The 72,089-nt window shown below is 36.0% G+C and overlaps 2 protein-coding genes across 6 annotated transcripts; one reads left to right on the forward strand and one right to left on the reverse strand.

Moving 5' to 3' along the window:
- Positions 1 to 2,640: 2,640 nt before the first annotated feature.
- On the forward strand, positions 2,641 to 23,877 carry ABCD2 (ABC transporter family protein). 2 transcript variants are annotated; one of them, XM_059598020.2, is made up of 9 exons: positions 2,641 to 3,214; positions 3,312 to 3,379; positions 3,788 to 4,114; positions 4,209 to 4,373; positions 5,760 to 5,988; positions 7,809 to 8,047; positions 8,141 to 8,468; positions 9,245 to 9,516; positions 23,469 to 23,877. In XM_059598020.2, the coding sequence occupies exons 1-9, from the start codon at positions 2,791 to 2,793 to the stop codon at positions 23,634 to 23,636; spliced, it is 2,220 nt and encodes a 739-aa protein (XP_059454003.2). In that variant the 5' UTR covers positions 2,641 to 2,790; the 3' UTR covers positions 23,637 to 23,877. The 2 variants fall into 2 exon arrangements, with proteins under 2 accessions (XP_059454003.2, XP_059454005.2); XM_059598022.2 differs by lacking the exon at positions 3,788 to 4,114 and having other exon boundaries at positions 2,642 to 3,214.
- Positions 23,878 to 27,350: 3,473 nt separating this feature from the next.
- EMB2742 (CTP synthase family protein) lies at positions 27,351 to 37,672 on the reverse strand. 4 transcript variants are annotated; one of them, XM_059597101.2, is made up of 24 exons: positions 37,583 to 37,672; positions 37,296 to 37,384; positions 36,918 to 37,073; positions 35,961 to 36,040; positions 35,530 to 35,616; positions 35,372 to 35,422; positions 35,158 to 35,275; positions 35,019 to 35,075; positions 34,835 to 34,899; positions 34,601 to 34,684; positions 34,464 to 34,514; positions 34,282 to 34,344; positions 34,129 to 34,175; positions 33,885 to 33,954; positions 33,732 to 33,794; positions 32,541 to 32,630; positions 30,968 to 31,006; positions 30,615 to 30,842; positions 30,442 to 30,527; positions 30,155 to 30,203; positions 29,958 to 30,038; positions 29,714 to 29,807; positions 28,209 to 28,379; positions 27,351 to 27,678 (listed from the first exon to the last, which is right to left on the reverse strand). In XM_059597101.2, the coding sequence occupies exons 3-24, from the start codon at positions 37,033 to 37,035 to the stop codon at positions 27,524 to 27,526; spliced, it is 1,947 nt and encodes a 648-aa protein (XP_059453084.2). In that variant the 5' UTR covers positions 37,036 to 37,073; positions 37,296 to 37,384; positions 37,583 to 37,672; the 3' UTR covers positions 27,351 to 27,523. The 4 variants fall into 4 exon arrangements, with proteins under 4 accessions (XP_059453084.2, XP_059453085.2, XP_059453086.2 ...); XM_059597102.2 differs by having other exon boundaries at positions 37,296 to 37,381; positions 37,583 to 37,666; XM_059597103.2 differs by lacking the exon at positions 37,583 to 37,672 and adding an exon at positions 37,478 to 37,569.
- Between the last annotated feature and the right edge of the window lie 34,417 nt (positions 37,673 to 72,089).

Here is a 72,089-nt window from a genome sequence, read left to right on the forward strand (position 1 = left end):
TATTAATACCTATTCTTTAATGCGACATCAAATAGACCACTCACTTTTAAAATGTATCACAAATGATACCTGTAGACATCTTATCAATGTGTCCTATATGCCACATTAATATTATTTAATAATAATAATAATAATAATAATAATAATAATAAAGAAAAAAATTAGGGGTGGTTTGACCGCCCTGATTCCTATGGCCGACATAGCTATTAGGGGTTGTTTGACTACCTCCTTCAGCCAAATGGGGGTTGTTGAAATCACCCCTTCGTCATTTGGAGATAATCAGTCACACCAATTTGGCTAAAGAGGGTCTCAAATCAATTTAGTAGGTGACACCTGGACAATGACATGCTTTAGTAAGAAACACAAATTAGACTCTAAGTTTGGTCACGATCGCACCCCATCACTCACGAGCACCTAGCTTAGACCATACAACATATGCAATCTCTCCATGCAAGGAAAAATGGCCAACCCACGCATAAAAAGAAAGCCATAAACTACGAGGGGGAGGCAACATTTTTCTATCACTCAAAAGTAAATGTTTTCAATCACCTTTGCTAATTTAAGCATTGTAGTCATCTCCATCAACACTCCAGCGAGTTTGTAGTTGTTCATTGCCTGTGGGCAATTGTGCAATTCAGTATATATATCTATATATTTTCTTAATTACACACTTACCACTGTAAATGCATTGTTGGTCTTCTCTTGATTTTTATTTTATTATATATTTTTTTAGAAGCCTAAGTAATGAGTGCAAATGACAATTGCTAAAATAAAATAGGAACAAAAAGACTTGGCCAAAAAAAGTAGGGAGTTATCTAGTTACGGATTTCGTCTGAAATTTAAATTCAATCAATATCAATAAATAGAATGGACAAGCTTTGTCTTAGACGTAACATCATGATATTTATTGGAAAGAACAATTTGACACGGCTCCAAGGGAGGGGAATTAACTTTCTATAACAATAACAATTTTTTTTTTTTTTTTTAAAAAAAGAAATTAGTTATGAAAGGAAAATAACGTATGAGTATTGATATAATTAGATAAGTTGTCTTCAAGAGGTAGCTTAATCAGTTAGGACCATACTTAATGAAACAGTGGTCACTAGTTCGAATCTTCTTCCCTCTTTTATGTGGACATGTTAAAAAAAATAAAAAATTAGATAAGTTTTTCTCTAAAATATAGAGACTACAAAAATAGATATTATGACGCACAATGTATTTGCTTTAAGTTTTCTTTTTTATCCTTCGACGTAAAGGAGAATATTTTATACATTTTATTTTAGAGGGCAATATTGTATAGAACAAACAATTTATTTTCGACAGGCACTTCATTAAAATCTCACTTTTTTTTTTTTTTGGTAAAAAAAAAAAGAAAAATTACACTTGCCCCATGAACACATCGCCTCTATTGCACCATCTCCACTAGATTTAAAAAATTTAAAACGTCCCTTTTAAACTTCCTGCCACTTTTAATTAACCTCTAGTCCTCTCTCATTAGAGCTTTGGATTAAATCAAATGGAAAATAGACAAAATGAATGTAATATTATGATTTACAATTTTTGACACGATTCACTGATTCTGTATGAATCCAATATAAAATTAAAGAATTAGGGTAGAGGAGTCTGATTCATTTAATTAAATGAGTCGGGTTAAAGTAGACTAGTATAATCTTATATCTATGATTCGACATGATTTGAACTCAATACGCGACATATTGACATATAATTTTTGACATGACCTGAGAACTTGACACGAATCTAATACAAAATTAGAAGGTTAGTGTTGAGTTTGACCCATTTAATTAATGAGTTGGATTATAATTGACTTATATAGTTTTATACACATACCTCGACACAACCAGCTAAACTCGACAAGCAAATACAAATTACCCTTCTAAAAATAATACTACCTCATTTAAACAAAAATATTTCGGCCAGAAGACCCGACAGTGGGTCTTCATCTCCATCGAGGAGACCCACAACCATGGTTCTCCAGATCCAAGGAGGAGCTCATTGGGTGGGGGGTATTTTGGTACATTTTCTCGAGATATAATGGATATTTCACGGGGGGGTGGTGGGGGGTCTCTTTAAGTGTTTTTTAAGGAAATTTTTTATCAAATTATGGGGTATTTTGGTACATTTCCTCGAGATATAATGGATATTTCAAGTATTTGCCTTTAATGGTAAAGATTAAGAGTATGTTTGAGATTGCATTTAAAAAAGTTAATTTTTAAGTCAAATAAGACTTTTGAGCAAAAACTTGATTTTTAAGTTTTGGCCAAAGTGCGTTTTGACCACTTTTAAGCTTTTTGAACTTTTAAAATCGCTTTTAATTTTTTTTATTAAACGAGTAATTTTTTTTTTCAAACAAATTTTTTCAATATTAAAAGTACTTTTAAGTTTTTCAAACGCAATCTCATATATACCCTTTTAAGTGCGGAAGGGAAAATAATTTAGATAATCAATTATAACCTTTATTTTATTTTATTTTATTTTTTAGGAGATTGCAATTTATTGAAGTGAGAGTTTAATAAATAATAAATGTAATTAAAAAAAAAAAAAAAAAAAAGGTGCGGATGGAGAGCAAGTGTGAGGCTGGTGTGGCGTTTCAAGGATCGCAAGCTCAAGGACTTTTATAATTGCAGAGCTGCGGATAAGTGGTTGGTTTCCAAAAGCAAACCCAGAAGAAAGCGTAGACGCCACTCCAACCAAAAATAATAAATATTCCCAACCCAACAAGAAAAAAAAGAATGACATAAATGGCAATTTAGAGAGAAACCCGGCAAAGTGATGGGAGTGGTGCTACTACAAGCATGTGTGCCATGTGCAACGCATACCCATGTGGCCCTTCTCTCCAAACATTCATCAGCAACCATGCCGCCCTCTCTCGTTGCCAATGCTGAGCCTCACCGGAGGAGCAGGAGGAGGAGGTGGAGGAGGAGCACCATCGTCTCCGCCGAACCGACCTCTGACTCTTCCACTACAACTTTAACTTCTTCAAACCCAGAAAAGAATGATGTGAAAAGGGAAGGCCTTGATGAGAAAAGTACGCTTCTGAGGAGATTGTGGAAGGTGGCAGCGCCCTATTGGTTCTCTGACGACAAGGTCCAGGCGAGGCTGCAGCTTGCCGCTGTCTTTGCTCTCACTTTAGGAACAACGGGGATTAGCGTTGGCTTCAGTTTCCTCGGCCGCGACTTCTACAATGCTCTTGCTAGTAATTTCTCTTCCTTTTTCTACACACACCCATGTGTATATATATATATGCCGCTACTTTGCTTTGGTAGTGATACTATTTAGTTTTGCATAAATAGACAAGGACCAAGAACAATTCACGATGCAGCTTCTGTATTACCTGGGAGGCTTTGCTGGTGGAATTCCGGTGAGCACATTTGGTCCACTTTCTGTATTAGGTATTCTTCTGCTAGCTTTGTCTTCTATTCATTCTCACACATTTCCATTATGTGAGACAGACCAAGATGTCAATGACAAATAATGTGATATTGCTTTCAGCTCTATGGAAATGTGAGACTTGTTAATTTTACATTTTTTTTAAAAAAAATTGTTTACCGTATTAGAGACAATCATCCAGATATATCAAGTAGATTTATAAAAGTATTGTCATTTAACTTATGAAAAATGAAAGAATATATTGGTTATCTGGGTTTCTTTTTATGAGTAGCCACTTCTAACCATCTTTGTTAGTACTGTAGAATTCACATGTAGTCTCTTGCACTGTTGATCTAAACATGTTTATACAATTGTCCCCTTGTGCATTGTTGTTTGGCAGTTTTTTGTATTGAGAGATTATGCAAGAGAAATTCTTTCTTTGAGATGGAGGTCTTGGATGACAAAATATTACATGGAGCGCTATCTGGAGAATCAGACATTTTACAAAATTCAATCACAATCAATTATTGATAACCCAGATCAGCGGATTGTTGATGATCTGAGTTCCTTCACGGGAACAGCCCTTTCCTTCTCTTTGACACTTTTCAATGCTGCTGTAGACTTGATCTCATTTAGCAACATCTTGTATGGCATCTATCCTCCACTGTTTGTTGTTCTTCTTGTATATTCGATCGGTGGAACTGCTATTAGCATTTTTCTTGGAAGGGTGAGTACCCCATTTTCACAAAACACGTTGAATTTTTTCCAATAAAGATGGTACATGTTCAGCTGACTGGAAACTGTTTCACTTATAATTTCAGGGTTTGGTGTCTCTAAATTTTTTGCAAGAGAAAAAAGAAGCAGATTTTCGTTATGGACTTGTACGCGTTAGAGAAAATTCTGAATCGATTGCTTTCTATGGTGGAGAAGAAAATGAAATGCAACTTCTGCTGCAGCGCTTCAGAAGTGCTTTTGAAAATTTGACTGTATGGATGTTTTGGTTTCTCCTGCTGTTTCCATTTTATATATTTTGCCACATTACAATCATATGCTTTTTCTTCGACAACTCCCAGTTCTCTCACACCTTGAATATTTCCCCCCTTTTTACTTACAGGATCTTACATCATATATTCTTGTATGAGGTTGTGAGAAGCTTAATGGTATAATTTATAATGCTAGAGTCCAAGAGTATTTCTCTAGGCAGTTCCATGTTTGAAAACATAATTCATGTTAAGAGTCCTTATAGTAACATCAACATTCCCCCCATCCCCCCCTTCCAGAGACCTAGCTATTGGTTAATATTTTTGTCCTAAGATTTTGGCCTTATTCTTATGGAACCTGTAAGTCGGTATTAATTGCCCCCCTCCCCCTCTCCCATGTTGGAGACCTACGTTTTGCAAAGCATTATCTCAGTATTACTATGGTGTTTCCTACCTGCAAAGGTCTTTGCAAACAAAAATTCATGTTTGCACTTTGTTAAATCACCATTTTTCTTAAAAGCTTAAGCTGATAAGAAGAGATAAATTTAATCATTTAATCAATATTTTTAACATTTATCCTCACGTGTGGACTCAAATTCCCTTTTTTAATAGGTGAGGTCCAACACACGTGGAATACTTAATTTAAATAGGGGGTGAATGACTGAGACAAGGTTCAGATTCATGTTCTCTGGCTTTGATTCCAGTTTAAATCACCACTTGTTTCAAAAACTTATCATGTTGAATCACCACTTATCCCAAAAGCTTAAACTGATAAGAACAGATAAATTTAATAATTTAATCAATACTTTAGCATACTTTTTTTTTTTTTTTTTTGAAGCCACTGCTGTAAACTTTTTCATCACATGCACAAACACAACACCCCTATGTTTATATATGCTGGATGTGACTATGTTCAATATTGCCACCAAAGCAATAATAATTGCTGGATTTCTATAAGAGAATTCATCTTCTTTTATGAAAATTTAGTGATGTGGGATAGTACTGCTATCAACTTTCTATACGCTCCTGTGACCGTCACTCAATAGGACAAAAAACCCTCATATGTTACTAGCGGCTAATATTGAAATTGTAATGTCTTATCATGTTGTGATACTTGTGCTTTAAATGTTTATTAATTCATATAATATAACATTAACTGCTGGATATTAGTACTTTTAATGTTAATCATGGCCCCAAACCATTTTACTTTAACTTTCACTCTTTTTATTTTATTTTATTTTATTTTATTTTTCTGATTGGTGCCTCCTCTAGCTTCTCGTTGATTTTTGACTAATTCAAGTTTTTAGTTTTATTGATGAGTCTAATTCCTTATGATGATATATTCATGGCCCATTGAAAATGATCAATTACTTTTATTGTTTTGTTTTGCAGCAATTATTGATAGCTTCTAGAAATCTAGAGTTCTTCACCAGTGGCTATCGCTACCTCATTCAAATTCTTCCTGCGGCCGTTGTTGCTCCCATGTATTTCTCGGGCAAAATTGAGTTTGGTGTCATTAACCAGTCAGTATCTGCTTTCAATCATATACTTGGAGACTTCTCTCTCATTGTTTACCAGTTTCAGGCCATCAGCGCATTTTCAGCTGTCATTGATCGACTAGGTACTGTACTTTTTCCTGTTATCTCCTTGAATAAGTAGGCTCCCTTACATCTTTGAGCAATTACAAAGGTGAAATACTCATCCGGCCCATCCTGCAATGGGATCTCCATGAGAAAGGTTAAGATAGAAGAGTTAAGGAAACATGATGTATTTTTGACTTTGCTACAGAGTTACTTTTTTCTGGAAAGCAGAAGGATGTTTGGCTGGGATGGTTATAAGCTGTGATGTAATAAACAATGTCCAATAGTTTATGAGATATCTGTACATCTGTTTTCCCTAGACGCACTTTTATCCAACCATTATTTGAAAGTAGTTCATATCTAGCAGATTTAAAATGATCACAATGTTGCTAAAAATGTTGTTGTTTAATGTTATATTGTGTTGGAGTGTGTGTGTGTGATTCTCCTTCTCATGCCATTTTTGTTGTTAGAAATATTGTTGTCCATTTTCTGCTATTGCCATTATTCTTTGTGTGTGCGTGTGATTAGAAAATATTGTTGTCCTTCTTCCACTATTGTGCTTCTTCTTTGCATGTGTGTGTGTGATTCTCCTTCTCATGCTATTTTTTTTTTTTTTTTTTTTTTTTTTTTTATAACATATTGTTGTCCATCTTCCACTATTGCCATTTTTCTTTGTAAAGTTACATTTTTTTTTTTTTTAACTTCTATTTTTTGTCTAATAATCTCCTTTTACTCATTCATGAATTCATTAATGATTCATGAGGTCAAATGCATGACCCATGAGGCGTGACTTTGTGAAACTTGCAAGGGAGTCCTCTATGGGTTAGATGTCTTTACATTTGAACACTTAATGGGTTACATATGAGCACTTATTAGGAGGGGTTAGAAGAAGTTCTCTAGTCATACCAGATTTGAGATGAGAGATAGCTCCAAGGTCAATTTATGGCATGATCTATGGTGTGGGGATATGGCCCTTAAGGAAGCTTTTCTAGTTATATGGCATTACTTGTGCAAAAGATGCTTCTGTTGAGGCTCACTTGGAGATTTGGGTAGCTCCAATCAATGGAATGTAAACTTTGCTAGATCAGCTCATGATTGGGAGGGCGAATGCTTTTGACTTCTTGTTCAGGTATTATATTTAGTTAGAGTGAGACAGGAAGATGGAAACAAGTTTTGGTGGGTTCCATCCAAAAGAGGGTTATTCTCTATTAGATCCTTCTACAGTGTCTTGGTTCTCAATTCCCCTGGAAGAGTGTTTGGTTGACTAAGGTTCCTTTGAGGGTAGCCTTTTTTGCTTGGTTGGTGGCTTTAGGTAAGATCCTTACTATGGACACTCTGAGGAAACGACATGTCATCGTGGTTAATAGGTGTTGTATATATAAAAAGAAGGGGGAGTCTGTGGACTGTCTTCTTCTTCATTGTGAGGTTGCCAGGGCCTTATTGGATGATTTATTCACTCAATTTGAACTGTCTTGGGTTATGCCTAGATGAGTAGTTGACATATATGCGTGTTGGTGGACTACCGGTAGTGTTTGGAGTGTTGTTGTGTGGAAGATAGTGCATTCATTTCTGTTGTGGTGTCTATGAAGGGAAATAAATGATAGAAGTTTTGAGAATCGTGAGAGGACTTTGGAGGAGATTAAGGCTTTATTTATTTATTTTCTATACTTTGTATCTTTGGATAGCTACTTTTGTTTTTCCTTATTAGTTATCATGATTTCCTTGTTCTTTTTTCTCCTTCTAGTTAAATATTTTCTCATGTATACTTTTTATGTATCTAGGGGCGCTTTACATTTTTAATGATATCTCGATTACTTATAAAAAAAAAATGATAACAGCTTTTACCCTCCCACATATGCAGGTGAATTTGATGACATTCTAGATAGGAGCAGCTCTAAGAGTGTTTCTGACCCCTCAGAAGAGATACGTGTTGTATACCATAGTGTTAGAAGTTCCCCTGTACTGGACTCCAATGGATCCATGCCCAAAGACGTCCACCAAAAATTACTGGATATAGAGAATTTGACTCTACAGACACCAAGTAAAGCTACACTTGTTAGAGACTTATCATTGGTGATCAATGAGAAGGATCACTTGCTGGTTAGTGACTTATTTTTATTTTATTTTTGAATTTTTATCTTGGCAAGGCTGTAGGGACCCAAAAAATTTCCTGTTATGTAATTGTGCTAACAGGTAATGGGACCTAGCGGGAGTGGTAAGACTTCCTTGCTACGAGCTATGGCTGGTCTTTGGAGTACTGGAAGAGGAACAATCACATTTTATGTGAAAGATGGAGAATATCTTCTGCCATCAATTTCTTCAGACGGGAATCCTCCCGAAGTAAGTACTGTGCATGATGATATGCATGAGGAACTTGAAAGAACTATAAATAGAAATTCTAGAGGCATATTTTTCCTTCCCCAAAGACCGTATATGGTTTTGGGAACACTTCGTCAACAATTGCTTTATCCTACATGGGCTGAAGATGCGATTGCGAATTTAGAGAGTGCTAAACCATCTGGTATGTAATTAAATTTTTTTCCATGACATGCTCTAAAGTTGTCAAAATATGTCTGCATCACATTTCCGCAGCACATTTCGTGTTGGCAAGCCTCTTTATAAGCGCATTTTTTCCAAACATATCACTTCATAGTTAAAATTTATCCAATGCTATCAAATAATTATCTTTCTGACCTCAATGGGTTTTGGGTTACAACAAAAAGTGTCAGAATTGATGGATCTTTGCTACAGGAAATTGAATTTTGATTCGAGAGTGTAAACGAATGTGCCAAAAGCTTAAGTGGATAGGATACAGGTCCACCAATGTATATCAAGCTTAACACCATAACACCCTCCTCTTGTGCTGGCCCACCCAACACCCTAAAGGGCCTAAACTAAATGCAGGCCTTGTGCATGAACTTGAAGCAGAAACAGAATACTGTAAAAGAATTGGAAACAAACATGTGTTACATCACTTACCATGATCGAACTAAAGATCTCATATAACCAAGGCTCTGATATCATGTTTTAAACAACTTATCGATTAGGAAGTCGGCCAGTAATGCCTATTAAGCACCCCATACATTAATATACTAACAGAGAACTTAACAGTTCATATACCACTGTCATCAATTTTAGCTTATACGATTCAGGTAGGTATGCCATGTTGAACCATTGATTATTGAATTGTGTGATTATATTATCACTTGGCTTCTCATCTTTTATATGTATCCAGTTCTCATTTTTATTTACCATTCTCAGCTTTGATCTCTCAGTGTAATCTAATTTATTTCACAGGTTTACTGCCTTTCTTGATGCCGGTACCAGTCTCAGGAAATGTGAGCAAGAAGCTTGCTAAGCCCACAACAGATGATCTTATACAGGTCTTAGAGGACGTCCGGCTTGGCTATATATTGTCTCGTATTGGCAGTCTGGATTCGACATGTGAATGGTCCAGTGTTCTTTCCCTTGGAGAGCAGCAACGCCTTGCTTTTGCACGTCTTTTGCTTTCGAAACCAAAATTAGTTCTATTGGATGAATCTACCAGCGCTCTAGATGAAGCCAACGAGGTACCGTATACTTTTAATCTTCTCAATGTTTTATTTTATAATGCTAGTTTGGTTTCCAGATTAGGCTAGACTAGGGAACCCAACATGTTTTACTTTGTTCCTCTTATATGGTCATTGAACAATGTACTTGTATGAGGCAATGTACCTTTCCAGTCCTTTTCATCCTATCAACTTCTAGTCAAGTGAGTGAATTTTTTCATACAAGATGCTTCAGTAACAGTGCACTAATTGTGGGCCCTACTTATTTAATAATGTTTAGGGTAAATTATACTCAACCCTCCCCCTCCTCCTTCCACCCTCCCCGAAATTACCATCCTATTTTCCGATCCCCCCTCTAAACTTTAAAATGTCCAATTAGGGCCCTATTTCGACGAATTTGTTGCAATGTCCTTCCTTTGACTAAATCATTAGTTAATTTGGACGGAAGACATAACACATGGGTTGCACATGCTGATTGAAGCTATGAAAATATCAAATTACCCTAAAATGGTGATTGGTCTCCATCCTATTCTCTTGTGGCCAGATAAATTCAAATAGAAGAAACCCTAAATAAACAAACATGAACAATATCCAAGACTTTGGCCCCTGTCAATTCTCCTTCACCTGCTGCCTTTCTCTGTTAGTTGTGCTGCTGCTAGGCCACGATCCTTTGTGTTAGGAAATTAATCCTATTACCCAAGACCCATGAGATGCGAGAAATAAGAAGAATGCGGAATAACAAAGATAAGCAATCACACACAACACAAAGATTTAAGTGATTCGACTTAATAAGCCTATGTCGACTGGCGGAGAGGATTTGAAGAAAATCTACTGTCAAAAGATGAGTACAAGAGAGTAACAGGGCTAGAAAACCACTCAAACCCGAAGTCCCAAATACACCCAATTCTCACTTTGCCCAAAGGAGAATAATAACAAAAGGGAAAAAACTCTCTTCTTTATGGTGCTCTCACCTTTTCTTTCTCTCAATTGTTTTTGGCACACCTTGTGTTGATGCATTTTTTAGTCCAATAGTCTCCGATTGGTGTGAACGGCACATTCTTCGTATTCTTCGTGGTTTCCTTGATCTTCAATTTCGTTGGTCTTTGTGCTTCTTTAATTCCTGCAAAATAATAGCCCATCAGGAGAACTCGCCGGTGGGGTGCTGGCGGGTCTCACTCTGATGCCTAAGTTAGCTTCTTTCAGAGTTTGATATGTCAATCAGATACGGTCCATATATATTTAGCCATAATTAGTCTTTCTAGTTATGGCAGGTTCTTGTATTATAGCTATAGTATATTGTAATTAATAGGTAGATTTTAGTTACCTTATTTGTTTCCCTAGATTGCTGTAATCACTGAGATACAGCCTGTAATTACCTAGATAATTTCTATATAATACTAGCAACCCTCACATTGAGAGGTATTCAGTACAATTGACATGGTATCAAAGCCAAAATCATCTAAATTAGGGTTCTAAATTGTTTTTCGGAAGTTTCTGTCGAGGGTAGCGGCAGTTTCTATTGAGGGTAGGGAATTTCTTACCGGAAACTACTCCTTTTGTGGTGATTAGTAGCTGTCGGCAGACTCTTTGGAGGTCTGTGAAGTCTGTGGTGTTTCCGGCGATTTCTGGAAGGTCGGCGTGGTGCTGTCGGCGTGGTGTTCCCGGGAATTTGGGGCTGTCGGCGATTTCTGTCGGCTATTTTGGTGTTGTCGGCAATTTCTGTTTGGGTTGCTGACTGATTTGGGTGCTGTTTGGGCGCTATTTTGGAGGTTTTGGGGCTGTCGGCGATTTCTGTCGGCTATTTTGGTGTTGTCGGCAATTTCTGTTTGGGTTGCTGACTGATTTGGGTGCTGTTTGGGCGCTATTCTGGAGGTTTTGGGGCTGTTGACGTGTTTCTGGTTGGTGCTGTGAGCGTGGTTTAGGGATTGCTGAGTGGGTTGCTGTTTGGATTTGGGCTGGCTGTTTGGGCTGGCTGTTTGGGCTTGCTGTTTGGTGCTGTTTGGGCTTGCTGTTTGGATTTGGGCTGGCTGTTTGGTGCTGTTTGGTGTGGTCAGCAATCAGCAAATTAGGATTGCTGTTTGGCTTGCTTGGACTTGGGCTTGCTGGGCTTGGGCTGTGTTGCTATTCTGGTGGGCTGCTGGTTGGTGCTGTTTGACTTGAGAGGACTTGGGCTTGCTATCCAACAGATCTGGTGGGCCTGTTACTTCTTTTTCAGGTTGTCTAATTTCTAATTTTTTTTATTTCATTATGTCTTCTAGCGAGACTTTTGGGGTCCGTTTTACTGGAAAAAATTATTCTGCTTGGGAATTCCAATTTCAATTATTTGTTACGGGAAAAGAATTGTGGGGCCATATTGACGGTAGTGATCCAGCTCCTACGGAAGCTAAGGATTTAGCTAAGTGGAAGGTCAAGGATGCACGTGTGATGTCATGGATCTTAGGGTCTGTTGATCCTCTTATTGTGCTCAATTTGAGGCCCTATAAGACTGCGAAGACTATGTGGGAGTATTTGCTGAAGGTTTATCATCAGGACAATACCGCACGCCGTTTTCAGCTGGAATATGAGATTGCTAATTACACTCAAGGCAATCTCTCCATTCCAGAGTATTTTTCTGGTTTTCAGAATTTGTGGGGAGAATTTTCTGATATGGTTTATGCGAAGGTACCTGCTGCATCTCTCTCTGCTGTTCAGGCTGTTCATGAGCAGAGCAAGAGAGATCAATTCCTGATGAAATTACGCCCTGAATTTGAGGTTACTCGCTCAAATTTAATGAATCGGGACCCTTCGCCATCTTTGGATGTTTGTTTTGGAGAATTACTTCGTGAGGAGCAGCGTCTTCTCACACAGGCTACGTTTCAGCACGATTCCAATCCAAATCCAGTAGCCTATGCAGCCTATGGGAAAGGGAAAGGTAAGGATATGCGCAAGGTCCAGTGTTTTAGCTGTAAGGAGTATGGTCATATTGCCGCCAATTGTGCAAAGAAATCTTGCAATTACTGTAAAAAACCGGGCCACTTTATCAAAGAATGTCCAACTCGGCCTCAGAATCGTCAAGCTACTGCTTATCAGGCTACAATAAACACCTCTGCTGCTCCAGTGATGTCCTCAGCCTCTTCTTCTGCGGCTGGATCAGCTGTTCTTACTCCTGAAATGGTCCAGCAGATGATTATGTCAGCCTTTTCTGCCTTAGGGCTCCAAGGTAATGGTACTATTTTATCTAAGTCTTGGCTTATTGATTCTGCAGCATTCAATCATATGACCAGATCGTCTGATACTCTTTGCAATGTTCGTCCATATCATGGTTCATCTCATATTCAAGTAGCTAATGGAAGTCATTTAGCTATTAATGAAGTAGGAGATATTAATCCTTCATTCAGAGATGTTTATGTCTCTCCTGGCCTTTCTAATAGTCTTATTTCAGTTGGCCAGTTAGTTGAAAAAAACTATGATGTCCATTTCTCTCGTGATGGTTGTCTTGTGCAGGATCAGGTGTCGGGGAAGATACTCGCGAAGGGGCCTAAAGTTGGCAGACTATTTCCACTGCACTTTTCAATTCCTAGTTGTTTATCTTTAGCTTGTAGGACAGTTAATACTTCGAACGAAGTATGGCACAAACGTTTGGGTCATCCAAATTCTGTTATTCTGTCTCATATGTTAAATTCTGGTTTGTTAGGCAATAAAGAACGCGTTTCTCAAAATTTGTCATTTGATTGTTCTGTATGCAAACTTGGTGAGAGTAAAACTCTTTCGTTTACTTCTCATGGTAGTCGTGCTACAAAATGCTTTGATGTTGTGCATAGTGATGTATGGGGCATTTCTCCTGTAATTTCTCATGCTCGATATAAATATTTTGTAACATTCATAGATGATTTCAGTCGATATACTTGGGTCTATTTTCTTCGGGCCAAATCCGAGGTTTTGTCTGTTTTCCAGACCTTTGTAGCATATATAGAGAATCAATTTTCTACAGGGATTAAGATTTTGAGGTCTGATTCTGGTGGAGAATACATGTCCCACGAGTTTCATGATTTCTTACGCCACAAAGGAATTATCTCTCAGCGCTCTTGTCCTTATACTCCTCAGCAAAATGGGGTGGCGGAACGAAAGAACCGCCATCTCTTGGATGTTGTTCGTACTTTATTACTTGAGTCCTCTGTTCCTTCTAAATTCTGGGTTGAGGCATTATCTACTGCCGTTTACTTAATTAATCGACTGCCCTCTCAGGTCTTACAGTTTGATTCTCCTTATTATCGTTTGTATCAACAGCATCCTAGCTATTTTAATCTTCATACTTTTGGATGTGTTTGTTTTGTTCATTTACTTGCTCATGAACGTCACAAACTTTCTGCTCAGTCTGTTAAATGTGCATTTATGGGTTATAGTGTTTCTCACAAAGGTTATGTTTGCTATGATCCTTGTTTTGACAAATTTCGTATATCTCGTAATGTTGTGTTCTTTGAGCATCAATGTTTCTTTTCTACACATGTTGAATCATTGCCTGAGATTAGTATTCTACCTTGTTTTGATGAATTGCCTATTCTGCCTGAGCGGTTCAAACCTGGAATTGTGTATACTCGACGTCTACCAACTTTGCCCCTTCCCGAGACTGACCCTTTATCTGAAACTGTTCCGACGACTCCTCCGATTGACTTGCCATCTGAGACAGTTCATGAGTCTGGTCTTCGACGATCTGCTAGGGTATCACGTCCTCCTGATAGGTATGGTTTTCCCCACACTTCCTTTACTGCTACTTTATCTTCTATTTCCATCCCTACATGTTTTTCCGAGGCTGTTAAATATGAATGTTGGCGGAAAGCGATGGATGAGGAACTTCGGGCTCTCCAGGACAATCATACATGGGACATGGTTCCTTGCCCCTCTCATGTTAACGCCATTGGTTGTAAATGGGTTTACTCGATTAAGCTTCGCTCTGATGGGACTCTGGATCGGTATAAGGCTCGATTAGTTGCTCTTGGGAACAGGCAAGAATATGGGGTGGACTATGAGGAGACATTTGCTCCGGTCGCGAAGATGACTACAGTGCGTACAATTATTTCTATTGCTGCCTCCCAAGGCTGGCCACTTCACCAGATGGATGTCAAAAATGCTTTTCTTCATGGTGATCTCAAAGAAGATATTTACATGACTCCTCCTCCGGGGTTGTTTTCTTCTCCATCTGCCGCTGTGTGTAAGTTGAAGCGGTCTCTCTATGGCTTAAAACAGGCTCCTCGGGCATGGTTTGAAAAATTCAGGTCTACTCTGCTTCGCTTCTCCTTTGTCCAAAGCCAATATGATTCTTCTTTGTTCCTTTGCAAGACTCCGGCTGGTCTTGTTCTTTTACTTGTGTATGTGGATGATATTGTCATTACGGGAACCGACTCCAGTTTGATTGCCCATCTCAAGCGGAATCTTCAAGACTCTTTTCATATGAAAGACCTTGGTCCTCTTACGTATTTTTTGGGTTTGGAGGTGCACACTGATTCTTCTGGTATATTCTTGAATCAACACAAATATACCCAGGACTTGATTAGTCTAGCTGGTCTTCAGGATTCTTCTTCGGTGGATACTCCTATGGAGGTTAATGTGAAATATCGAAGTGAGGAGGGTGATCTTCTCTCTGATCCTACTGTGTTCCGACAGTTGGTAGGCAGCTTGAATTATTTGACTATTACTCGGCCTGATATTTCCTTCGCTGTCCAGCAAGTTAGCCAGTTTATGCAAACTCCCCGCCATCTTCATTTAGCTGCTGTTCGGCGTATCATTCGATATCTTCGGGGCTCTTCTGGCCGTGGTTTGTTCTTTCCAACTGGCTCTCCTCTTCGCCTTGTTGCTTATAGTGATGCGGATTGGGCAGGATGTCCTGACACTCGGCGGTCTATCACGGGTTGGTGCATGTTTCTTGGTGCTTCTTTGATTTCTTGGAAGAGTAAGAAGCAAGCTCGTGTTTCTAAATCATCTACTGAATCCGAATACCGAGCAATGTCTGCTGCTTGTTCTGAGATTGTCTGGCTTCGTGGGCTTTTGGCTGAGCTTGGTTTTTCTCAAACTGATTCTACTCCTCTTCATGCTGATAATACTAGTGCCATTCAAATAGCTGCTAATCCTGTTTACCATGAACGTACGAAGCATATTGAGGTAGACTGTCATTCTATTAGGGAAGCCTTGGACACTCGTGTTATCTCTCTTCCTCATGTTTCCACTGATCTCCAGATAGCTGACGTCTTCACGAAGGCTATGACACGACAACGTCATCAGTTTCTTGTGGACAAATTGATGCTTCTTGATCGACCAGCATCAATTTGAGGGGGGATGTCAATCAGATACGGTCCATATATATTTAGCCATAATTAGTCTTTCTAGTTATGGCAGGTTCTTGTATTATAGCTATAGTATATTGTAATTAATAGGTAGATTTTAGTTACCTTATTTGTTTCCCTAGATTGCTGTAATCACTGAGATACAGCCTGTAATTACCTAGATAATTTCTATATAATACTAGCAACCCTCACATTGAGAGGTATTCAGTACAATTGACATGATATTCTCAAGAATGTGGATGTATGGTGTACCTTAGGCTCCATAGCATGTGCCTATATATAGTGTAGGTTGCCTGATAATTAAAATGGTAACTAGGCAAGGAAAATGGGATTCAAGAGTGATTGATGGGTGAATTAATAACCCTGTCTCTTGACCGTTATGGTCAATGTGAAACTGCCATTGCAATCAATGTGATCTCGGTCATTAATTTGGTGGTTACGAACGAGTTATGCGCCCCTAGTCATTAATGTGCTTGACCGTTATGAATGGGATATTTGACCCGTATTTTAGAGGTACAACAGTTACCCCCCAAATTCCTTTATCCGAGGAACTTGGATAGGGAATTTTAGCATTTCTTGGGGATTCCACAACCTGTTCTACCTGAGACCCGAGGATAAAAATCGAGACCCGAGGGTGAAAACTGAGACCCAAGGGTGAAAACCGGAACCCGAGGGCAAAAACTGAGACCCTTTCTCAAAGACTTGGTTGAAAAACCAAGTAATCACCTTCTTTGACCCGAGGGTAAAACCGACCCAAGGATAGAAAACAGTCATCTTCAATATCCGAGGGTTGAATCCGAGACCCGAGGATAAAAATTGAGACCATCTCTTCAAGCCTTGGTTGAAAAACCAAGTAATAATCTTTTTTTATCTGAGGGGTGGACCCGAGACCCGAAGATAAAAACCGAGATCTTCTCTTCAAGACTTGGTTGAGAAACCAAATAATAATCTTCTTTGATCCGAGGGGTGGACCCGAGACCCGAGGATAAAAACTGAGATCCTCTCTTCAAGACTTGGTTGAAAAACCAAGTAATAATCTTCTTTGATCCGAGGGGTGGACCCGAGACTTGAGGATAAAAACCGAGGTCCTCTCTTCAAGACTTGGTTGAAAAACCAAGTAATAATCTTCTTTGATCCGAGGGGTGGACCCGAGACCCAAGGATAAAAACCGAGATCCTCTCTTCAAGACTTGGTTGAGAAACCAAGTAATAATCTTCTTTGATCCGAGGGGTGGACCTGAGGGTAGTGTCTGACCCCCCTTGTTGTTTTGAATCTGAGTATGAGAACCGAGGGTACTGTTTGACCCCCTTGTTGTTTTGAATCCGATGGTATTCTTGGTTTTTTGTCTGGTTGTCTCCCGTTAATTGTTTTTAGCCCAAGATTGTCTCCTTGTTTCCAATGACGCTTCTTGTTTTTTACCGGGTTGTCTCCCGTTCTTGTTTCCGAGATGAGGGATTTTTTTGCTAAGGGTTTACTCCCTAGTTCTCGAGATGGGAGATTTTTTTTGTAGAGGGTTTACTCCCTAGTTCCTAAGATGGGAGATTTTTTTTGTTGAGGGTTTACTCCTTAGTTCCCGAGATGGGAGATTTTTTTTGCTCAGGGTTTACTCCCTCGTTCCCGAGGCGGGAGATTTTTTTTGTTAAGGATTTACTCCCTAGTTCCCAAGGCGGGAGATTTTTTTTGCTAAGGGTTTACTCCCTTGTTTTATTCACTTTCCGAGGATGTTGCTTTGTTCCTTTTCCGAGGATGAAATCCCGACCACCCTTCTGAATCCAAGAATGAAAAATCTGAGGATGAAAAGCTGATCACTCTTTTGAATTTGAGGGTGAAAAATTCGAGGAAGAAAGCCCGAGCACCCTTTTGAATCCGAGGGTGAAAAATCCGAGGATGAAAGGTTGATCACCCTTTTGAATCCGAGGGTGAAAAGTCCGATGATGAAAGCTCAACCACCCTTTTGAATCCGAGGGTGGAAAGTCCGAGGATGAAAGCTGACCACCCTTTTGAACCCGGGGATGAAAAATCCGAGGATGAAAGGTTGATCACCCTTTTGAATCCGAGGGTGAAAAGTCCGACCATCCTGCCTTTGACCAACTAGTTCTGACCATTCATGCTTGAAGAATGGTGAATCTGGATGACAAATCCCGTAAGAGGGTCATCCCATCGTCAATGGACGAATGCCAATTTTAGTAAGTAAAAATGATATGTCACCCATAATCAATCCATTGAATTATCGTCACGTATGTTCTTCAATATAAATTAACGAGATGAACAAGAAAACTTATCTTGTTGTCAAGATGTAGGCTAACACCGATTTGGCGCTATTGGGCGCAATTGAGATGCGTGAACGTATATCCGTGCAAATCTGTTACAAACGAACATGTATCTGTCTTGGGGCAAAGATTTTTGCAGAAGAAAAATCATCGACCGATATGAACGCTTGATCATCACCGTTACAGATTTTTAATTTCATAAGAACGAATAGTCGTTCCCACAGACGGCGCCAAACTATTGATGCATTTTTTAGTCCAACAGTCTTTGATTGGTGTGAACGGCACGTTCTTCGCGGTCTTCGTGGTTTCCTCAATTTCGTTGGTCTTTGTGCTTCTTTAATTCCTGCAAAATAATAGCCCATCAGGAGAACTCGCCGGTGGGGTGCCAGCGGGTCTCACTCTGATGCCTAAGTTAGCTTCTTTCAGAGTTTGATATTCTCAAGAATGTGGATGTATGGCGTACCTTAGGCTTCATAGCTTGTGCCTATATATAGTGTAGGTTGCCTGATGATTAGAATGGTAATTAGGCAAGGAATATGGGATTCAAGAGTGATTGATGGGTGAATTAATAACCCTGTCTCCTGACTGTTATGGTCAATGTGAAACCGTCATTGCAATCGATGTGATCTTGGTCATTAATTTGGTGGTTACGAACGAGATATGCGCCCCCCGTCATTAATGTGCTTGACCGTTACGAATGGGATATTTGACCCGTATTTTAGAGGTACAACACCTTGTCACAATGTGCAGCTCCTCCTTTATAAGAGACAAAAAGCGGTTTAAGAGCTCCTAATCCAAGTAGGAGAAGTACTCCAAAATCTCCCAGGCAAGGACTCAAAGTCGGTGTGTTTAAGAATAAAGCCACGACACCACATAAGGAATCCAACTAGGAGAAGTATTTCTAGGCTGAACAGCAACTTGCAATGGGCCCCACGTGTATTGACTTGTCTTATTCAAGTCACAAATATCAACACCTTGTGCTGCCGTCAAGCCCCTGTAAGATGCAGCCATCTTTCTGCAAGGGCTGCCCAATCGTAAAAGCTGTCCATGTCGAACTCTCCCTCTCTGATTTTGCTGACCAGAAGTGACTAAATGGTTCGATTACACTTATCTACCTCTTTGGTGCTGATTGTGGGGACCAAAATAATCTACAATTCTTATGGTAGTTTACCATGTATGATGTTTTAAATTTCAACCATTGTTTCCAAAATAAATGTCTAATATTTTTCCACTTTAGCATTTATTACTTTTAAAAAGATAGTAATGTGGTAAATACTAAGGTAGTAAATGCTGGGTTGGTAAAAGCAGTCAATGTTGATGTGACAATATCTCAACCATTTAAGAAATTGTACACGGTAGAATACCATATGAATTATAAAGGATCCTAATTCTGATTCTGCTGCTATCCTTTAGAATGTAGAAGCTTGTTTGGAGGAGCCTTGCTAGTGTTGACTATGGAGGAATTGAAGCTTCTGGGAAGGTGTAGAAACCTTTCCATCACGCAAAGGTGACCCTTTTCCCTGGCACCACCTCCCTCTTGGTACTCTATCCACCCTTAAACATTCGCAAACTGCCATTTATCAACTTTCCCCTAAATGAACACAAACACATCCTAAATGAACACAAACACATCGCCCTGATTGTGCTTCATAGTTAACTCCCTCCCCTCTCTCCTAGGCAGTCTATAGAAGCTAAAGAAGAAGAAAAAAGATGAAGCTCATTGGTGGACTAGTCAGGGTTTGTAGCTTGCTGGTAGAGGTGTGGATTTGGAGATGAAAAATAAAAAGAAGCAATTTGGAGTTGAAATAAAAATAAATAAATAAATAAACAAAAAAAAAAAAAGAAAAGTGTTTGGTGGCCACTGGGGACTGGAGATGTTGGATTGGTGAGGGGAATTTTTATTTTGGGAAGTTTGGGGGGGGGGGTGTTTGGGCGTGATGGTTCAGGGTGAAGAATTCCTTGGGAATGATAAATAATGCTCATCCGTAGCTTGGTTCCTGACAGTTTACTGAAACTACATTCAGATTAAGATCCCACATTGTCTCAGAAATAACTTAACTCCAAAAAATTGCCTATTAAAAAAGAAAAAGAAACAGCTTAGTGTTGCAGTTAATGAGAGGTTTTATAATAGTGAAATCAAGGCTATGTGGGATTTTTTTTTGGAATAGTGCTCGAATGTCCTCAATATTTTAGAAAAATATTCAACAGAAAATTTAAATTTTGGTACCTCTCTCTTGCATCGAAAGTGCATCTTATTGGGGTTGTTCCACATGCTTTAACTCTTTAGTATTCCTGACAGTGGAGCACACAACGAGCTCAATGCCAGCAAATTCCAGAGTCTAAGAGCGCTTAAAACAAACATTGAGAGAGATATTTTTGAGAATTTCTAACACTTTTTCTCTGATTTCTGATGGTCTCACCCATTTGATGGAGGGCTATATATAGCCACACACACTGTGCCTTTCCATATGATATCTCCCACTCACACACAGTGAGACCCAGCCATGTATCTCTTGGCTTGTTTTCCATCATGTGTATGAACATGATGGTCCAAGCGGGGGAGTCCAAGTTTCACTTGGTGAATTGAAAGACTATTTGCTTTCCCGGTCCCTAGAGGAGGGGGTTGGGAGTAAAAAATCTTATGTTCAACAAAACTCTTCCTGGAAAATGGCTATGGAGATTCGGACAAGAGGAGAATTCCTTATGGAGACTAGTAATTGTTGAGAAGTGCGGATCCAAAGAGGAGGTTGGCATTCAGAGGAAGCTTGAAGGCCTTAAGGGTGAGTCTTTGGAGGGAATATTAGAAATGATTGGAGGTCTTTCTTCAATTTATCCTTCGAGGTTGGGGACGAATATCGCACTCACTTTTGGCATGATGTGTGGTACGGAGATGTGGCTCTAAAGTACTCTTTTCTAGAAATTTATTCAATAGTCTGTAAGAAAGAAGCCTTAATTCAGACTACTTGGATCCCTCGAGCTCTTCCATCCATTGGAATTCGAGTTTCATTAGGGCAATCTAGGATTGGGAGTTGGAATCTCTGGACTCCTTTCCCAATCTATTGTACTCCTCGAAAACCATCCGGGGAAGTGGATAAAATGTTGTGGACCCTAGCTAGCAGCCATGGTTTCAAAGTAAAGAGCGATTATAAAACATTACAAACAAGCGAACATGGTTCCTTCCACTGGAAAAGTATTTGGAAGGTTAAGACCATTCCTTGCATTACTTTCTTCTTATGGACAGCAACGAAGGATAGAATCCTAACGATTGTCAATCTTAAAAGGCGGGGTTTCTCCCTTGTTAACTGGTATTGCCTTCTCATTCATTACGAATACACTAGTGATCTCTAGCACATGGTTCTGAACATATTTGGGGTTTCATGAGTGATGCCTAACAACGTCCTAGAGCTACTTTATTGTTGGAAGATCCAGGGGTGTGGACATACCAAGAGGCAATTTTGAAAGTTATTCCTGCTTTCTTAATGTGGAGCATCTGGAGAGAAAGAAATCGGCACTTCTTTGAGGACTACGAGTCCAATGTGCTTTCTCTAAAATCCTATTTTCATAGATCTCTTTTGGATTGGGCTATTATATTATATATATGTTCCTAAATTTTCCTCATCGGATCTAGTAGATTTGATTAACTAGATTGGAGAAGCCTAGAGGGTGATTGGCTCTTATGTATACTATTTGTGTACGAGGGCTGTGTCATTTTCTTTCAATAAAATTATTATTCATAAGAAACAAATCATGTTCATACTGACAAATAGACTGTATGACCACTAAGCACACTTACAGAAAAGGTTGGGGGCATTATATCAAATCTTGTAAGGACTGAGCACACTTGTAAGGACCAACTTAGAAACATCCTATAAGTGTCTCATTATGGCCCGATTTATTTGGTCACATCAGATTAAGCATCTTTAGTCCCTCTCGAGTCCAATATCTTAGAGCAATGCTTAACCTCCACAAAAATATGATATACCCACAATTATTTTGCAACATCCAAGAAGCTATACAACCTGCTGGTAGTAGGTACAAACACAATACGAATGTGCTGCCAAATAATCTTTTCTTCGTTCTCAATTTCATTTAGTTTTGGTTCCGTCACTGTCCCACAGCACTGTGTGAGCGGAGTGCACTATGCAATGTGGTGGTGCTCGCAGCACTGGGAGGCATACGTCGCTCCACGGTGGTGTGTGTGGACCACTGAAATGGGTAGGTGCGAGGCCAGCATGGCAACACACACGTAAGGACCAATTTTTTTTTTCTTCCAAAGCAGTGCAAGAACAACTAACAGAGGTTCTGATACCAATGTTAGAAAAATATGCAGTGGAAAAATTAAACTTCGGTACCTCTCTCTTGCACTGAAAATATGGATCTTACTGCAGTTGTTCCATGTGCTTTTACTCTTTTGTTTCCGGTGTTTTCTTCCTAGCCGCGGTGAAGCACACTACAAGAGCAATGGCCACAAATTCCAGAGTCTAAGAGCAGTTAAAGCAAACCATGAGAGAGACATATTTTTGAAAATTTCTGACACATTTTCTGATTTATGATGATTTTACCATCTAATGGGGGTTATATATATAAGTACACCCCCATTGATGGGAGGCTATAGAAATGCATGGAGTAATGCCTTGGGCATTAACCCACACAGCTGTTACAAGCCATTTGGCGTAATGCCTTGGGCGTTATCCCAAGGCATGGAGTAATGCACAAGGTGTTGCTTCATGTTTTGTTGGCGTGGACTAGAGGAGCACGCCCCCACTGTGGGTGCCCCTACATCTGATAGGTATGATAATGTTTAGATATAATGGAGTAGGTGGTAGGGTTTTTCAATGACATTTGGCTAGAATTCACAAGAGCACTTGGACATTTGAAAGCAATATATAGGAGTAATTTGGTTATTTCACAATTACAAAGAAACACATGCAGTGCATATTTTGCGTTCTCTATCCAAATTAACACCTGATATGGACAAAGTGGGGAACATTGCAACAATTCTTCGAATAGGGGGCCAAATGAATGTTGCTGAAGTTCAGAAAGGAGATTATAAATGGGGTGGTAGATTTGGGTTAGAAAATATATAATTTACCCTAAAGTTTAATCTTAATTTATTTGAGAAAAATGAAGACGCCGGCTACATACGGTTTGGGTTTTGTGTAATATTTATATATCTTCTAGAAAAGGAGATATGTATCCTACTGGAAGAAATGATGCTGGTAATGGCCATTGGCATTAATTCTTGTCTGCAGAAAGTATTGCTTCTATACCACCCATGAAAATCAGACTTGGTTCTTATAGAATTCTTCTTGTTGTGTACATTCACGATGAGATAACATGATATATCTTCAACCTGAGGTTTTTCTAATGGCGTTTCTGTTTGCAGGCTCATTTGTACCAGCAGATTAGAGCAGCAGGCATAACATATATTAGCGTCGGCCATCGGAATACCATTAAAGACTACCACAATAGGATCTTACATATATCCGCGACGGACCCTGACAGTACCCAACAGAATTGGCTCATTGATTTGGTTAATAGTTACACCGTATGATATACTGGACCTACTATTGTTGCTGTTGTGGAAATAATTATGTATTTTTTGCTGCTTTTCATGAGACTTTCATGCTCCAAAGTTGGGAAGGAGCATTCTAATTTGGAATTTGTATTTAAAATGGCAAATTCAGTTGCCTGTTCTTATTTTGCTCTTCCACGGCAGATGATTTTGATTTTTTCCACTTTGATGTTTTCTAGTAAATTTTCAGTTACTATATAAAATACTGAGCTCACACATAGATGCAGCATTAGTTGTTGTTTTTGTTGTTGTTGTTTTTTTTTTTTTTTTTAATATATACCTATAAAAATGTTAACTTATCAGTTCTTTTTGGTCAGTAAGAAATCTGTGCTATGAACTTTTAAGGTTATCGTGGGTTAATCAGGATAAGAAAGGATCTGCCTCCAACAATGCAAAAAAAAGAAAAGAAATGTTACTGTGTACACATTGACACGACAATAAAAATTACCATTGAATTTTGAATGGATGGTGATTAGAATTTGAATCCAATGATAATTTTTACTGTTACGTTAGGGAGTGCACTTAGAAGTGCATGTAACGTTTCTCTAAAGAATAACTTTCCAATGCAATTGGTCAAGTACAATAGCAGAGCTCTTGGCCCCCGGAAAGCTCTTGTTCTTCATCTTAATACTCCTCGGCCTTCTGGAGCCGATCTATGCTTAATATGCACGCCATTTTGTTTATATATAGTTGGTGCTTTATAGGTCATGTTGCTGGATAATGGTATTCATGTGTGCAAAGTGACAAGGGAAAAAACCTGTGCTAGTATTTTGGATGGTGGTCTTTAATTGTTCTCTTGTAGGGAAACTCACGATTATAAGAAAAAGGCAACTGGGGATGGAAACTTCAGAAAAATAGCTTTTCTACCATCCTGGTTTGGGTGAATTCCACAAGGTGCCTTTGTTGTTATGGACACCACAAAGTATTAGGAAGAATCACTAGGGTTTTATCATTTCCTAAATCTCTCTAGAGATTCAAGCAAATAAGGACATACTAATGTCGATGCAGATATTCGCACGATCGGACTGGATGGCAGGTACTTGTAAAATAAGAGAGGACCGCCACAGTGACTTCGATATGGAGTGCCGAATGAGGAGGCTCTGGTGGTTAAAGCCAAATAGTGTTTTTAGAGAGAGCATATTTGTTTTTGGGGATTAGTGAGTCTTTTTATGCAGGGCTCCTTAGAGGTAGTCACTCGTGAGTGTTGCCAGATTATTTTGCCGTGTAGTGGGCTTGTAGCTGTGCAATAGCTATCTATGAGGCATTCTGCTATTAACCTTCACTAGATCTTTGTTGAGTGGGGCCTTGATTATTTATCTAGGCCTCAACTAAAAACCTTGATACTTGGATCATGGTTATGGAGAACTAGCACAAAGTAGAAGTTGAACTATCTTAAAAGCAGCCAAAGAAGCTTAAAAAAAAAAAGGGGGTGGGGTTTTTATGGTCATACTAGAGTAAAATGTTCTCATACTAGTGCAACTTATACTAGCAAGCTGCATGCAAAACAAGTGGAAGAGGAAACAATGTAGAAATCATGGCACCTTTTGATGCAAGTGAGGAGGCGAAGCAAGTAAATAGGATGGCAACTAGTTGTATGATAAAATTCTTGATTTAGGGGACTTAGTCTATGGTTATATATATATATATATATATATATATATATATATATATATAAGCCTATGGTATCCCATATTATTATGATGAATATATTGTATAGGTGTTTCATAAGTTTGAGTCTCATATTGAATATATATAAAATTGAGCTTTATAAATAATTTTATCAACCGTGGAGAGAGAGGAAATAACTCTTATTCCACCTATGTAATAAACTTATAGTTTTAATAAAAAAAAGTTACTTTCATTATTGTTATAGTTGTGTAACTCATAAACATTACAACTACTTAAAAAAATCATATGAAACAAATTCGAAAGGAAAAAAGAAGCGAAAAGTACATATACCTCCGCCCTCTCCTCAAACTATCAAACAATTTGTAATGTCTCTTCAAACTTTCAATTGAAACAATATCTCCCTTCAAACTATCAAAACATTGCAATGTACCCATTTTTTACAAAAAAAACATAATTTTTTCTTTTAAAAAAAAAAAAAAAAAAAAAAAAAAAAAAAAAAAAACCTAATGACCTGGTCTTTACCAAGTCGACGGCCACAATGGTTTTTTATTTTATTTTATTTTTTTTAATTTATAAGGCTTTTTTTTCTTCTGAGATTTTTAGGGGTATTTTGTCTTTTTGTGGGACAAAATGGGTAAATTGCAATTCTTTTAGTATTACATTTATATGTTTTAAACCATAATTAAATTTTGTTGAATTATTTAGTTATTTTGTTTAGTATTTTTAATCTTTTTTTTTCAACTCTATCTTTTAGTTAGCCCCTTGTGAACCAAAACCATGGCTCGAGCACTAATTTCAATGAACTCCAACTATAACTTAAACTAGTCATTTTGAGATGTACGATTAGCACTTCTATTAGTCGAGATAAATAGTATCAAAGCTAGTCTAATAATGTCAAAGGGGGTATGAGTTCACGAAATTGTGATATTCTAAATTGTAAGGGTATCTGTTAAATCCTACATTTGATGAGTAGATTGTAAAAGCACAATGAATGTTAAGCCCATTGCTAATTCATATTGATTATTGATTAATTATCTAATTTTATAAATAATTTTAGAAATCTCCATTGCTAATTCTTTGTTCTTTTATTGTATAGCAAGCATATATGACTAGTATTTTTTTGGGTTGTGATGGGCATTATAAATATGTTTGTTTTTGATATAAATTAAATTCATGCAAAAAAAAGATAACAAAAACACAAACTAAAAAACAGACATAATAGTTGAATCATATTACATGTCTCCTTTATATTCCTTTCTTTATCTTAAACATCTAAACAAAAAGAAAAGATTCCCTTTCCTTGTCCACTTCCTCTATAAACTCCTAATCATATACTGCTATACTTCCTTGCAACTTGCACGGGTGAGTAAATATCTGCTCTCTAACAATAAAATAAGAAAAATTGTCTCCAAAAATCTTGAGATTTGCCCCCCTGACAAGTGAAGGCCTAAGTTTGTAATTTTGACAATAAAATTGGAAGACTTGCCGTTGTCATATTCCTATGCCATACCATTAAAAACATGTCATGCGTTATCCATATCCATCTCTCACCATACCACATAGGAAATTGTGCCAATTTTTTTCCTCACTTGCCCACCAAATATATATATATATATATATATATATTAAAAATTAAAAATTAAAAAAAAAGGAAGGGGTAAGACAATTGTGGGGACACGGAGTGAATATCCACCTCCATAACCCTCTCTACAGGGGTGAATACATTGCAAGGGTGGATCATCTCATAAAAGGGGTGGAAGGAATGGCTTCTCACCTGCCCATTAGAGAGATGAGATTTAGATTTATTGACTTTTGATCTATTGATAATTTTAAAAGCCACATCACATTTAGAATGACTCTAAGAGAACTTTAGAAAAACTTAAAGCGTTACTCGTAGCCACCCCACCATTCCTTTTGTTTTGTTGAGATGGAACCATCCCACTTATCCCTATAACCTCCATAGGAGGTGGAGGGTGCATAGGACGGAGTATATATATATATATATATATATATATATATATATATATATATATATATATATATTTCTTATTAGTTTGATATGGAGAACATAACTGACAATTCTTTCATTAAACCTAGATGAAAATAATGACAAAAGTACTTATTTGTCACAATGCCAAAACTCGAACCTTTAATTATCACAATAGAAAATTCAAACCTTCATATCTCTTTTGAGCAATACAAAGGGAAAGGCTGGGGGAGGGGGAATCTAATCTAATCTAAAAGAGAAAACAGGGTACAATGTAGTGGGAATGCTTCCAAATTATTGATGGAAAGCGGCCGATTTTACAAACAAAATGTGCTCTTGCATTTGCTATGCAGTTGGCCCTTGTAGTTGACCAGGTTTTGAATTGAGGCAAGATGGAGTGCATATCTGCAAGAGGGCCAATCTGCCAGTCAGCAGTAATACAACTGAAAAAGTGTACTAACAAACAAGGTTAAAAGTTGCAGAAGGAGCTCTATGCCAGGCGATCATATAAATGAGAAGCTAATACTCTTGAATTTTAAACACACACCCATGTGATTTTTAATGATAGAGAAGGTATATTAGTTTTTCCAGAAAACAATAAACAATTTGCTCTTATATTATTAGAAACTGGTCAATATATCTCTCTTTTCCAAGGCCAACAAAAGTTGAGTCCTAGCAAAAATAGGAAACTCAGTCCAATAAAAAGTAATTTCCAGCTTCACCGTATACTTGGAAATACAAGCCGTCATTCAAAAAACTAAAGACCACCACCTTTCTCCTGAAGAGATGTCCCCAAGCTAAAACATCTACCCATACTCAACTGCTGTACAGACAAAACCGACGGCTACCAAAACGCCTTTCAAGAAAACCATAGCACTTGCAGAAGAAACTGCCACAAGAAAATCACCAACTTTCTTCCAAATGCACGCCATTACCATTGCTATACACACCATTTACTGATCCATTGGACGACTTAATTGCGCCTCCATTTTGGTGGATTTTCATCATCGAGTGTCCATTACTCATCGCACTAGTCAAGGGCTTCCTTACATGGCCATTGTCATGTAGGACAGTCTCTAAGCGTCCACATGCTGCTGCTATAAGTCCTGCAAACATGACCGACAAATAACATCAGCCGACATGATAGTTAATGATATATAAGAGAGTAGATGCTTCTATTAGTTGATGGAATACCAGAACCAATAATTATAGTTGCACTGATCGTTCGCAAGGAACACTTTCTTGTGCCCCTAAACACTCATGCATGAACAGAGACATGCCAACAGTTTGCACAAAGCAACCTTCCACGATATCGATAAGGTCAGTCCTAACTATAATAAATAACAAGAAATATCACTACAACAATCACTCAAACTGAGAATAGATTACCCATATAGTCGTGTTCTAAAGAAGTCTGCTCTAAATCACGACAACCTTATTGAATTCGAGGGGGGAAAAAAAAACAATAAGAAGGTAATTACTTGAGAAAACTACACTCATTGCCCTCAATCTATCACACAATTTGTAATACCCCCAATCTTTTAATTTGATTAATGTATCCTACTGATCTACCATTGGTTTCCATGACCCAAAATGAAAAAAAGGTACCTTGCATAATATAAAAAAACATTCCCAACATAGAAAAAAGGAAAAATAAATAAATAAATAAGGACAAACTTAAAAAAAAAACTAAAAGGCATCACTTTGGTCTATTATGAATTTTTTGCTCTTTTTTGTTTTTTTTTTTATTTTTTTATTTTTTTTTATATTCAGAATTGTCATTTTTCAGTATTTTTATGCCAGGTATTTTTGTCATATTGGAGGTGGAAGAGAGGCAATGCAACCTCAATGGTAGTAGATCAGTAGGGTACATTAACCAAATTGAAAGATTGGGGAGACATGGCAAATTTCATGGTAAATTGAGGGGAGTTAAGAGTAGTTTTTCCTAATTACTTCTATCCATCTGTTGCCTTAAAAACTTCATCCAATAAGTCATCATGCAAAATATATACATGGTATACAAACATATACAAAAAAATTACTGAAGAGATTACAATTGTTAGTGGAACACTTTCAAATGGACTCTACTAAAATTATTGAACCTAGAAGGAAATGAGGTTAGGATGCTTGCCTGATAAACAAATACTGAGAAAAAAAAGTACCATCCAAAGTGATAGATTACAAAATTAGGATCTGTATAAATACATGGCCCTAAAAGTTACAATGTCTGCATACATACTATTTAGAATGACTTCCTTTTAATGGTGAATGTTAAAAATAATATATAGATCAATGCATCATTAACATACTAGTAAATGGTTGACCTTTATTATCAGTCACCAACGTAACATCAAATAATTTGATAAGTTGTAGTTCTTGCAATGCATCAGCAATTGATTCCAAGGTGCCAATGAAATCAACAATTGGGTTTTAGAAGTACCTAAGAATAGTGCAGAAGGTTTTCCAGGTCTTGACTTAAACTCAGGATGGAACTGAACACCAACAAAGTATGGATGACTCGGCAACTCAACAATCTGCATTCATTACACCAATAAACTGCTCAAAATTACCGGAAACCAAACAATTGATAAAGTTGAAGAACTGATGAATCTTGCATTTGTTTCAACCCCATAAACTTAATGTTCATTGTATACATTATGACCTATCCTGCTACAAATACTTACCTCCATGCGCTGACCAGTTTCATCTCTGCCAACAAAGGACAGACCAACATTTTCAAGTTTTGATATCATATTTGGATTGACCTGTACAACATAAATAATTTTCAGTGACTACTTGGTCAAGATAGTACACACTATCATTTTTCCATAAAAAGCAGTGGTATGCATGCATGGATTATGTAGGACTATGGGCACATCACCTCATATCTATGCCGATGTCGCTCATCAACAAAACTTACATTGCCATACCTAAACATAAATTCAAATCATATTGCCAAGTTAGCTGAGTTGAGATGTTTGATGAGTATCCATAAATATAATCATGACATTCATCTCACAAGGTGTCACTATAAGTTCCTACATGGAGATAAATTGTACAGTATAAAACATATTAATCATCACTGTAGTATACCCCCAACGAAGTCTTGGAGGGTGAATGGTGGTATATGTTGTATGCATGTAAGCTTAAGTTGTACCAAGTCCTTACAGCTTTGCAGATATGCAATCGGTAACATTGAAGTAAGTCCTCCTTGATCCCAGCCGCATAGTACCACCCATATGAGTTTTTGAACCCTAATAAGTAGAACAGAGACTAGGTTAACCAGATAGAACATTGCTATTTGACACCAGCTTCATTAAGAAGTGTGCAAGAATAAATACCTCTGGCATAAATATTACACAAGGATTTGTAGTTTCAGGATCAAACTCCGTGCTGTTAGCGTCATGCAAACCAAGAACAGATCGTGCTAACTCAATAACAGCAATTTGCATTCCCAAACAAATCCCTAGGAATGGTACTTTTTTCTCTCGAGCATATTTTGCTGCAAGAATTTTCCCTTGCACTCCTCTATCACCGAATCCTCCTGGAACAAGAACACCATCAACACCCTGCAATGGAAGACTTTTTAGAAGATCAATGGGAAAAATAACTGCACATTAAATAAAGTGCAACCAATAGTCATTAAGAAAACAGAATATAATCTTAAGGCAATCACTCCTTGAAGAAGACTCACCTTTAAAAGATCCCATGCTGCTTTATAAACATCAGGGGCCTGCAAGCAGCAGAAGATAGCAGTCAATTTTTGTTTAACACATGATAAATAAATGAGTAAATCACACAACCTTCCTTCCCTTCAGATACCACAAAATGAAAAATACATCCCTTCTTGTTTCTGAGATAGCACTAACCTCACTTGTTAGGGTTATGAAACGAAAGACGTTAACAACAAATGTTGAGTAATGCTAAAACTACATTTTTATCCCACAATTATTTCATAATGCTTATGGGCAGTCCCAACCAACACTTGATTAGTTCTTGTTAAAAAAATTTCAAGGATTGGTTGAGGGTGTCACATCAACATTATGGAATAATTGTGGGATAAAATGTGGTTTATAGCAATTCTCACAAATGTTATGTTAATTTGTTACCCCTATATTGACTAATAGCATCTTTTTCTCTCTTTGACAACATTTTGGAGAACATGGTGAGAGATTCCGAGAGTGCAAATCTTCATCTTGAAGGATTTCCCACATTTTCAAAGAAAAATCAAGGAGGATAAAGCTCTAGTCAAGATATGTCAAATTAGATGCATCTCATGACCACCATTATTAATATGACTATACGACACTTCCCAACAACCAGAAAGCCAGATCAATTTGTCATTGACACTCAACCAACCTTTATTCCCTTTCTTTGATTAATCCATTACCCAACAAAAACCCAAATAACCACACAGGCTACCAGTTATTTTGATCCAAATCCCACCTACTATCAACACCCTTCACTAGAGAACCACTGTCCTGGTCACAGCAACAAATCATTCACCTCGCTAAATTAAATAGATGTTTTCAAGCTATCCATACAAAATTTATATGCTTAATGGATAAAAAGAATAAGAACGAAGATGAGGAAAATAACAGAAAAAATTGGGGAAATGAAATGAAAACAGACATGCAGAGGAGGGGGTTGTATTAGAGGTAAAAATAAAGAAAAATATAATGGGAGAATGGATGTGGCAGAAGCTCTTTCATTAGTATCCTTTTTTTTTTTTCTTTTTTTTTTTTCCTCCTTTGGTTGTTCAAATCTAAATATAGAGGGAGATCTTTCCCTGCTCTTTTTTCTCCTTCTAACCATGTGTTTCTCTTGTATACTTCATGTGCACCTGAATTGTATTTTACGCTTTTAATGATATCTCGATTACTTATAAAAAAAAATAGAGGGATCTTGAGAAGAAAAACAAGGATTGGCCTTAGATTTGCGCTCTGCATGTAAAACACAATGGTGAGACCAGTGGATTTCACACACAAGCATAGTCAGCTTTTTCTATTTTTTTTTTTCTCCCTTTCTCTTTGCACATAAATGTTTTTAATTGTTTCAAGGCTATTTCGAAACAAAAAGCATATTTGATGATGTGGCCTCTAACTTCCATCAGTGACGGAAAGTGCTAACCTAACATAAAAATATAATGAGTGGACTGTCAATTAAAAATAAGGAAGATGTCTGTGTCATTTCATTAAACCTCGAGGGACGGATGTGCAATCTATCCTAAATAAATATTATTACGGCAAGAAAAAAATGGTATCCACCTCTTTAGCAGTACTGTCTTCAAGGTCACCTGCCGCAATCCATTCTACAATAAGCTTCCGGTGGCAAGCGACAGAAGCATGCAAAAGAGCCTGAAACAAGAAGCTGGATAGTAAGATCTGATCTACCACAACGTTAAAAGCATGCAACATATGAAACATGTAATAATTGCTTTATATGTACAAAAAATTATGCATGACTTTTATATAGCACACGAAAATGTATATAGAAGAGATTTGTCTTTAACCCTTACAATCAGAGAACTAACACGTGTGTGTATGTGCATCTTGCCCACCTTCAAGTGGAGAATAGGAGCCTCCCCGATCTAACCCCAAGTTCCTCATTTTGAAAGGATAGCAAATGCCTAGACGCACCCACTTACATCATCACCTTATTTATAGGTGTAGATTGAAGGATAAAGTTGTCCAATTATAATTGGGGAGGATTAAAAAAAAAAACCCAAACAAAAACCTCTTCTCCACCTGGAGTGGGGAGGATAAAGAAAACCCATACAAAAACCTCTCCTCCACCTGGAGTGGGGAGGATAAGAAAACCTATACAAAAACAAACAGATCTGAAATAAGGACCAAGTGGGCTATTTCAAAATACGGTTCAATAGCTAATTGGTCCACACAATTTATATTCACAATGTTGCAGCTGCCATGACGAGAATGAATTGCATACATCATTCACTGAAATGGTGTATGTATCCAAGTTGAAATCTTCAACACAACCATACAAGGTGAAAAGGATAACTTAAAGGATAATTTAATCTTTCTTCTTTAGCAACTTCCGAAAATCAAAATCATGTGTCCTATTACCAACAAACTTCATGGGAGACAAGGGATTCTACCCTTAACAGAAACAAGTATTAAATAGAAAAGAAGGAAATATGGGTCACACCACAAAAGGCAAATTTGCACAAACACACATGCATATGTTGTGTGGCGCACACAAATGCGCACTAACAATTTGTTATTTCAAGCTGCATTAGTACTTAATCCAAGTTTGTAGTAAATGCAAATACAATTGCTCTACATCAATTAGGCTATAAGCAGAACTAAAATCACAGCATCTAAATGTAAGAGAAGTTCACTGGTGTTCTAAAAGAAGCATTTTGCATGCAAATAAAAAATGTCTTGATGATTAATGGAAATAGGATTTACATAGCCTCGAACAGTAAAACAACTTACCTTTAAAACAGAGAGGTAAGAATCTGAAAGGCCTGTGTATTTTCCAACCATAGCAATTCTAACCTGCAATATCAACGGCATTTACGAGCATTATTCTTCGGATTATACAGATAAATGGATATCAACACATGTATGAAAAGGCCTTTAACCTACAGGATCATGCAATGTGTCAAAAACTTTTGTCCTTGCAGTCCATTCCTTTAACTCAGGCTTCCTAGCAACACTGCAAATTATGGAAATGTTAATGGGCCGCTGGAAAACGAATGCCTCTTGAAGTAGCATAAACATTGTTGACACAGTTGAACCCTATAAAGGAGAGAGAGCAGATGCGGCAAAAGAAGCAAGAAATAGATTAAACAGAAAAAGAAAAAAAGAAGAGTGAGTTAGTAAAACAAACTCTAGAAGGTTCAGCCCTTTCAGGATTGCTTCATGTGCCTTCTGATCCTATTTGTGATGGTAGGGAAGAGAGAGAGACAAACAAAACATTTTCAATCCTTTCTGAGAAACAAGTATGAACATAAACAGTTTCAAAATTGATAACAATACTTACTTTTAATAGCAAAGGAACGTGCCATATGTTTGGGACATCATAGAGAGTAACAATGTTTTCCTCCTGTAAATAAGTCATCTCTGCTTAGAAATCATAACTAATGGTTTAGAGAAAGGCAAAGGAAAACATCACACAGTCAGAGACACACACAAACATGCATATTGGTATGTAAGTGATCATACTGGAACGTGGCAAAATTGGGCAAGTTTTCCCTTAACATTCTCGTCAAGTGCCTGTCAAGGACAAAATTATAAACTTGAGACTACTGCTGTTGCATGAAGTTCATGAAAGAGAAATAGAGGAAGGGAAAGAAAGAGACCTTTGTACTACGGCAAGCTAGAATATTTGGCGTCAACCCCAGTCCTCTAAGTCCCCGAACACTATGCTGGGTAGGCTTTGTTTTCTATTGAAAAATTGAGCACACTTCTAATTAAAGCCATCTTATTTTTTATCATACTAGACAACAAGATGTATAAGGCAATGCTTCAGTGCTATCCATATTCATGAAATATAAAACTACTATCACCACAAAAGTAAATGCAGCGTTGAATACCTGCTCACCAACAACATTGAGAACAGGGACAAGGCTGACGTGAATTAAGCAGAAATTACCAGAGCCTAATACAAGAAACGCTTGGGTGAAACCAGTTCACATAAATTAAAAAAAAAAAAAAAAAACAAAACAAAAATTACTTGCAAGAATCTCTAAAATAACATGGTGCATTCATTTTTCTTACCCACACGGTATGAAAATTGACCAAGCGCCTCAATAAATGGCATTGATTCAATGTCTCCTGCATAATACGCATTTATTTAAGCTTAATAATATAACTAGGGAATAGCTAGTCTTGATTCACACCAAAGATGTTAATGTACCTATAGTTCCACCCAATTCAATGACACAAACATCAGCTGGACCTTCTTGTCCATCCACTGGTATTTTTGCTACACGCTCTATCCACTCTTGAATGGCGTCTGTAATGTGTGGAACAACCTAGAGTAAAGCAAACATAGAAACAAAATTCAGGAACCATAAAGAATAATGAAAAGCTTTATTAGACAAGGAAAAAGGTTGAATAATGAAAAAGACCTGGACAGTCTTTCCAAGGTAATCGCCTCTTCTCTCCTTGTCAATAACGGACTGTTAATATCAACAGAAAAAATTAAGGACAGCAATAAGTCTATGGTATTTCAGACAAACTCAAGTTGGTAAACATGACTACAAACAGAAGTATAAATTTAGTATACCTGATATATTTTACCAGTTGTAATATTGTTGTCACGGGTTAACTTAATGTCCAGAAAACGTTCATAATTTCCAAGGTCAAGGTCCACCTTCAAAGGAAAAAGCAAGTCATTTTTTGTTTCTATAACAATAATAGATCGTACCCACCTTCTAAAAGACAAAACATAGTAATTGAAATATATATATATATATATATATATATATATGTGTGTGTGTGTGTGTGTGTGTGTGTGTGTAACGGATACGGATATGAGATAAGAACACAGATAACCCAAACAAATCAGTGAAAGTGTGGTTAAAAGTAGTGTCAGAACCATCTTCAGCTTGCAGTAATTATTCTATTCAGGAAAAGCTGACTTTTCTTGCACAAATACTCTCTCCACCTTATGTGAAAATAGACAAACAGAAAAAACAATCCATGAAGTCAATTTACCTCACCGCCATCGTCTAGGACAAATACCTCCCCATGCTCAAAAGGAGACATTGTCCCCGCATCTGTGTTCAGGTAAGGATCTGCATGTATGGAACAAATTTAAAATCATAATAAGAACAATACAAATTATGGTTTGAACCTATCCAAGCCAGCCCTACCGAACCCCACTTAGGTTTGGACCAACACAGGGTAAGGACACTTTTAATGACAAATAAAAGAGATGATGCTTATTACACGCTTGAATTAAATACCTTCTCAAGAATTTGGCATCCAAGATGGTATTTTAAAAATATGCACCATGACTTTAATAAGATAATGAAGGCATGGTTCTTAATGGTAAACAGGGCTTTGTTTGATAAATTTTTTTTCCTTCTCCCTTTTGTTTTCTCTTTTCAAAACAAAAACTTTAACAAACAACTCAAAACACAATACACACTCATAACTGCTTCTACCTTTATGTCACGTAGAATTCTTTTTTAACAAAAAAACACTCTAAAAAACATTAACAAACGGAATCATACCTTTTCTTGTACAGTAAGAAATTATACTGAACCTATAATGTCACATGGTTCATATTTGACCAACACCTAATTCATGAAAAATAATACCATGGTCGTGTGAAATTTTTTTCCATTTGCATTACAAAATTACCAATGTAGATATCTGGCAACAGAAGCTATGAATAATATTGCAAATGCTCAAGATGATTGCCCAGCTAATCCATTCATTAATTACTTTAGTAGCAACAACAACTAAAAAAACAACAACAACAAAAAAAGGGTAAAAACAAAGAAAAATACAAGATATTTTTTGATAAGTAAGATATCAAAATGCAAAATACAAGATATTTTTTGATACAAGATATTTTTTGATACAAGATATCAAAAATCCATTTAAAAAAAAAATCCAAAAATGCACCTGAAAAACCAAGAGAGAGAGAGAGAGAGAGCAAAATACCAATCTTAATGGAAGTAACACGAAGTCCACAGGCTTTAAGGAGGAGTCCAATACTGCTAGCAGTGACCCCTTTGCCTAGACCGCTAACTACGCCTCCCGTCACCAATACGTACTTCATTTTCGCTCTTTTATCTTCCTTCCACAAAAATCCAAGCTCTGATGGAACCAAACAACACACCACTATCAAAAATTTCTCAAAGCACAGCTTAAAAAAACTAGAGCACCAGAAGCACTAGTTACAGCAACCAACTAAGACCCAGGTCGTCTTTCTTCTCATAGAATCAAAGAATGTTTGCCACAACGTGAAAGAAGAAAGCACGAGTTTATACTACCAAAGAAAAAGTAGAATGAACGGAGACAAAAATGAGGAAAGCTAACCTTTTTCACAATGGCGGTCTTTACGAAAAGTTTGCCCCTTTTTTGCTTCTGGGATTTGCGGTGGCTTTCTGTGACGCTATCAAAGTCTTCTTTACAACAGAAAAAAGAACAAACGATAAAAAAAGATTAGAGCTCTCTCTTTCGATTAAGAAAGAATATATAAAGAAAAGATACACCCCGACCGAATAAATGAAATCGGAAAAACAGAAATAGATTTTGGCCGAAAAGATGCTCTTGTTTCGCCTCAAGTGTTGTTCTGTAGTATGAAACAACGCCTCATTGCTCACCTTTGTTTTTGTTTCGGTTTCACACTCTGCTCAAGGCGGCGGGTCTCTTCTATGCTGGCTCTATTTTCTTTTTCTTTTTCCTTTTTCTTTTTTCTTTTCTCCCTTTAAAAGAGCTCCAAAAAAAGCCTCTTCATGAGATTTTTTTTTTTCTTTTTAATTTCTGTCAAAAAGAAATAAGAAAAAGGTATGACAGAATATTTTGACTTCTTGTTTGTTGTTAGGGTTTCTAAATATTTTTCCTTATTTTTCTTCTTTTAAAAACGTGATGGGTATATTTATTTATTGACTTCTTAGAGTTTCTTGTAAAGGAAAAAAAGGATTAAAAAAAAAAAAGAAGATATTTTTCTTTTTTTTTCTAAAAAAAAAAAAAAAAAATAGGGCGGTGGCATATTTATTTGACTTTCTTTTAGGGTTTCTTGGGACCCTCTGTCTCCTATTGGGTAAATTTTACGTCCATCGGAAGTTTCCAAAAGATTTATATGGAATTTGGAAGAAGAATGAAAAATGAAAAAGGGAAAGAGAGATGGGCAAATTGGTCATTGACTCTCACAAGGGACAAAAGGCTTCTTTCTTTTATTATTTAGTTATTGAAACAGCCGAGGAAAGCACACGCGGCGCTCAGTCAGCAGCCCCGTGAGCTTCGCTCAAACCCAAGCCATCCCGTGCTGACTGCTGAGCACTTGGTTTTTAACGCCGATTTTCTCTCCTAATTAACATTATCCTTAATTGGGTCACATCATCATTAACACTTTTTTTTCTATTTTTATTGTATTAATTTATTGAGTAATGATTTTTAGCACACCGACGTGTTTAAACAGTAATTACGACGTGCTTAAACAGTAAGCACGCGCGGTATTAAAATATTATTAAAATAATATTTGAACAATAAAAAAAATAAAATAAAATAACATTTTAACATCGACATGCTTACTGTTTAATCCCGTCTGTATGCCAAAAATCACCGCCCTAATTTGTTTAGGGGTTAAACAAATCCAAAATTTAAAATATATATATATAAAAAGTAGCTAGTATTTGGCGATCTCCTTTTTCTTTTCTTTTTTTTCTTTTTTTTTTTTTAGAGCTGGTTGGAATTATATTAAAAAAACTAAAAAAAAAAAGCTTTTAATACATAAAAATTTCTATTCCCATAAGGCATTTTGAGGAACAACAAATGGAGTTCTATCCGCAGGAGCCACACATACAATTTTTAATCAATAAGGGCAAAATGTAGTATATGTTTATGTCGCATTGGTCAAAAAGCATTCTTCTATGGTTTAGGTAGTAACTACTTTATGGGAAAGGGAAGCAATAGAATACAAGATTGTGGTAGATGAAACTGTGGATTTTTTGTCTTATCAAAACAAAAACAAGCATGTTTAATGACTAAATTCAAATTAGCTAAAAGAAGAGGGATTATTAAACACCCAGAATGAGAAGGTGAGAAAGTAAACACTATTGAATTCTCATGTCAAAAATCCTCAGCCTTTTTAGCCAAAATAACTCATCCTACTGCTTTTGTGCTTCAGAGAACGTTGTGGATAAGTTTTTCGGCCAAAAAAAAAAAAAAAAAAACTAAAGAAAGTACCTTCTTTTTTTTTTTAATCTAAAAAAGGTCCAAATGCATTTTTGAAAACAAAAAAAGTTTAAAATGAAGTTTTTTTTTTTTTTTTTTTTTTTTTTTTAACAGTAAAATAATGCTAGAAATCGCTATTGTATCCCTCTAAAAATGATGTGGCTCTTCAGATTATCATTGAGCTTGTGAATGATCATTATTTGATTTGAATTAAATAATAAATTTAAAAGCCACATCATTTTTTGAGACACAAAAAATGACTTATAAAATTACTCGTAAAACCTATAGCACAAGCTCAACCTTTGCAACCAAATAACTTGTCCACCGTTTGGCAAGAACTCAGTTACTATTCCAATATTTTTATTTTTTACATCACATCAATCACATTTTATTATTATTCACATAAAAAAAATCCTATAATCTTTTTTTTTTTTCTTTTTTACCTTTTCATACCAAATATTTTTACCTTTTTCTCGCATCAATAATTTTTTGGAAAAATTCACTTTACCCTCCTAAAGTTTCAAGAGTTTTTCAATTTGAGCCAAAAGTTTAAAAATTGGCAATGTACCCCCCCTAATGTTTCATAAATTTTCAATTTAAACCTCTTATTACTAATTTTCGTTAAATTGGACGGAATTTTTTTTTTTAAAAAAAAAAAGGCTGAGGGTAATTTTGTAATTTTATAAATTTCCGTCCAATTTGACGGAAATTAATAATGAAAGGTTTAAATTGAAAATTTTTGAAACATTAAGGGGGTATATAAGTATATTGCCAATTTTTAAACTTTAAGGTTCAAATTGAAAAACTCCTGAAACTTTAGAGGGGTAAAGTGAATTTTTTCCATAATTTTTATTACCATTCTTTTCCACTAAAAAAATAGGGTAAAGTCCACTTAACTCCCTCAAACTACCACTCCAATGACAATCTACCCCTCAAACTATCAATTGTGACAATTTACCCTTCAAACTACCAAAACAATGACAATGTGCCCCCAATTTTAACAAAATAACAAAATTACCATTACTAAAATAAAAATAAAAATACTAAATTTTTTTTTTTTTTAAATTTTTAAGGGTATTTTTTATCTTATTAAAAATTCTATAGGGGCAATTTTGTCATTCTGCTAACATTGGGGAATACATTGTCATTGTTTTAGTAATTTATGGGGTAAATTGTCACAATTAATAATTTAAAAGGTAAATTATCATTAAAATAATAGTTTGAGGGGATTAAGTGAACTTTAAAATAATAATAATAATAATAATAAATAAATAACTATCCACTAACAAACGGAGCCGCGACCATATATTGTGCTTTGGAAAACGTTTTGGATTAGTTTTTCGGCCGAACAAAAAGGAAGAAAGAGAAAAGTTTTAGCCTGAAAAAATTCCGGTTGAATTGACTACACGAAGGGCTCGTGTTTTGTATGGGATTTGTACCGAAAGGAGATAAAGGAACAATTATTTTCTCCATGACTTTACAATTAATTGAATTGAAAAGTCATGGAGAAAATAATTGAAAAATTATGAACAAAATAATCCTAGTCATGACCTAAAATTGGTCCCATCCGAATTAGAGATGAACCATTTTATGATTTAAATTAAATTTTACAAATTTAATAATATATATATTATCACATTGTGAATATATCGCCACATCATTAAAAAAAAAATTAAATTACATGACAACATATGCTCAATTAACTGAAATAAAATAAAAATTTAAACCATGAAAATAAAGAAGATCTTATTTCAAATTGATTAAATATTTAATGCGGAGCGCTTATAATTTATTGACTACTCAAACATATAATTATGGATTTAGAGAAATTGAACATTAAGGTGATTGATGGCAAAGGCCAAATCTTATTTTACTAGCTTGAGCGTGCAACCATGTTTCATTTTATATAAGCAAATTAATTTTCACAAAGTTCGTTATGAATAGTTATTCGGAATTGACATCACACATTATGCGTTTATTCCTTATATTGGGCTTCAATAAAGACGTCTATGGGCTTGGTTTGTTTGTTTGTTTGTTTTTTTTTTTTTTTTTTTTTTATCGTATTGGTTCTATTATTTGATTTGTGAAGTGGGTCCTTGGAAAGGCCCACAGAGACAGGCCCAACGAGCAATATTAGGCCCGCAGGAAAAAGCCCACAAAGACGAACCAACCTCCAACTGGACCCAGGCCCACAGAGTGAGGAGCAAGCGTCGTATCACTCGTAACTAGGGCAAACCCACAGAGTACGGAGCAAATATTGTTTCTACCCAACTGGCTCTTCAAATAGATATCTATCAAACGCAACCAACCCAATGCAAGATCTTCTCCAAACATCGCAAAACATCTCACCCCTAGAAGGAAAAATCAAGGAGTTCGGAAATTAAGGAATACATGCCATACTCATGAAGGAAACTAGGAAAGATCTTTCCCTCATAATCACTCTCCTCATGGTGCGACCCTCTCTAACCTTAGCCCCAATTATAAATACCCAGAGGTTAGAGTTCATGGACAAGGTTATACATCTCCATTTCTTATACCTTGGGCTGATTATTTGTGTGATTATTCATTACTATACTCTAGTTGATATCTGACTTAGGATCGAAGGCTACTTGGAGTGACAACTACTCTAACAATTAGAATGTTTTAATAGTGAAGTCATCGTATGTTTTAAGGGAAATCCATGAGGAAATCTGCCGAAACCACTCGGGTGGGCGGTCCTTAGCCCGCAAAGTGCTCAGAGCCGGATACTATTGGCCAGCCATGATGAAGGATGCACACACATTGGTGTAGGTTTGCAAAAAATGTCAACATTTTCCTGACATCCTTAGGAGTCTACCAGAAGAACTTACTTCCATATCATCCCCCTTGGCCCTTCGCATGGTGAGGAGTAGACATACACTACAAAATAACTATTTTTTCTTGATTAGCGTTTCTGACGTGGCTTTTCTGACGTGTGTTGAAGGTTAGAAACGTAGGGGTTAGTAAATTTTTTATACTGACCTGTCATTGTTTAGCACACCAAAATTTATTAACGTGCTACTGTTTACCATGTCAATATAATTTATTGACATGCCAAACAGTGCCATGTCAATAAATTTATTGACGTAGCATTCTTTACTACGTCAATAAATTTGCTTACCTGGTAAACGTACCACGTCAGAAAATTTACTGACGTGGTACTTTTACCATGTCAGTAAATTTACTAACATGACACTTTTACCACGTCAATAGATTAAGTCATCAGGCTTTTATTTATTTATTTTTATTTTTATTTTTTATTTTTCTTTCATTTAGTTAAAAGTTTCTTTTTTTAGTTAGAAGTTTGTAAATTTACTCACCAGAATTTTTTTGTTTCATTTTTTAAAAGGCCAATTTTGAATTTATTTTTTATTGTAGAATTTCGGAGTTGACCTAATACACATTTAACGAACTATATATTCATGAAATGACGTTAATCACCCATCAAAAATATACTTGATGGAGAGAAGTACAACATTAAACCCTAAATGAATTTTTCATTAATCATCCATAAAAAATATTTACTATTCATGAAATGAACCTCCACATTAATCACAAACATGCAAGTTCCATGAAGTATCACAAACATGCAATTTGTACAAAAGTCACAAACAACCAAACTATATCTGTTACCCCGAATCTAGACATAATTACATGTAACGGTAAACATCAACAAAACAAGAACAAAATATTTATAAGTTTACCGACTACAAATTGACAAACAAAGCTCATTCCAGGTCAATAGCTTCCTTATTGTACGACCTCTCCGCATTTCCTGGAAATGATAAAACAAACAATCAGCAACCAATACCTACCCTTCTTATCAGGATCTTAAGCCAAACACAAAAAAATGGCACCATAACAACTTTAACATATGTACTAACCACAATGACATTATTATAATACAACAAAAAAATGCACTAACTAGAAATAATAACAAAACATCATCAATGCAATATGTATCTCATACAAAGTCCATAGGAAAATAACATATTAAACAACATTAAGCGCAAAAACAATACTAAAGTTTAACAATAGAAATAATAACAAACATCATCATCATCAATAATAAGAACATCAAAAACAATACTAAAAGCAATCAAATGTATCACCAAACCAACGAAGAAAAAACAAATTGCAACAAGAGTTGCAATATATATATGATACCAAGAAGGGAGGGGGGAAGAAGCGCAGTATGCATAAAGATGCAGGGAGTACGGGAGAGTGATGTACGTGCAATAAGATAATTTAAAACAAAATAATAGAACCAGCCATGAGGCGGTGATGACAGTTGTATAAGCAAAATATAAAAGATAGTTTAGAAACAGGATAAACAAAGCTTGATATAAGCTGAAATCGTTATAGATTAATCGTTACAGATTAGATAGAGCGTACAAAAGTAAGTGATAGTGCTTACTGAAGTAAGTGACAGAGAAGGAGAGGAAACAAAGATAGGGGAGTGGCTAGAGAGCAAAGGAGCTTCAGAAGATGAAGGTCTCTGGTAAATTAACTCTGCCTTACAAAGGGGGAGGGAAGCCCGTTATATAGGCTACTTACATCAAATAAAACAAAATACAATCATGAACAAAACAGTAAAAGCAGATGCCGCGTTAATGCGGTCAAAAGTGAACAGTAGAGGCACGTTCGGCGCCAATCTTGAACAGTGAAAGTAGTCAATCTAGAACAGTAGTTGTCGGCACTGTAGTGTCGGCAGACAAATCTTGAACAGTGAATAGTGCGTCTGAACAGTAATCCTGTACAGTGTCGTCCGTGACAATGAACAGTAAAAGTGAACAGTGATTTTGCACAGTAACTTCAAATAGTGATGAACAGTGATCCGTTAAAGATCTTTGTTTTGTTATGAACAGTGAACTGAGAACCAGCCGTCAATGGAATGGTAGCAGTTCTTTTTCTTGGGAAATTTGTGGCCGTTATGGGCCAATTTTGCCGTTAGGAGGCCATTGATTCACAAGTCTTCTAAATAGGACTCGTCAAGAGTCTATCTTTAGTCTTCATCATCGAAGGTGGAATTGAGGAAGGCTTCAATCCATTGTTTCTTTTTAGAAACAATTGCAGGAGATAATTTTGGCACTGGAGGAGGAGGAGGTGCTAAAATTGGCATGGCAGCAGCAACTCTTTGAGTTAAAAATTCAACTGTTTTGACAATAGGGTCAATTTTGGGGGACATTTCCCAAGTTTTAGCTAGAAACCAATGTCTTTCAACCTTTTCATTGTTCCTAACATATTTCCATTTTAGAAACCAAGGAACTCTGAATTTTTTGGCAAAATGAAGCATTGGGGGAAAAATAGGGTTATAATCATCACAGCAACCGTCACAGGTGATATGAGATGAAAATAGGTGGTAAGCATAAACAAGCTGAGGAGGGAGAACATCTAGGGTAAGACCAAACTGGGTCCACCAGTGGTTAAACTAGGCTAGAAGAAAACCATTAAATTCTTTATCAAAGCTGATAAACCAAAAATGTTTAGAATCAGGTTTCTTGAAAAGCATAAAATAGAACCAGGCATTGACATAATCGTAATAAGAATAGGGAATTTGGGAGTTGGAGGAAGATATAAGGGTAGAAGGGTGAGAGCCCCAATCATCGACAGAGATGAAATTGACAAAATATGCAATGGTACCAACAATCGTTTGAGGATTGTTATGTTTTGGTATGGATCTGAAACGGATAGATTTGGTTTGGATTAAAATATCTGTATAAAATGACAAATCTTTCAAAGGATGTTCAGGGATCCAATGAAAATGACAAGGGAAGTAAGAATGAGCCAGTTGCTCTGAGGTTTGGGACTGATCTTCAGAAGAAAATAAGTATTGGGAAAAGGGGAGAGTAACCCAAGGAAAGGAAATATTGACAGGGGGACTAGGTTCCGTCGGAGGAGCCATAACCAGGCTTAGTGAACTGACTAAAAGCAAAAGTATTTGACTGAGAAATTTGAGGGTAAGTTTGGGGAAGTTTTGAGAATTGAGCTATAACGACCCAGGGAAAAGCACTAGCCATATCTGCGCTATCACCCCAAAAGGACTAGTCAATTTGGAGCTTCCCTAGAATTCATTATAAAACCCAATTTCACTTAGTAACTAGGCAATGTGGGACTTAGCACCATGACTATCTCTATAAACCATCCACTCTATGTGGGCTTTTTCTCATCTTCCCAATATGGGACCGGGGTGTTACAAACTCCCCCTCTTAAACTCCTGACGTCCTCGTCAGGTCCACGTCATACAGTGCTCTAGTACCACATGACCTGGAGTTACTAGGTGGCTTTGATACTACTTATAACGACCCAGGAAAAAGCGCTAGCCATATCTGTGCTATCACCCCAAAAGGACTAGTCAATTTAGAGTTTCCCTAGAATTCATTATAAAGCCCAGTTTCACTTAGTAATTAGGCAATGTGGGACTTAGCACCATGACTATCTCTATAAACCATCCACTCTATGTGGGCTTCTTCTCATCTTCCCAATATGGGACCGGGGTGTTTGGTGTGAGCTTCTTCTCATCTTCCCAATATGGGACCAGAGTGTTACAAACTCCTCCTCTTAAACTCCTGACGTCCTCGTCAGGTCCACGTCATACAGTGCTCTAGTACCACATGACCTGGAGTTACTAGGTGGCTTTGATACCACTTATAACGACCCAGGGAAAAGCGCTAGCCATATCTGCGCTATCACCCCAAAAGGACTAGTCAATTTAGAGCTTCCTTAGAATTCATTATAAAGCCCAGTTTCACTTAGTAACTAGGCAATGTGGGACTTAGCATCATGACTATCTCTATAAACCATCCACTCTATGTGGCCTTCTTCTCATCTTCCCAATATGGGACTGGGGTGTTTGGTGTGGGCTTCTTCTCATCTTCCCAATATGGGACTGGGGTGTTACATGAGCAGTCATGGGATCATCAGAAGAAAGAGGAATGGTAGGTTTGGGTCTTAAAACAGTATTAACCTTTTCCTTGCCCTTTTTGCTGGCCATTGTGGCACTGCAAAAATTCACGAGTAAGAAAATCAGGAACTGAGTTGTTGGCCCCTTTAATATATTCAATATCAAAGTCAAAAACACTTAAAATAGCTTGCCATCTGGCAAAAATCTGTTTTGATGCAATTTTTTCAACATCTTTTTTCAAAATATATTTGGCAGATTGACAATCAATACGCAAAAGAAATTTTTGATTAAGTAAATCAGACTGAAATTTAGTAATACACAAAACAACAGAAAGGATTTCTTTCTTAATAATACTGTAATTAATCTGCGCACTGTTCCAGGATCCAGAGTGGAATCGAACAATTTGTTCGGGAAATTCTGGGGAAGATCCTGGGGAGACAATCTGTTTGAGAATAGCTCCAAATCCAATTTCAAAGGCATCAGTGTCAACAATCTTGAAAGAATTATCAGAAGGGATGCCTAAGCAAGGGAGGGCTTTAACATGAAGCTTAATTTCTTGAATAAGAGAAGTATGAATATCAGACCAAGGGGGAGGATTGCCTTATAACCTTTCAAACAAAGGTTTACAATGTTTTCGTAAATCCTTGTAGAAATCAGCAATATAATTCAGAGAACCAAGAAATCGTTGAAGTTGTGATTTCTCAGTGATGACATCAGAAAATTTGTCAGCAAGTTGGATACCCTGTCAATAGGACGAATTTGACCTTTAGAAATATCAAATCCAAGAAATTTGATTTTATCTTGGAAGAGTTTGATCTTTTTGGCAGAAACAACAAGCCCGTTATGTTTGATGGTTTCTAGAAACGATTTCAAATGTTTCCAATGTTCATCAATGGACTTTGAGAAGACAAGAACATCATCAATATAGACAATAGTGAAATGGCTGAAAGGATTAAAAATATCGTTCATGATATTCTGAAATTCACTAGGAGCATTTTTCAAACCAAAAGGCATGACATTCCATTCATAGTGTCCAAAGGGGGTAGTAAAGGCCGTTTTGTTCCTATCACTATCCTTAATCTGGACTTGCCAAAATCCTGACTTCATATCGAACTTAGAGAACACAACAACGTCGTTAAGACGACTGACCAAATCCTTCCTATTGCTGATAGGATACCTAATCCATTCTAAGACATCATTGAGGGGCTTGTAGTTGATAACTAACCTAGGAGCACCTCGTTCTAACTCAGCATTTTTCATGACATAAAAAGCAGCACAAGACCAAGGAGACTTACTCTTTCGAATAATTCCTTTAGCAAGCAAATCAGCAATTTCTTTTTGGCAAAATTTCAAAGTTTCGGCATTCATTTGAATAGGCCTAGCTTTAGTTGGAATTTTGTTTTCAGAAAAATCTTTCACATAAGGTAAACAAACAATATGCTTTTTCCTATGCCAAAAAGCATTAGGAAGTTCAGAGCAAACAGAATCAATGATCAAAGTATTGAAAGCAGAAATCTTTGATTGCAGAAGCTTGTCATAAAGTTGTTCAACAATCTTTTTGTATCTTAACTCTTGTTTGAGAAAATTGAGTTGTTTATGTTTGGCAGAAACTAAATTCAAACAACTATCATCAATGTCAAATTTGGAAGCGAAATGAAATTTTACTTCAAATCCCATTTTAGCAGTTGAAACACCAGTATCATCAATAGTTATAGGATAGAGCATGGCAATAAAAGGAAGACCAAGAATTACTTTATCAATCATATTTTTGACAAGAACAGCAGGAGTATGGAAACAAACATTATTTTGGCAAACATGGACATTATTCAACTCATACTTAATATGCAATTCATTTTCACTGGCTGAATGCAACCGTTCTGTGGATTTTTCAAAATATTTGCTGGGAATAAGTCCTTCTTGGATACAATTTAAATCAGCACCAGAATCAATCAATGCAATGACATCAAGGGTAAAATCTAGGGAAACAATTATATGCACTTTAGAATACCATTTGGGAGGAAGAACTTTGTTGATCAAATTGACAAAATTAACATTATCAGAAACATGTATGTGTTTATTCCTTAAATCAACCATATCTTTCCTAATATTACTAATCTCATGTTTCAAATCTGAGATTGTAATTACTTTGGATTTTTGTTTTGAAACATTTTCCAAAGTATTTTTAGGAGAGATTTTAGTATTATCTTGTTCTTCGGATTTAGTCAAAACAGAACAAGTACTAATACTATCATGGTCAATTTCATAAGGAGCAAATTCTGAATGACAATCTTTTGTAGGATTGAAAGGTTTAGATCCGTCAAAGATCTTTTGGAGTTTTGGCTCCATTTCAATCTTACCAAAGTTTTGTTCAAGGATTCTAATATCAGAATCGGTAGAATCCTGAGAAGAAGTTTCAGAATCAGAAGAGGAAACTTTCTTATTACCAAAATTTTGTTCAGAAGAACTGGCATGAGCATCAGTTAACTCAGAAAGCAATTTGTTGAGTTTCTCAAGGTTCATTTGAGAAGTCGTTTTCAAACCAGAAGATTTTTTCAAATCAGGGAGAGAAATCAGAGGTTTTTCAATTTTAGAAGGGGTAGAGGAAACTTTTGGATCAGAAGAGAAAGAGGGAATTTTCTCTTCGATACGGTCCAATTGTTGTCCTAAAATATGAAGAGAATGAGAGACAAAATTGTTTTGTTCGATAATCTTCCTATCGTTATTAATAGGATTCTTGTCATCATGGGTTTTGAAAGGAGAACATTTAACAACAATCTTATTGACATCAAGAAGAGTGTTTTCAAGAGGAGGATGAGAAGATTTGATGACAGATTTATCTTTTTTGGTAAAATTCTTTTTTGACAACTTTTAAAACATTATTGACAGAGAAATGTTTTTGAAGATAATCAATAAACAAAATATGTTTTTGGGACTTAATCATCATCTCAGTCCATTTGACTTTAATGAGATTTTGTTCCTTTTCAGAATATTTGGCACGGTAAGCATGTCGTAAAGCACGATTTTCTTTTGAGCTAAAATCTTTGGACAAAGCTGGCCAATCAATAACAGAAAAGAAATCTTTGATGGGAGCAGTAGCAGTGATAACATTACACTGATGGTGAGGAGCAGTGGGAAGAGGAGCATTAAAATCAGAAGCAGAAGGAGAAATAGATCTACCTTCGTCATCCGTTTGGGGATGATTTCTAGTAGAATAAAAAGCAGAAGAAACTTGGGAATCGGTAGAAATTCCTTTGAGTTTCAAATCAGGGTTAACAACAGGACAAATAGAAGGGGGAGTGTTAAGGGACTCATCCACTTCTTTATCACAACGTCGGAGTCCTTCTGAGGTTGTGGAACCAGCAAAAGAATTCCTTCGTTCGTTAACCAACAGAGGCCTTCCGAACAGAGGTCTTTAGATTCTGCCAGAAAGTCCTAAATCAGATAAATTGATTTTGACAGATCCATCCATGTATTGCTGGATGTAATCAAGATTAGAGGCATCATTAACTACTCGATAAGGTTTTGCAACACCTTCTAAAAGCCACTCGTTGGGGAGGTCAATCTCATCCCAGCGAATCATTTTTGGAGTTTTGATATGAGCATTCCGAGTAGAACTTTGAATTAACAAAGTAAATTCACCTGGATTCTTGATCACAGCTTGTGGATCTAGATTTGTCTTCATCAATTTATAATAAATACGGTAGATGATAGCAAGAGGTCTACTACCTTCTTCCATATTATAACCAGAAGTCAAAATATTAAGCGTTAAAGCTTTCAAAATATGTATATCATTCAAAGCAAGAGAAATATTAGGGAAAACATAAAAATGGACAGGGCCATTAAACAAAGAAGACTGAATCATACCAAGAATACTGGTACGAAGATCAACAAATCTTGCGTCACGCAAGCATAACAAAACAGAAGCATTAATACCAAGTTGAGTCAAAGGCTTGACAGCAACTTGAACAGAACCAATGCAAAAACTTATAACCTTTAGCAAGAGAATCGTTAATGAATTTCTTGTTAAAAAGAGTTATGGTTTGATTTTTGCCGGTAATAGCAAAGGTTTGTTCGACAGTTTTGACAAAATATTCAGATTTAAAAGAAGATTTAAACCAAGAAGTAGTGTAAACATCCTTAGCGTCCAGCTTAGGGATGTTCCATTTATCAAAACAGAAATTATTATCACTTTCAACATAATATTGTTCAAAATTAACCACGTCAGGTGGTAAACTGGAATTGGAGCTAACAGAAGAATTAGATCTCCACATTATAACACACAAACTAAACTCAAAATCACTTATTGGGCAAAGTCTTATAGGATCTCATCCTAGGTACTTACTTACAGGGCAAACTTCCTAAGTATGTCCTTCCTAGATGCAAAACTATCCACACATACCCTTGGCCTAACCCTTAGTTGAAACAAAAACTATTCACACATACCCTTGGCCTAGCCCACAGTCTCTTCTTCACGCCCTAACACGCCAACCCAAGCTTTCAAACGGGACTTACAGATACCTCAACAACTGTAGTGACGGGGTGGTGGACTACCGTCTAACAACTAGGAGCTCGACACAGAGAAAGGTTAATAGGGAGTAAGTAAAAAGGAGAAGAACAAGACTATACTCAGGGGGGTCAAGAGAGAGCAGGGTGTACATCAAGCAGCAAAGAGATCGGAACTCTTATGGCTCTAATATATGTCGTATGTATAGGACATATATTAAAGAAAACCAAAAAAAAATTTGCATTACCTGATCCACTCCCTACCGACGATCTCACCACCAAATGGACTGAGGACTCTTTGTCTGGCACATCCTTAACTCGAGTCATCTCGGATGAGGACCCACGTCGATTGCATCATGAACTCAAGCTGACAAAAACGGGCCTCATACATCAAATTAATATTAGCCTTTTTCTCAGATAGCTGCACAGCAAAACTGCTGTTGTTGTGCATCTAACATCGCATCTATCTTTGCCCTGTGCTTCTCCCTTTTAGCTTGTTGCGTAGCTGCCTGCTCTCGTTGTGCCTCTAACAACAAATCTATCTCTCGCCTTATGCTTCTCCCTTTCAGCTTGAAGTATAACTTCTATCATTTGTGAGACCCCTAAGCTCCCTTGATTTTGTGACCGTGGTGCGATTGGTTTTTAATAGGAGTGTATGCTGCCGCGCACAGGTAGAATATTTGGACCAACCTAACGAACTTGACCAGCGTACTCAGGCTTATTGTCGATCCCCTGTGAGTACGTATCGGCGGGTGCCCTCAGTTATAGTTCTTGTAGCAGCAGGGTCAGTGGGTAGTAGCTTCTTCATCCTCTCCTGTAGGGTACACATTAAATTTGCAACATGATAAATAATTAAAAGAATCAATCATAAATATTAAATTGAAATAAAAAGAAATATATATTAACCAAGACATATCAGTTATTAGTAGCTACACATCTCTCCCTGATCAAGTCATTTGGATATCTGCCATCCTTATCCACGTGTGTATTGATGTAAGATTGCACTCGTGTACGCAGAGTCCTCGTATTTATGACCTACATAAACAAATAAAATATAAACATAATCTTCAAATAAGTATTAAAATATACATAATTTATCAACTCAACATAAATTATATATATATATATATGTGAGTGTGTGTGTGTGTGTGTGTGTTAAATAACACACATATTTCTTTATGTGTTGCCCTGACAAAGTTCTTCGACCCGGTGTAGTGAGGCGTTTGGTTCTTGGACCGCATTTGCTTCATATACACAGCATATTCCTACACAATTAACGTTGTTAATATTTTAGCCTAACACATTCATTTTAATAAAACTAAACAAAACCCAATAAAATATGTGACTTACTTAATTCTTTTCACTACACCATTTCTCCAATAATATATCCACGTCCGTGCTGTTGTACGTGGATAACATAACTACCCTTACCCTAGCCTTCACTGTCGCTAGGGAATGCGAAGACTATGCTTAAATTCATACTTCCAAGTCTTAATCTTGTTTCTCATATCTTGGAACGCGTCCCGTTTTTATCGCCACGATATCGTACTCAGGCGGGACATAGAAGTGCTTCCGCATAAATTAAAATATTTATATTAACAATAAGGCATATATTTGACAAAATCACATACACATAACTATCATAAATACAATAATATTTAATTCAAACATACCATCAAGGCATCCCATATATCCTCCTTCCTACGTTCCGATACATTCTTCCACTCGTCGCTAATCCGTACATAATTCCGGCTCCTGACAAACTATCTGGTCATTCGTCTAAATTTTGAAGCGCTTTGTCCCACAGGCTGCCCCGCAGGATTATACTCACACACAATCCTTTGCCCATCGGGAATCTCCCACAACTTGTGCCATGCCTTGACATTGAAAACATGATAGCAGGTGGTGCCATTTTCATTTATACTTAATACATTAATGATTCAAACAAGTTAGTTACAAATTAAAACTAACTACATAATAAAATAAAAAATATATTACAATTTTTATATACTTACTTATCGTCTGAACCTCGTCGAGCGCCAACGGGCGTGTAACAGCATCATCGGGATGCGTGTCTTGACGACACCATCCTCATCACCCACATTCCTATCGGGGGGCTGTGGCTTATCACTATCATCCACTTGTGGTCTAGTGGTGTACGGGGGCCGATCAAAATGGCCATGTGAAACGATCCCTAGATCGCTCAACGTCGTGAAGTCGAGTGTGAAAGGTGTGGATGTGCCCGGCTCAAGCGGAGTACGCTGAGAATCTCCATGAACATTACCACCAAAGCCAAAGTCCTACCCCACATGGGTCTGCCCTTCCAAATGATGTGAAAGTATTGGTCGATACCCTTTTGGTCCTCTATTAGCTCGGGAGGATGAGCCATATGCATGGGTGCCCGATGTCAACCGTACTGTGGGTTGCCTCTGTGCTTTTCTCTTCCCCCTGTAACTCTTATCTTCCTGCAAAATACATTACAGACCAAATTAGTATTTAAAATAAGTAAATATGTACAAGCATATATAAACTAATCACACATTTAAAATTTTAAACATATAATAGTTACTCAATTAATTATATGTCATTTATTCATTGTACGTATAAATTTCATGGTTATCATAAAAAACAATTACAAATTAATGTAGATATATCTTTTTTTTTTTAAAAAAAAAAAAATTCAAAGATAAGAGTGTACTCCAATTTCATTAAATGACATACGCTTTGATTGGTGCTAAATTGGGTCGGACATAATCGACATCATTAGGTGAATTAACATGATCATGATTACTACTCAAGAGGAGGGGCTTAATCTCATGGTAGTTGACATTAGAATCGTCAGGCCCTTGACCTTGACCAACATCGTACATGTTTCTAGGTTTAGTCCTTACAGCACAAGCCCAATCTGGATTCCTTTCATCTTCAACGTAAAATACTTGGTCAAAGTGTGAAGTTAGCACAAATGGCTCATCTGTAGTCCTCTCTCCAGTGTGGATAAGGTTTTTGAAATTAACAAGTGTTATGCCATACTCGTCAATCTTGTACCCCCTGTCCCTCGTGTTGTCCGCCCAATCACACTTGAACATAACATACTTAGTCCTATCGTAGTACTCAACCTCAATTATTTGGGTTAACTTCCCGTAATACGTTTCGTTATTAGTGGTTGGCACACACATGCCACTTTTTTGAGTCCTTTCCGATATCAACTACAAGAGTGCAAAACAACTTCCCATTAACCACATATCTATTATACTTGATTGCTATTTCCTTTTGCCCTCTATAGTGCATTACCAGTTTCTCACCCATTTCCTTTCTGCGTCAATCGTCCAATCCATTGACTTGCGAGTATATTACGTACAATGGAGGACGAAAAGTAAAATTGGTGAGGAAATTTGAATGCGAAACAGATAAACTCGTCATTTAATGGGTAAGAAGACATTAGTCTTACGTAGTCACGATACCAATCGACAAATTATTCGAAATGTTGGCTTTCCAACTAATTGTTCGTCGTTCGACCTCTAAGCGTTTCCATGTGTATCATACAATTAGAAATTAGATTCATTATAGTATATTACAAATTAAGGTTGTACAAGGATAGCAATGCATGTGTTAGTGACATGACTCACGTCTGTAGTGGTAGGAACTCGTCGGAGTTAAACAATATATATCGATGAATATGTGCCAGTGTGATACGGTTAAGGATGACTCGTATCCCTGCCCCTTACAACCATTAGGGTTTCTTTGGGCCCTATTATGAAACGTCAGTACGTAATCCAAATACATCGAGCAGAATATCACCAACTCAGTTGCTATGTACCCCTCCGTAATGCATTCCTCAGGAGCCGCTTTATTGCGCACATTAGATTTGAACCCCCTAGGCTCCTGTATATGGAAATCAATCAATCAATTGCAGTTATTCATTGTCTTTTAGTGGTGGAAAAAAATAATAATAATAAATTTGATGATCAAAATTGATCTCTCCCCCGAATACATCCACCTATATTGTACTGGTATACCCAGTCGGCATTCACAAACAAGATGCACGACTGATGTACAAATTTAATTGTACTCGCAAGCGCACGAGTCGTGTGCAATATAGTGTGTGTGCAAGTGCGAGGTCGATCCACAGGGAATTGTGTTTGTGAAATTTAATTTCTATCTAAATCAATTATATCTTAACCTAGTTCCGAATGATTTTGATTTTGAAAATAAACTAACATAAACTAAATAAAATAAAAATAATCAAAAGATAAACGACTAAGGTTTTAGAATTCACCTCACCAAATCAAAGCATACATTCTTATGTTTTCATTCATGCATCCGACAAACAATTAAACCCTATATATGTTCTATTGTTTTTTTATAAACCAATTGAATCATTCGATGAATCCATCTCTATTACAAATCACAACGAATATCCAATTGAGATCAAATCATCCGTTGTATCCGTAAATCACAATGGATATAAGTCTCAATCAAATCATTCGATGTATCCGTTGGATGAAACACAACGAATATCCAACATTTTCACGATTTATAAACAACAATCAATCACAATTTTGTCACACAATTGAACTGAAACGAACATACATTACATTAAACGACGGATTTGTACGAACGAAACATAAAAATATAAAACTAATCAATGGTGAGGCTTCATCTTCAACCTTAGTTGAAGAATTAGCCTCTCATGACAAAAGAAATCATAAAGAAACTAAATTACTTCATTAAAATTAAAAACTTACAAAATAATTCGAGTTCCAAGCTACAAAAACCCAGAAAACACGGAAAGCGACTAAGAACGGCGCCTCCGGCGCGTCTTCGTCTGATCCCCCCTCAATTGTGAGGCTTAGAGGTCTATTTATAGGGCTTAAGAGAGTCCTAGAAGCCCTAGTAATCCTAGGAATTTCGGAGATTTAAGTCCAAGCCCAATTAGGTTAAAGAAAACCTAAGCCCAAATCGGAATAGGATTCGCCCAGAATTGCGGTCCTATCTTGCGGCATGATTTTGGCCTTGCGGCGCTCCGAATTGGGAAAATGATATTTCACAATGAATTCTAGTAGTTTGAGTTAGCTTTCCAATGCCGCTTGAATCACCTCAATCGGATATCTGAGATGAAAGTTATGGCCAAAATACCGAGACGTATTCAGAATCCAATTTTGCATCCAATCCGATTTGACTTCAAATTGAGAAATTCCGAATTAATCCTTTCCTTTATTTGATTAAACTTTAACTATGATTGGTTAAGCTTAATCATATCTTCTAGATCTTCCCAATTTGCCCTTTAAGCTTGGAATTTTTCCAGAAACGCTTTATTTTCTTCCAAAAGCCTATAAAACAAAGAAAATACAAAAATGAAGTAAAATGGCCTAATTAACCAAAACTAAAGGATTAAAACATGCAAGTTAAGGGATGAAAATATGAATATTCTAGCACTTATCACACCCCCAAACTTACATATTGCTAGTCCCTTAGCAATACAAAACTAAAAACAAGAATGGAAAAACAGAAAACAAAAGATAAATCCATCTTTCGTGGGATGTACGATTGCATTTAGCGTATGCAACAAGCCTTTTAAACCCCTAGGCATCCCTACAGGACGAGTGAAGTCTCGTGAGGGTTTAATAGAAATGATACCCACAAACATTTTTAGCACTATGTCATTGACAGACACAATTTTCATACAAACATATGGTTCTCATATCATGAGCAGGTTTAACAAAGTAAACACCACAATCAAATCATCAAGCCAACCACAAATCATTCAACTCAAAGGTGGAAATTTGAGACAACACAAGCTCCAAATGTGCAAAGTGAGACTAACACAAAGTTAAGAGGCTTCAATTTTTCTCAAAGTTTGGTGTACCTCAAAATTCATAGGAATTTACACAAATGAAAACACCAAAGGCTTGGATCAAGACATGCATTTTTTTTAATTATTATTATTATTATTATTATTATTATTATTATTATTATTATATATATATATATATATATATATATATATATATATATATATATATATTTTTTTTTTTTTTTTGTGTAGGCTGTGCAATGTTCGGCTCCCTTAAGCTTTCTAATTGACCTATGTAACGAGTATTGGGCCAGTGACTCCCAAACCAGATGGTTTTAGGGCACTAGATGTAAAACATCCCTAAGGCTTAATTACTCAAGTCAAAAAGGCTACGAAGCCAAACTAGCCATACAGTCAACCAAGTTGAATTTCTCATCTTTTTACGCGAACACTCAATGCTTAGTGAGGCATGAGATCCGGTTACTCAATGAAAAGCTCAAACTGATGATGACAATTTTTTTTTTTTTTTTTTAATTTTTTTTTTTTTTTTTAATTTTTTTATCTTCAAGCCAAGGTTTCATCAACACTTCATCCTACAAATCACAAAGCACACCCTAATCAATCCAAATCTCATACCTCACAAACTTTATGCTAGTGTGCTTGTAATAATCAACTCAGACATGTGAAGTCTTTCTAATCCACCAAATGAGTCAAAGGACTCGGATTTCTAATGACATGTAGTGTTCAAAAAGTTAAACACACTAATGACATGCAAACCACAGTTATGATGTAACTCATGACCAATCAACAACATAGCACAATTTTTTTTTTTTTTTTTTTTAAACAAAACAAACAGATAAAAACAAACAAAAAGACACAAACAAACAAAAAGACAATGTGTTTGTCCACACCCCCAAACTTAAATGACACATTGTCCCCAATGTAGCAAGAGACACAATACCGTAGGATGCGGAAACTCGAGTGTGCAAAGGCCAGGGCGTCCCCCAGACTTGAACACCAAAACACCTGTCAAAATCTAGCAGCAATATTTTCTCATAGAAACAAATATCAAAAGATTAATTGCTGATAGAAATAAAAAGAAAATGACACAAAATGAAATGACAAAAAGGAAAAGAAATCAAAATAAAGTGCTGAAAATAAAAAGAAAGAAAGAATACCACACTTTCCTCGATCATTTGGGTGTCCAACCAATCCCTTCCATCCTTTCTTCTTAAGAATTTGATATCCCTCTGGAAGGATGTTTTGCCGTCTCAGGTAGCCTAGTTGCTTGCTTCGAAAGATCTTCTTAGGAACATGGTTCCTAGATTTGTGACCTTGTGTGCATAGATCTTTGAGAATTTCAGCATGAGACGGCTCTTTGAGACATTGAAGAATTGAAGGTTGGGGTTCATGAATTGTCGCAAGAGGGATTTTGATGAAGGAGTGAGCTTCAGTACTCACTCCCTTGTCATTGGACAGATTTGGAGTTGATGGGGGCTCAATGTGATCAACCTGCTCCTCTTTTTCTTTCTCCTCATGGTTACCCACAATGAAAGGCTCAGCTGCTAATGAGGGTGAGTTAGGGAATGATATCTCAGTGGTTTCCCCATTTTCAATTCGCATATTAGGAGTGGAGTCCAATAAGGTATCAGCTTGCTCAAGTAACTTGTCAAGGTCTAGGTCACATCCAAATTGAGCAAAGCACTTTCCCAATGGGTCCTCTAGACTTGTCTCATCAACAGTCTCCTCAACAATTTTCTCTCTCCTAATTGGGGTGGTGGCTTTGACATGCTCATGATAAGGATGGCTAGAATCATCCTCATCAATCATGTAGTGCCTTTCAGCCATCAACTGACTTTGAAGCTCTTCTTCCTCTATTCTAGTGAGTTCAGCAACTAAATAACCAAGCTGTCCTTCCAACTTTTCAATTGCTTGAGTGTTGGCCATGGCTGCATTCTTCACTTCATTTATGGCTTGGGAGTTGACTATGGTGGCATTTTTAAGCTCTTGCAAGGTTTGGCCATTAGACTGTATGAACTCTTTGAGGGTGTTTTCCAATGATAAATCTTGTGGAGGATAATTGCAGGGTGAAGGAGTAGAGGATTGGTTGTCGAACTGCGGATATTCAGGATGGTGCAGTTCATCAAATTGGGGAGCATAATTTCCCGTAGCATTAGCTTGCCACGAGAAATTAGAATGGTTGCTCCAATTAAGGGTGTAGCAATTGAAATTTGATTCAGACCCCAAACTGGAGAAATTGGTGTTCATCTGCTCATGTGAAAAATTGAAAAATTGTCCCCAAGATGGACAATTACCTGAACTATGATAAGGGTTAGAGCAGTATGAACATGGTCCATGTGGGTGAAAATGATGAGAATAATTGGAAAAAGCGGGTGTCCTACAACTAAGGGTAGCATTAAAATTACCTAAAGGAAAATTCATGCTTATCCTCACTCTTTAAACAAAGCACACTTCCACATGAAACATTAACCAAAATTTTTTTTTGGATTTTTTTTTTAGATTTTTTTTTTTTTGGATTTTTTGGATTTTTTTTTTTTTTTTTTGAAAATAAAATAAACAAAAATACCAAAAATTAAAAACAACTCAAAACAAAAACTCACGAAACGGACCAAACATAAGTTTGGCAAAATTCAAGGTGCTGGCCCGTTTTGGTGCAGTCTGCGATGGTGCACTCGAGCGCAAGTGATGTGCGATCGAGCGTACATGGGCGAGGGGTGTGCGCTCGCGCCCACCTACGGAAGTGTCGAGCGCAGGCACGCGGGATGCTTGCTGCGTTAGGCTCGAATGTGCTCGAGTGTAGGTGATGTGCGATCAAGTGCTTTGGCAGGGACTAGTTCCTTCGGCAGAGCTGCAACAGAAACAACAAAAACAAACAACTTTTTCTCTTTTTTTTTTTTTTTTTTTTAATTTTATTTTTTTATTTTTATTAGTAACTATAAACAGAAACAAATAAAAAAAATAAAAATAAAAGGCAACAAACTGTAAAAAGAAAATAACTAGTAGAAAAATAAAATCAATTTAAACAAAAATCAATTTTCACAAACAAACAAATCCCCGGCAACGGCGCCAAAATTTGATGTACAAATTTAATTGTACTCGCAAGCGCACGAGTCGTGTGCAATATAGTGTGTGTGCAAGTGCGAGGTCGATCCACAGGGAATTGTGTTTGTGAAATTTAATTTCTATCTAAATCAATTATATCTTAACCTAGTTCCGAATGATTTTGATTTTGAAAATAAACTAACATAAACTAAATAAAATAAAAATAATCAAAAGATAAACGACTAAGGTTTTAGAATTCACCTCACCAAATCAAAGCATACATTCTTATGTTTTCATTCATGCATCCGACAAACAATTAAACCCTATATATGTTCTATTGTTTTTTTATAAACCAATTGAATCATTCGATGAATCCATCTCTATTACAAATCACAACGAATATCCAATTGAGATCAAATCATCCATTGTATCCGTAAATCACAATGGATATAAGTCTCAATCAAATCATTCGATGTATCCGTTGGATGAAACACAACGAATATCCAACATTTTCACGATTTATAAACAACAATCAATCACAATTTTGTCACACAATTGAACTGAAACGAACATACATTACATTAAACGACGGATTTGTACGAACGAAACATAAAAATATAAAACTAATCAATGGTGAGGCTTCATCTTCAACCTTAGTTGAAGAATTAGCCTCTCATGACAAAAGAAATCATAAAGAAACTAAATTACTTCATTAAAATTAAAAACTTACAAAATAATTCGAGTTCCAAGCTACAAAAACCCAGAAAACACGGAAAGCGACTAAGAACGGCGCCTCCGGCGCGTCTTCGTCTGATCCCCCCTCAATTGTGAGGCTTAGAGGTCTATTTATAGGGCTTAAGAGAGTCCTAGAAGCCCTAGTAATCCTAGGAATTTCGGAGATTTAAGTCCAAGCCCAATTAGGTTAAAGAAAACCTAAGCCCAAATCGGAATAGGATTCGCCCAGAATTGCGGTCCTATCTTGCGGCATGATTTTGGCCTTGCGACGCTCCGAATTGGGAAAATGCTATTTCACAATGAATTGTAGTAGTTTGAGTTAGCTTTCCAATGCCGCTTGAATCACCTCAATCGGATATCTGAGATGAAAGTTATGGCCAAAATACCGAGACGTATTCAGAATCCAATTTTGCATCCAATCCGATTTGACTTCAAATTGAGAAATTCCGAATTAATCCTTTCCTTTATTTGATTAAACTTTAACTATGATTGGTTAAGCTTAATCATATCTTCTAGATCTTCCCAATTTGCCCTTTAAGCTTGGAATTTTTCCAGAAACGCTTTATTTTCTTCCAAAAGCCTATAAAACAAAGAAAATACAAAAAGGAAGTAAAATGGCCTAATTAACCAAAACTAAAGGATTAAAACATGCAAGTTAAGGGGTGAAAATATGAATATTCTAGCACTTATCAACGACAATATGAGCCATGCTAGTGAAAAAACTTGGGGGGAACACATGTTCCATCTTACACAAAGTGATACATACTTCACTTTGAAGTCGGTCCAAATCATCTAATGTCAACGTAGTTGAACATATGCCAAAAGAATGTACCCATCTCAACCAAAGGTCTGACTAGTGGTGATCCACCTAAAGCAAAAGGCAGAAGCTGTTGCATTAGTATGTGATTGTTATGACTCTTCAAACCCGTTATCATACGTTCTTTAAGTCGTACACATTTGAAAATATTCGAGGCATAATCATCGGGCACCCTCACATCTCGAAGCACTTTCAAAAAACTGGTTTTATCTTCATTGGACATTGTGTAGCAGGATAAGGGACGATAGATTTTTTTATTCTTCGTAAATGGATGAGGTATACGTCTCAAACCCATCTCTTGCAAGTCTTTGCGAGCATCATAGTTGTTTTTTGTTTTCCCTTTTATGTTGAGTATTGTACCAAGAATGTTGTCCATAATATTTTTCTCTATGTACATCACATCAAGGTTATGCCGCAGTAAATTATCCTTCCAATAGGACAACCTAAAGAAAATACTCTTCTTCTTCTTCTAAACTACATGATTAGTCCCTTGAGGTATGGTGTTGGGAGTACTCTTTTTCCGCTGCTCTCCCTACTTCTTACTACTTTCTGGCTTTGAATTACTGGCATCCTCATCCCTAAATGGCATCCCTTCTAACTGTCTTACGATTTCATTTCCACCTAGCACATTGGGTGCACATTGTAATTTATGGTTACCGTCAAAAGTTCTTTTGTTCTTCCTCCACAAATGATCCAAGGGCAAGTATTGCCTGTGGCCCATAAAACACCATTTATGGCCGTGTTTTAACTATCTGGACCTTGTTGAATGAATACAATAAGGACATGCCTTTGCTCCCCTAGTAGGCCATCCTGACAGATCTACGTATGCCGGGAAGTCATTAATTGTTCACATCAATTGCGCTCACACCGTAAAGTGTGTTTTAGTGGAGACATCAAATGTTCGTACCCCTACATTCCATAATTCCTTCAATTCTTCAATTAAGGGCTGAAGTTAAATGTCTATATCCATTCCAGGTGAACTCGGGTCTGGGATAAGCAGGAATAATATGAAAGACATTTGTTTCATGCACATCCAAGGAGGCAAGTTGTATGGCACAAGCATTACGGGCCAAGTGCTGTGGGATGTACGAAGGTTCCCATCTAGGTTAGTCCAAGCCTTACATTCCTTCTGTCCACTGCAAATTCCGGATATAAATGATCAAATGACTTCCATGCCTCACTATCGGCCAGATGCCTCAATACGCCGTCCTTTGTGCGGTTGTCTGCATGCCACTTCATATAGGGTGATGTATACTACGACATAAACAACCTCTGTAGTCTTGGTATAAGTGGAAACCACCACAATACTTTCACCGGGCGTTTCTTACTTAACAATATGGGTTGACCGTCCTCGTCTAAATGAATTTCATCTTTCCACTTAGATTTTTCACAAACTGTACATGAATTTAACTCCTTGTTGCCTTTCCAAAATAACATGCAGTCATTACGACAAGCCGAAATCTTCTCATTCCCGAGTCCCATGTCCCTTAGATATTTTTTTGCCTTATAGGTATTAACTGGCAAAGCTCTATCATCCGCAGGTAACAATTGATTGATGAACTCAAGGAGATATGAGAATATCTTGTTACTAATTCTACCAACACACTTCAAGTTGTACAGATGAATAGTTGCGCTCAGCTTGCTATGTTTGGTCCCATCATATAGCGGTGTCTTTGTCTCTTTAAGCAACTTGCGGTACTTTCGGACGTCAACTTCATCCGCTTCTTCAACTATGATTTCTTCATCACCCTGCACAACGACCTGAGGCTCACAGTTGTCTTCCCTGATATCGTGCATGCCGAACACATAACACAATATAGAGTGCATATTTCCACCCTGATCACTGCTTCCACTTGCTGCATCTGTGGCTAAACAATTCGAAGGAGACGATTCAACATGACCCCGTATAGGCTTCTCACCATGAAACATCTAGTCTTTATATGTAGGAAGTATGCCTTTCCCCCTGTCAGGTGAGTGAGAACAACGCCTAGCATATAGCGCCGGTTAAGGCGACACACCTTACATGGGTAGTAAATCTTACCATCAGGTACTGTACAGTTCCAAATTGCGATGTCCATGAACAATCTACAACCGTCTCTGTATTCCTTTGTACCCCTAGGCTTTGTCATCTAACTCTTCTCTATTGTTGTCAACGGACATTAGAGACAAATATACGCGACTTAAAAGTAATCAATAAACACATACATATTTAATGGAATTTAAATGCAAACTTAATTAATAGTAAAGGTTGTTGGTAATTTATTTATTTTTTACTCATGAAAATTTCCTAAACTTAAACAAAATAACAACTATTCTAAATGGGGACCATTAATAATTATCATCTATCTAGGCTAGTTGTTTTCGTATCTTTTTTAGTAGGGTTTAGGGTTTACTTCACGCGTTTTTTAAATTTTTTTTTTTTTTTTCACATTTACATTATTTGATTTTGTTTAACTGTTTACATTCTTTTTTCACATTCACATTTTCTTTTTTTCCCAAATATTCATATGCATTTGGTTGATATGAGGGACCCTAGTTAAATAAAATAAATCTAGCTAGGGTACGTAGTCATTTTTTTTTTTTTTTGTCAAAATTTTTGGTCGTATAGCATTTATAAAATTTAATAGGGCAAAACCTAAACAATATACAAGTCCAAATTTAAATGCATTTATTATTATATATCACTAAACAAATAAAATAAATAAATCTAAGTTAATATATATATTAATTGATTTTTTGTGACAACTAGTAATTAACTTAGATTTATTTATTTTAAAATATAACAATCAAAACCACATGGTTGTTTGTATATACCACATACCAAATAACAATCATAACACATAGCACGGATCACCTAATTAATTAATTAACAAATTAACAATAATTAACTATCTCAAACAAAGCAAAAATTTAAATAATTAACACAAAAAATCAGTTTATATATATATATATATATATATATATACACTCGCAGAACGAGTTGACATAAGCAGAAGGATTGAAGACATAATGATAAATTTAAACAGAGACTGCAGCTAAGATTCTAGGTTGAATATGAACAAAATATCTAGAAGGATACACAAAGATATAAACATAAATATGAATATGAAATGTTGAATCGACTTCAATTGGAAACATATATTCAAGAATATACATAATCAAAATAAGATATATGAAAATAAAGACTTACGAAAATATGATGCTGTAAAATTAGCTTGAAGAAGCTTTCATTGAATGAAACATTCTGTAATACATAGATGAAACTCTGACATACATATTGTGAGATTTCACAGATGATCAGAGAGGGAGAAAAGAAAAGAGAATTAAGTTAAAAAAAAATGAGAGCTTCGTTTACAAGAGTTGAAGCAGCTTTAAATAAAAATTAAAAGCTGAATACTGTAGATGAATAGTATTTTGTCGGGGTGAATAGTGCTAAATAGTGCTATGAACAGTAGTTGCCGACATAAACAGTACATGAATAGTGCATGAACAGTGTTGAATAGTAATGGTTGTCAAACAGTATTGACCGCCAGAACAGTGACATGAACAGTGCTGTATTTGGGAACAGTGTTTGCTGTATTTTGGAACAGTGATTGCTGTACTTGGGCTTCTCTAAGTCTCAATCTTCACCAAGATCTTAGGGGTGTTGGGCTTCCTGGTAAATGGGCTGTACTTGGTTTGTTGAAGAAGAGGACGTAGTTGGGCTTTGTTCTCCTTGTTCTTCAATGCCTTCAACTTTAAGGAGAAGGCTTCTGCAAAGGTCCTTGAGGTCTTCTTTACATTGGACCTGGGCCATGGCTGCTGCAATTTCTGTCTGTAGATGTGATTTGCTTGCCAAGAATTGGCTTTGAGTGGTGAATGAAGGAAATTCTCTTTGTATTGATGAAAGTATTTTTTGAATGTTGAATTTGTCCCACCAGCGGACAATATTTCTTTGCCATATGGAGCAAGGAAGGAAATTGACTTTCTGCTTCATTAACTCTGTAGGCTGTAGAGAACTGCTGTAATGCAGCTGTAGAGAACTGCTGTAATGCATCTGCTGGAGGTAAAATCTCGGGAATCATCCCATGACTTTGCCACCATCTGTTGAACCAAATAGTGAGCTGACTGCTGAAATTGTTATCAAAACAAAGATACCAATAATGACTATTATTATTGTTTTGATAAAGAAGTACTTTTGACCATGCTTCAATGTAATCATAGTAGCTGTATTGAACTTGGTGGCCCTGCAGGACTTTGAGATTAGCTGGGTGACCCCATTCTTTTGCTGAAATAATCTTTGTGATATACATTTGATCAAAGATTATTCTTTTCTGTTCTGGATCAAATTTGTCTGGGACAGAGTCTTTGGTAATTGATGCTGTTTAGAGTAAAATGTCTCTGTAGAAATTAATGGATTTAGATGGGTGAAATGGAATGAAATTCCATTTAGGAGGGAAATAATTCTTTACAAGATCGAAAGGATTCTTGAGGTGACGCTGGTCATGTTCTATAAAAAACAGGTTTTCTATATAGGTTTTTTGGACAAACCTAGATCTATTGGTATGAGTAATTGGCTGGTTGGTATAGAATTTTTGCTGCTGTATGAGTTTTGAACAGTTCTGTTGGGTAGGGATAACGGTTGTTGTATGACATTCTACCAACTGGTAAGGGTTCGGATGGCTTGGGGATGCTAAAGTTGATGAAAAAGTAGGTCTTGGAGAACCAAGAACCTGAAACTTGTTTAACATGTTAATGGGTGAACATGTGTCATAGGGGTTTACATTTCCTGGGCTTAGGACTATATGGTGACTTGGTTGTGACTTGATGGAAGGTGTTTTATTTTTGTTTTTACTGGATTGTGGCTTTTCAGCCATCTTTCCCTGCAAAAATTCATGAGTCAGGAGATCCGGTATTGAATTTTGATCTCCTTTAATGTATTCAATATCAAAATCAAAGATGCTTAAAATTGATTGCCATCTGGCAAAAATATGTTTACTTGCTATATTTTGAACATCTTTTTATAAAACATGTTTTGCACTTTTGCAATCCACTTGAATTAAAAATTTTTTGTTTAACAAATCACTTTGAAACTTTGAGATGCATAATATTATAGATGAAATCTCTTTTTTAATAGTACTATAATTACTTTGTGCTGAATTCCAAATTCCTGAATGGAAACAAACAATTTGTTCAGGAGAATCTAGAGAGATTTTCTGTTTGAGAATACCCCCATATCCAATGTTGGAGGCGTCTGTTTCTACAATTTTGAAAGCTTTTATGTTAGGAATGCCAAGACAGGGCAAAGTCTTGACATATTTTTTGACTTCTTGGACAATTGAAGTATGAAGATCTGTCCAAGGTGGAGGGTTGCTTTTTAGACGATCATACAATGGTTTACAATGTTTTCTAAGATTTTGATAAAATTCAGCAACATAATTCAAAGATCCTAGGAACCTTTGAAGCTGGTTTTTATCAAAGATGATATCAGGAAATTTGTCTGCAAATTGAATGGCCCGATCAATGGGTTTAACCATTTATTGACTGATGTTGAATTCTAGAAATCTGATTTTGTTTGAAACAAATTGATTTTTGTAGCTGAAACAACTAAACCACTAACTTTGATGATACTGAGAAACAAATAAAGATGTTTTCAGTGTTCATCAATTGACTTGAAAAATATGAGGACATCATCTATATAAACAATTGAGAAATGTGCTATAGGGTCAAAGATTTCATTCATGATGTTTTGAAATTCACTTTGGGCATTTTTTAATCCAAAGGGCATGTCATTCCATTCATAGTGGCTAAATGGTGTAACAAATGCTATTTTGTATCTATCATGTTCATGGATTTGGATCTGCCAGAATCCACTCTTCATATCAAATTTTGAAAAAACATTGGCTTAACCTATTCTGTTTCTCAGGTCCTTTTTGTTTGGAATTGGATATCTTATCCACTGTAAGACTTTATTAAGAGGTTTGTAGTTTATTACTAATCTTGGAGCTCCTCTTTCTAATTCTGCATTTTTCTGTACGTAAAAGGCTGAACAAGACCAAGGGGACTTGCTTTTTCTAATTATTCCCTTGTTAAGCAATTATTTAATTTCAATTTTACAAAGTTCCATTAAATCTTGATTCATTTGGATGTGTCTAGCTTTAGTAGGAATATTTCTTTCACTGAAATCTTTTACATAAGAGAGTTTTACAATATGCTTTTTCCTATGCCAAAAGGCAATGGGGAGATCAGAACAAACTTCATTTTGTATTTTTTCTTTGAATCTTTCAATTTTCTGTAAAAGGATGTCACTTGATAGTTGTTCTTCTATTCTTTTATGTTTAATTTCTTCTTTTAGGGAGTTCAAATGCTTTCTCTTATTCTATAAAATGTTAATTGTTTTAGAAATTGAAACTTCTTTTAATATATTGAGATCTTTAGTATGTGGTCTTTTGAAGAATTTAAATTTTACTTTTTCTCCTAAGACTTCTGTGGTAACTCCTTTGTAATTTGTAGTAAAGGGATACAAAAGACATCAAAAGGGATTTCCTAATATGACCTTTGAATCAGGCATGTTTTTTATTAAGACAAATGAAGTTTTGAAACAAACATGATCTTGACAGACATGTGCTTTAGGTAACTTGTAATCTATCTGCATTTCACTGCCATTGGCTAATGATAAATGTTCTGTAGTTTTTGAATAATATTTAGTAGGTATCATTCCTTCCTGAATACAATTTAAATCTGCTCCTAAATCTATCAAAGCTATAACTTCAAATTTGAATTCACCATTAATAATTATTGTTACTCTAGAGTGCCATTTTTGGAAAAGGATTCTATCAATTATGTTTAAGTATTTTTCATCTATAGTGTCTTTGAAGATTAAACTTTTGATTGAAGATTTTGTAAATTTTTCGTCTTCTGATTCTTGTTCACCCTCAAATTGACTCTGTTCAGAAAATTTTTTATTAATCTTTAAAATCATTACTTCTTGTTCCAATTCTTTGTTTTTGGCTTTTAAATCTTTTATTTCTATTTTGATTTGATTGACTTCATGCTGTAAGACTTGGAGGGTGACTTCCTTTTGTTTTGATTTAAATTTGTTGATGATTTTATCAATACTAATTTGTGGTTCTGTAATTTTTGTTGGTCCAGTTTTGGCTTCATTTTTTATTAAATTACTCTTCAATTTTTTAAGGTATTTGGCTTTAGTTTTTGGATCTTCTATTCCTTCAATTAAATCAATTAGCATTTTTTCATGTTTAATTAGTACATTTATCTTAAGTTTTGTTTTACAACATGAATCTTTGCAACCTAGTTCTACCTCTGAATTACTAGAATTTTGACTTGATGCATAATCAGTTGAGGTGTTAAAAATTTTATCTTCATTGTCACTAGAATCTGAATTTCTGAGTTCTAAGATTTTATACAAATCTTCTTTTTCTTTGTTGGAAATTTTTAATTGGTTGATTTTATCTTTTACTTTGCCCTCATTTTTGTAATGGCCTGTTTTTCCACATTTGAATCATTTTACTTTCTTTTTGTCATATTTTGTGTTTTTTGGTTTTTTTGTAATATTTTCTTGCTGTTTTATTTTTCTTGTAATATTCATTTGGTTCAAAGTTTTTGTTTTTTCTATAACCTTTTTTTGTAAGGTTTTCTAGTTTTTGTGTATTTATCCTTATGTTTTCTTCTAGATGGTGGTATAGGGGGTAAGCCATATTGTTCACAAAAATTTCCCATTTCATATTTTGCTTCTTTTTTTTCTTTGTTCAAGTTTTTATTTATCTTCATATCTATACACATTTTTAATCCTATTTTACTTATTGTACTTATGATGTCTCCGTAGGTGAGATTATCATATTCTATAATTCTAGTTTTATTACTTAATTCTTCATGGATTTTATGGGCAAATAGGTTGGGTAAACCATTGATAAATTTCTCTTTCCAGAATGTATTTTTACAGTCATCTCTTAACATTATTCTTGACATAAAAACATCTTTATACCATCTAAAATCACTTAAGGTTGGACACCTAAGGTTACTTAGTTGGTTATGAATTCTGGATGTAACATTACTATGGATTCCTGTAAAATGTTTCATTATGGTGTAAATTAAAACATTAATTCCATCGGGGATTCCTCTGTTATGTGCTTTATCATAAATTGGGATTCCTTCTTCATCTTTTTGAACTGCATATTTTATTTCACTACGATGTGCTTCAGTTAGGTATTTTTCCCACCAAGCTTTTAATGTTCCCGTAAATCCTGATGTTAAAATGTCTACAATTTCTGCATTAGTTTTTTCTGAATTTGTAAGGTAATTATTAGTGACCATTGACATGTGCTGTAGTTTATTTAAAATTTCTTGTTCTGACAAACCATCAATATTCTATTCATAAATCTTGTCAGTAGAGACTGAGAATTGGTTAAAAACATTTCGTTCTTCATATTGAATGTTTGGTGGTGTAGGTCTAGAGTACTAATTGGGGGTGTTAGGCGTTGGTCTAATCATTCTATTAACTTGGAATTCGCTAAATTGTTGTTCAATTTGTTGAATTTCTTGATCTATAGTTTGTTCAGATTCTGAACTTTGTGTTTCACTTGTTGTTTCATATGTGATTATTTGTTTCTCTTTTCTAATGACTTGTACAGTTTTAGAGGGCGAGGCTTCACTTTTGATGTTTTCAAGTTGTTTTAGCACATCACTTTTGACATTTTCAAGTTGTTTTAGCATATTATTGACATTTTCAAGGCAGGTTTCATCTTTATCCTTTAAGTATAACGTTTTGGGTTGTGAAATTTTTAAGAGAGGTTGTTCGTAATGGGGTTTTTTCTTTTCAGTTTGAGTTTTAGTTGGGGGTGTAATTCTGTTTTCTATTCGGTCTAATTGTTTTCCTATGGTTATGAGGCTTTGGTTTGTGTAATTGTTTTGTTCCATGATCTTTTTTATTTCGTCATCTTTGGAAGTTCTAAAAGGGGAGGCTAAAATTTTTGATCCTTTAAAGTTTACAAAGATCGGTTCTTTTGGAGGGTGACTTGCTTCTATTATTGTTTTATCTTCTTTTTCCCACTGGATTAACATGTTTAATTTTTTATTTTAAAAAATTTTTATAAAGTCAAAGAATTTTATATGTAACTTATGTTCATTCATAAATTTTTTCCATTCTGCAAAGATTTTTATTTTTTGTTCTTTTGTATATTTTAATTTATATTTTTCTCTTTTTTTCTGTATTCTTGGTAGAATTATAGTTTTTTATTAAGGATTGGAGGTCTAAAGTAAATGGTTTACTTATAGTCATTAATTGTGAGTGTAAAGGAAGTTCTTCTATAGCTGTCTGTGTTGGAGAATTTGGTCATTCTTCTTCAAAATTTTCTTGTGGATTTCTATGGCTTGTTGGTGTATCTTGGAAAGCTGTTTCTTTTATCATGAAGGGTGGTTTGCTGAGTCTTGGTCTATCAAAACTTAATTGTTGTAAACAATACTTAGATGGTATATATATATATACCTGTGAAGAGCTCTACAGTCGGCGGAGAGGAGGGAGGAGACTTCGTGAGAGAGAAAGCTAGTGATCGAGCTTGAGAGAGAGTATATATACGGGCCGGCCAGATAAGAAAAAAAAAAAAAAAAGCTTGATTGAGCTTTAGCTTGAGAAAGGTGGAAGAAAGGATTGAGCTTCAGTAGAGAAAAAAAGATGAAGGAGTTGGGCGGTAGTCTTTGCGAAGAGGGTGGAAGGAAAAGAAAGAACGAAAAAAATAAACAATGAAGTGCGCCTCAAATATTAATGAGGCATGGCGCGCTGCAGGGGGAGATGAGACTTGCACGGGGGTTGGCTCGAGGGGGATCCTGACGTGCCATATGTGGCACGTCAATAAATTTTACAAAAAAATTTAATATATTTAAATATTTAATCTAAATATTTACTTTATAAATATATAAATAATTAAATACAATACATTACATTAAAATAAATAAATTAAAATTTTGTTATAACTAAATTTAATTTTTTGATATTTTATAATTAATATGTACATGTGTGTATATATATATACACACACACACACTAAGAAAAGTAATATATTAAGAAAAGTAGAGGCTTAGAGAAAATTAAGAAATCTAATTCTTTTGATTTAATTAATTGTGGATACTTAACTAGCTTGTGGGGTTCTAACACGCAAAAGGTTGATATAACTTTGAATAATTTAGTACGATAAACCAAATTTTATTAATATTTGAACTTTTTTTTTAAATAAAACTATGATAATATAGTTAGGAAATTGCCTGTCATGCAGTACTCAAGGTTCATAAAATTGTATGATTTTCTCTCTAATGTATTTATATTATCAAATTCATAAGATGGCATGGCATTGTCAAAAGATGTTTAGGACGTTGATTGATAAGATAAGTGCATGCCTCTCTCATTGTGCAGGCTGCATGCAGTTAGCAATTAGACTGCTTTAATGTACGTAGGAGAATGACATTCAAAGTAAAATTAAAATAATTAAAAAAGAAAGAATTGATAAATTAAAAATCAATTTTCCAGCCATCTTTTAACAATTCCCATATAGTGATCAGTGATGAATATACTAAATTAATTTGCAGAACGAAGTGATCGATTAAATATGTCATATATGTTTATGATTATTTCTTCAAGTCCATAGTTATTTTCAAAAGGATCTCTAGCTAGGTCTATATATATGTATACTTAATAATTATATAATTAGTTATTTGAAATAGAATTAATTAATGGAGGGAAGCATATTATATAATTATATAATATATTATATGATCATGCATCATGATCATTATATAATTAACTTTTTTTTTTTTTTTTGGGTAACAATTATATAATTAACTTAACTTTATTAATTATATAGCTTATAGCATGTACATGCAATATATTTAATTCTAATGAGCATGCCAAATATTCCAATTGGTATATATATAATTAATTAATTAATTAATTAATTAGTTTGCACAAAATTTAACTTAAATTCATAAATTATGAATTACTATATTGTTTGTATAAAATTTAATTAATTATTAAATAAAATTATTCACCTCTCATTATTTATTGGCCTGTGAAATTTCACATGTCATAAATTATTGACGTGTGTAACTGGC

This window comes from Corylus avellana, chromosome 7, assembly GCF_965113065.1.
Source record: "Corylus avellana chromosome 7, dhCorAvel1.hap1.2, whole genome shotgun sequence".
Taxonomy (NCBI): Eukaryota; Viridiplantae; Streptophyta; class Magnoliopsida; order Fagales; family Betulaceae; genus Corylus; species Corylus avellana.

Bases quoted from the DNA above. Each gene is read 5' to 3' on its own strand.
- ABCD2 (XM_059598020.2), top strand. From the start codon at position 2,791: ATGGGAGTGGTGCTACTACAAGCATGTGTGCCATGTGCAACGCATACC. The intron at 3,215-3,311 runs GTAATTTCTCTT...TTGCATAAATAG, and splicing joins CTTCTACAATGCTCTTGCTA to ACAAGGACCAAGAACAATTC. The intron at 8,048-8,140 runs GTTAGTGACTTA...TTGTGCTAACAG, and splicing joins ATGAGAAGGATCACTTGCTG to GTAATGGGACCTAGCGGGAG.
- EMB2742 (XM_059597101.2), bottom strand. From the start codon at position 37,035: ATGAAGTACGTATTGGTGACGGGAGGCGTAGTTAGCGGTCTAGGCAAA. The intron at 34,176-34,281 runs GTAAGTATTGTT...CATCACAAATAG, and splicing joins ACGTTCCTTTGCTATTAAAA to GATCAGAAGGCACATGAAGC. The intron at 30,843-30,967 runs GTGAGTCTTCTT...CTTCCATTGCAG, and splicing joins CAGCATGGGATCTTTTAAAG to GGTGTTGATGGTGTTCTTGT.